Source organism: Triturus cristatus, chromosome 5_2, assembly GCF_964204655.1.
Source record: "Triturus cristatus chromosome 5_2, aTriCri1.1, whole genome shotgun sequence".
Lineage (NCBI taxonomy): Eukaryota > Metazoa > Chordata > Amphibia > Caudata > Salamandridae > Triturus > Triturus cristatus.
Genome location: NC_140588.1, coordinates 360780076 through 360852164, shown reverse-complemented (window position 1 = coordinate 360852164; position 72089 = coordinate 360780076).

The window sequence follows — 72089 nt, the reverse complement described above, 5'->3', positions numbered from 1 at the left end:
TCGTTCCTCTTTCTGTACTTCTCTTGCCTGCTTCTGTACATCTCTTGCCTCTTTCTGCACCTCTGTAGCCTCTTTCTGCATCTTACTTGCTTCTTTCTACACCCCTTGCCTCTTTCTGTACCCTTTTCCCTCTTTCTGCACCTCTGTTACCTCTTTCTTCACCCCTGTTCCCTCTTTCTCTACTTTTCTTGCCTCTTTCTGTGCCTTTTTTGCTTGTTTCCAGACTTCTCTAGCCTCTTCCTGCACCTCTCTTGCCTCTTTCTGCACCCCTCTTGACTCTTTATGCTCCTTTTTTGCTTCTTTCTGCACTTCTCTTGCCTCTTTACACACCCCTCTGACGTCTGTTTGCACCTGTGTTGGATTTTTTTGCACTTCTCTTGCTTCTTTCTGTATATATGTTACTTCTTTCTGCACTTCCCTAGCCTCTTTCTGCACCTCTCTAGACTCTTTCTACACCTTTCTCGCCTATTTCTTCTCTCCTCTTGCCTTTTCTGTACCTCCATTTCTTCTTTTTGCACTTCTGTTGCTTCTTTCTGCACCTCTCTTGCTTCTTTCTGCACCACTGTTACCTCTTTCTGCACTCATCTTCCCCTCTTTCTGTACCTCTCTTGCCTCTTTCTGTACCCCTCTTGCTTCTTTCTGCACTACTTTGCCTCTTTTTGCACCCCTCTTGCCTCTTTCTGCACCTCTGTTGGTTCTTTCTGCACTGGTCTTGCTTCTTTCCGTACCTCTCTTGCAAATTTATGTACCTCTCTTGCCTCTTTCTGCACCTCGGTTGTTTCTTTCTGCACCCCTCCTCCCTCTTTCTGTACCTCTCTTTCCTCTGTCTGCACCCCTGTTCTGTCTTTCTGCACCTCTTTTACCTGTTTCTCCAACTCTCTTGCCTCTTTCTGCAGTTCTCGTGCCTCTTTCTGCGTACCTCTGTTGGTTTTTTCGGTACTGCTGTTGCTTCTTTCTATACCTCTCAAGCTAATTTCTGCACCTCTCTTGCCTCTTTCTGTACCCCTCTTTCTATATCTCTCTTGCCTCAGTCTGTACCCCTGTTCGCTCTTTCTGCACCTCTTTTGCCTGTTTCTGCAACTCTCCTGCCTTTTTCTGCACTTCTCTTGCCTCTTTCTGCAACTTACTAGCATCTTTCTGCACCTCTCTTGCCTATTTCTTCACTTCTCTTGCCTCTTTCTACACCTCTGTTGCTACTTTTTGCATTTCTCTTACTTCTTTCTGCACCTGTCTTGCTTCTTTCTGCACCCCTTTTGCCTCTTTCAGCACTCGTCTTCCCTCTTTCTGTACCTCTCTTGCCTCTTTCAGCATCCGTTTTGCCTCTTTCTGCAACTCTCGCTTGCCTCTTTCTGCACCCCTGTTGCCTCTTTCTACACCCTCTTCCCTCTTCCCTCTTTCTGCACATCTCTTGCCTCTTTCTGCACTTATCTTGCCACTTTCTGTACCTTTCTGCACTTCTATTGTCTCTTTGTGCACCTCTTTTGTCTGTTTATGCACCCCTCTTGCCTCTTTTTGGACTTCCGTTGCCTCTTTCAGCACCTCTGTTGCTTGTTTCTGCACTTCTCTTGCCTTGTTCTGCATTTCTGTTCCATCTTTCTGCACCTTGGTTGCTTCTTTCTGCACTTCTCTTGCTTCTTTCTGCACTTCTCTTGCTTCTTTCTGCACCCCTCTTGGCTCTTTCTACACTCCTCTTCCCTCGTTCTGCACCTCACTTGCCTCTTTCTGCATCCCTGTTCCTGTTTTCTGTACCTCTCTTGCCTGATTCTGCAACTCTCTTGCCTCTTTTTGCAATTCTCTTGCCTCCTTCTGCACCTCTGTTGCCTCTTTCTGCATCTCTCTTGTCTCTTTCTGCTCTTCTCTTGCTTCTTTCTACACCTCCGTTGCTTCTTTCTGCACCCCTCTTGCCTGCTTTTGCACCTCACTTGCCTCTTTCTGCACCTCTCTTGCCTTTTTCTGCACCGCACTTGCTTTTTTCTGCACTTCTTTCACTTTTTTCTGTTCCGCTCTTGTTTCTTTCCACAACTCTCCTGTCTCTTTCATCACTTCTCCAGCTTCTTTCTACACCTGTGTTGCTTCTTTCAGCACTTCTCTTGCCTGTTTCTGTATCTCTCTTGCCTCATTCTGCACCTCTGTTGCCTCTTTCTGCACCTCACTTGCTTCTTTATGCATCCCTCTTGTCTATTTCTTTGCCCCTGTTTGTTCCTTCTGTACCTCTCTTGCTTCTTTCTGTACCCCTGTTTCTCTCTTTCTGCATAACTCCTACCTGTTTCTGCACCTCTCTTTCTGTACTTCTCTTGTCTCGTTCTACACCTCTGTTGCTTCTTTCTGTACTCCTCTTGCCTCTTTCTGCATTCCTCTTGCCTCTTTCTACCCCCATTGCTTCATTCTGCACTTCTCTTGCTTCTTTCTAAACCTTTCTTGCTTCTTTCTGTACCCCATTGCCTCTTTCTGTACCCCTCTTTCTGCACCTCTCTTTTCTCTTTCTGCTCTTCTTTTGCTTCTTTCTGTACTTCTCTTGCCTCTTTCTACACTTCTTTTGTCTCTTTCTGTACTTCTCTTGCCTCTTTCTGTACATTTCTTCCTCTTTCTGCACCTTTCTTTTTTTCTGCAATTCTCTTGCTCCTTTCTTGGCTTCTCTCACCTGTTTTTGTATTCAAATCGGAAGTGCAAGCTGTCAAATTTAAAGGTCTGCGTGCTCTTGTGGCTGAGGTATATGTCTACTTGTACATATATTCTCACATGTGTTATGCATCTGAGGATGTTAGCTTAAAAAGCGGGTACCTTCTCTTATAGGTGGTCACACTCTGTCATTCGGTTGCACAGCCAGATATGTCTTATGTATATAGGTTTTATAGGGCCTCTGAAATATACTATTGAATACACATGTGTCCTGTATTATAGGCAGAAAGAAATACATACACCTTTTTGTACACATATTTACAGAGTATGCTGTTTGAAACACAGCTATTCAAGTATTTGTATATTTGATTTTATGTACCATGTCACTAGGTAAAAGCAGAGACACACACATGCATACCTTCACAAACTTGGTCAGACTTACAACAGTAAAAGGTTAGGATAGCTGTTTTACATTTCGTAGGCCTCACATTCTGAGCAGTTAATGAATAGTGAACCTTCAAGAGAAAAGTGAGGTTTAAGATATTTTGGGCACAGGGCCGGCTCTAGAGCGGTGCGACCGGTGCCACCGCACCGGGTGCTGGCTTCCTGGGGGGCGTTGTGTTTGCAAGATTATTATGTTTTTTAAGTCCTGCTGCAGTGTTGATTTCCTCTGGCATTTACCAGGCCCCCAAAAATGTCGAGATAACTTGTGTGATTAATTATCTTCCTGGAGAGAGATTGGAGCTTTGTATAGTTGAGGTTTTGACTTATGTGAAGTTAGTGGAGAGGGTTAATATGCCTGCTGCAAAGAACGTGTACCAATTAGATTACAGAGTGCATATAACAGATCAGCAGGATACTGCTTTTAAAAGAGACATCGTTTTGTTACTTGCAATTTATAACTTAAAGTCCTAATATCCAAAAGTGAGCTATTAACTTTCATCATAGACCTGCATACACACTTCAAAGTATACATTAGAACACTGATTAATGTTGCAAAAATGGTTAATTTGGCTAGAAATTGATTCTTATTATTAAAGAAAATTCCAAACTATGCTGTTTCTTTTTCTACTCTGAGTTTGTGCTTCTCCACACCAAGCACTCTTAAACTATACTGCCTACCAGTATGGAAGACATGTGACTCCTACCCTTTAGTCCTTTGGCTTATGTAACATTTCCTATACACACGTATGATTGATTGTCTCTGTGTAATGTGTGTATGATGCAACCCTACACCCTACACTGGTATGAGTGGCACATTATAACTAATTCAATGCATCTGAGAGAGAATGGTTATGGAGACTTGGTCACTGTTAAAGGGTGGTAGTGAGAGAATCCATGGTAGAGGTGGTCATTGGGGGCACCAACAAACATTGTCGCACAGGGCGCCACCAGTGCTAAAGCCAGCCCTGCTTGTGCGAAGGATTAGTGATTAGGCTACTTTTTATGAGTCTGTGGAAAGGTACAGTCAAAGTAGGCCTCTTTCTGCACCTCTGTTGCTTCTTTTCTGCACACCTCTTGCTTATTTTTGAACCTTTCTTCCTCTTTCTGAACTTCTGTTGCCCCTTTTCTGCATTTTCTTGCTTCTTTCTGCACCTTTCTTCCTCTTTCTTCAGTTCTCTTGTATCTTTCTGTACCTCTCTTGCTTCTTTCTGCACCTTTCTTCCTCTTTCTGTCCATGTCCTACCTATGTAGGCATTGTTAGAAATTAGCATTTAAAAACCTTAGAAATTCACCGGAAAAAGCACAGGTTTCAGGGATGTTATAGTTAGGCTGACATTTCATTTGTACAAAACCAGAGAAATTCAACCGTTATAGTTAGCTGAGATAATGCACTGCTAATGATGTCACATATTACATCACTCATGACATGGTCAGTGACATCACTGATGATATCACTGATGACATCTCAAATGACATCTCTGATGACATCAGTGATGACATTATCCCCTTAATATCTGATGGAACTAACAACACTCATTATGTTACTCCATTCTGTGAGAAAGATATCGCAATTAAAGGCAGCTTCAACTGCAGAACTGAATATGCGGTGTATGTTCTGACATGCACCTGCGGCCTCAATTACATCGGAAGTACGAAGCTGCAGGTGCATGTCAGAATTCCACAACACCTCAGAGCCATTATTAACAATGATCCCGCATACCCAGTTGCAAGACACTTTAAGATGACACATAATAAAGTCAACTGTTTTACATACTATGTAATTGACGCCATTCCCAAACCCCACAGGGGTAGAAATAGAGAACGACAATTAAGACAGTTGGAGACCCGTATGACTCTGGAGTTTGATTGCAAAATACCAAATGGTCTCAACAACACAGAGGATATGCATAATTTTCTTTGATAGTACTGTCAAGTAAGGATATTATGAAGGCTCAACAAATGAATTCAATGAAGAGAATCTACAAACATTAAGATATAAATGGATGCAACGGGCAGAGACCTTTTAATCATGAAGTAATGATTTTACGTGTTTTAATTGCTGCCTTAATTTTGTAATGTGGTACATTTTAGATTTTTTTTTTTTTTAGATGTCTTAAATAGTGTTAACTGAAATTAAGTTTTTACTGTTGACAATATGCTAGAATTTTGCACATTCAGTATTAGGCACTTTAAGTATTAGCACTTTGTTGCACTTTTTTGCACATTTAGTTTTGCTGCTAAGCACCCAAACACTTTAAAACAAATTAATATTAACAGGGAACAAACATCAGGATAATATTATGATGTATTTATACAGATATATTGTACAGCATAAAAGAGAAGCGAGAAAGAGAAGGTTGAGCTATTGAGGTGATATCAGGGGATCACAACATCGCAAGTAAAGGCATTTGAGCCAATGATTTAATTCCAGCATTCAAGCAGATAAATTAAGTAAGAAGCCGTTAAATAAGAAATATTTATAATAGGGTTTTATGTATGCATATAACTTATTTATTTATAATGGCAATATTTTAAATTTGTGTATTTATACATTTATATACTTGTATATTTCTGCAAGTATTTTAGGTGTTTATTTGTATTTTTTTAATTGTTAAGTCTTTGGCTGTTGAGTACTGCGATGGCAAAAAACAAATGCATATTAACAACCTTGTAAATGGAACACACGCTACTGAAATAGTGAAAGTATGTTTTCCCTGTTCATTATCACATGACACAGAAGGTAGGGGGGTGTGCACTAAGCAATATTAGTGAACAAGGGCACTTTCTGCCTGAAACACGCCATTGTTTGTGAGGAGTGAGGATTAAATAAAAAAACATCTTGCCAAAGTATCCTGGGTCTGCCACTCTCTCTTCACCGGGAGGAGGTTGTGAGAGTTTGCAAGTCTACGATATATATATATATATATATACATATATATATCTATATATATCTATATCTATATCTATATTCACTTAAAAAACCATAGGTTTCACACATGTTATAGTTAGGAATTAGCATTTAAAAAACCTTGCAAATTCACTTAAAAACACCATAGGTTTCACACATGTTATAGTTAGCTGGACATTTCCCTCGTAAAAAACCATTGAAATTCCCCCGTTATAGTTAGCGCAGGCAACTATAACTCACGCGACCGCAATCCTCTGCTGATGACGTCAGATATTACATCACTGTATTTAGACACTTATTTACCCATATCTTCTTCCATTAATCTTTAGCTATACATATATTACAAATATTTATTTTTCAGAAAGACACATATGTCATCAGTGATGTAATATCTGACGTCATCAGCAGAGGATTGCGGTCGCGTGAGTTATAGTTGCCTGCGCTAACTATAACGGGGGAATTTCAATGGTTTTTTACGAGGGAAATGTCCAGCTAACTATAACGTGTGTGAAACCTATGGTTTTTTAAGTGAATTTGTAAGTTTTTTTAAATGCTAAGTTATGTATTTATTAATATTTTATTTTCTTCAGGTTTTTCACCGTGCACCGTACGCGCACGGTGCGCTTCGCGCACCGTGCGCACGCTGTGGGCGCTTGGACCACGTTTCCATAGGAACTCCGCAACATTCTATTTTGAATAACTTTGGCGCCGGTCGACGAATCCTCGCGAATTTTTCAAAATAGGTGGGGCGCTACGCTCCGCTCCTACCCTGAAAGTCTCGGGGGGATTCGTCAAGCGGGGGCTGAGATAAAAGGGGGGTCCCAAAACGCGTTTTTCCCATGCATTTTTCCATAGGACCTTTAGACAGGGCTACAGCCCGAACGGCTGAACAGAATTACTAGAAATTTGGCAGAGAGGTAGTCCTCAGGTCAAGGAAGTGCCTTTTGTAGGTTTGGTGTAAATCTGTTCAGTAGATTCTGAGAAAATAGCCTTTAAATCAATATATATATCTGAGCCAGCTTACGGTGCGCTTACGGTACGCTTACCGTACGCGTACGGTGGCGTGCGCGAGCGCGATTCTGATTGGCTCTTAGATCTTAGTAAACATTCGAATCGGCCGAAACCAGGAAGCGGCAGCCGCCATTTTCTCTCTCGCACTGAGAGTGATTTTTAAAATATAAAGCCCAAAAACATGTAAAGGGGCTGTTTAGACAGCTCCCACACACATAGCCATGTTGAGGGAGTCCCCAAAGATCCCCCAAGGCCAAAAACGGAATTTTTATTTTTTTGGTAATTTCGCCGATTACGTTTACGGTAAAAAATTTTAAAAAAAAAAAAATTATCCACACTCTCTCTACCCCGTGTGCAATTGGTGCCCGCAGGGCACCAATTGAGCATGGCATATTAGAGATGAGATAAAATAAAATATTAAAAAAAATAATAATAAAAAAAAAAATTATCCACACTCTCTCCACCCCGTGTGCAAATTGTGCCCGAAGGGCACCTTTTGTGCATGGCTTATAAAATATACGAAAAATTAAAATATTACCTTTCAAAACGAAGTGCATCATATGTCCTCCATGTGCGCACGGTGCGCGAAGCGCATCGTGCGTACATGGCCCATCTAGCGTAACGTGGGCTCGCGGTGCGCGTAGCGCACCGCGTGCCCACCGTGCGTGCACGGCACTAACTGCGTAAAGTGGACGCGCGGTGCGCGAAGCACACCGTGCGCGCACGGAACGAACTGCGTTAAGTGGGCGCGCACGCCACGAATGGCGTAAAGTAACTTAGCATTTAAAAAACCGTACAAATTCACTGAAAAAACCATAGGTTTCACACACGTTATAGTTAGGAATTAGCATTTAAAAAACCTTGCAGTCGCGTGAGTTATAGTTGCCTGCACTAACTATAACGGGGGAATTTCATTGGTTTTTTATCAGTAAAATTTCCGCTAACTATAACATGTGTGAAACCTATGGTTTTTTCAGTGAATATATATATATATATATATATATATATATATATATATATATTCACTGAAAAAACCATAGGTTTCACACATGTTATAGTTAGCTGGACATTTTACTGATAAAAAACCAATGAAATTCCCCCGTTATAGTTACTGTAGGCAACTATAACTCACGCGACCGCAATCCTCTGCTGATGCTAATACTGTATTTAGACACTTATTTGCCCATGTCTTCTTCCATTAAATTTTAGCTATACATATATTACAAATATTTTTTTTTCATAAAGACACATATGTCATCAGCAGAGGATTACGGTCGCGTGAGTTATAGTTGCCTACAGTAACTATAACGGGGGAATTTCATTGGTTTTTTATCAGTAAAATGTCCAGCTAACTATAACATGTGTGAAACCTATGGTTTTTTCAGTGAATTTGTACGGTTTTTTAAATGCTAAGTTACTTTACGCCATTTGTGGCGTGCGCGCCCACTTAACGCATTTCGTTCCATGCGCGCACGGTGCGCTTCGCGCACCGTGCGCGCACAGTGAGCACGCGGTGCGCTTCGCGCACCGCGTGCCCACATTACGCTAGATGGGCCATGAACGCACGATGCGCTTCGCGCACCGTGCGCACATGGAGGACATATGAAGAGCAAACTCTTAAATCTGCTTTTCATTTTTTTTTTTTTTTTTTTTTTACCGTACACTTACCGTAAGCTTACGGTACGCGTACCCCGTGATTTTTTTTAAAATCAATAAATGTTTTTTTTGTACTTTTCTGTCCTTCTTTGACCCCCTTACAAATGTTAGGGGGTCTGTAACTCTCCTCATTGCCCCCTTTCCTTGTTTTCTCTGTTTTTTTTCTGAGTGAAACACACAAAATGGCGGCCGCCGCTTCCTGGTTTCGGCCGATTCGAATGTTTACTAAGATCTATGGGCCAATCAGAATCTCCTTCGCGCACGCCATGTTTCTTCCGTACGCTTACCGTAAGCTTACCGTACGCGTACCCCGTGATTTTTTTTAAAAATCAATAAATGTTTGTTTTGTACTTTACAGTCCTTCTTTGACCCCCTCACAAATGTAAGGGGGTCTGTAACTCTCCTCATTGCCCCCTTTTCTTGTTTTCACTCTTTTTTTTTCAGAGTGAAACACAGAAAATGGCGGCCGCCGCTTCCTGGTTTCGGCCGATTCGAATGTTTACTAAGATCTAAGAGCCAATCAGAATCGCGCTCGCGCACGCCACCGTACGCTTACCGTAAGCGTACGGTAAGCGTACCGTAAGCGGGCTCAGATATATATATTGATTTAAAGGCTATTTTCTCAGAATCTACTGAACAGATTTACACCAAACCTACAAAAGGCACTTCCTTGACCTAGGGACTACCTCTCTGCCAAATTTTGAGTAATTCTGTTCAGCCGTTCGGGCTGTAGCTCGTTCTAAAGGTCCTATGGAAAAATGCATGGGAAAAACGCGTTTTGGGACCCCCCTTTTATCTCAGCCCCCGCTTGACGGATCCCCCCGAGACTTTCAGGGTAGGAGCGGAGCGTAGCGCCCCACCTATTTTGAGAAATTCGCGAGGATTCGTCGACCGGCGCCAAAGTTATTCAAAATAGAATGTTGAGGTTTTCCTATGGAAACGTGGTCCTAACTATAACTACCTACTGGCGACCGCCAGTAGGTAATATATATATATATATATAGTGCAGCCGCGTACACACAGGAACATGGACTCAAGGTATAGCTGCTGCCAAACTTTTTTTTACATGTTGGCACCAGTGCACTGTTGACTCTCCCATTTGGGATAAGTGGCCTGAAAGCCAGTTTCAGTGGTTATTCTTTACACAGTAGCCTAACACTAGATACACTTTTCAACAGTAGTTACAAATTAAGACTAATAACACAAACCTTTATAAATGCTTTATAAGGTTCCTTTTGTTCGGGGGCGTGGCTTGCTAACATGGCCGCTTAGACGCGCTTAAAAAGAGCTCCGTTCGGCAGCCTTTGCTGAGCCAATATCCTGCGATATCCTGGTCCCTAACGACTGAGAGATATGTCTCCTGGGTTCTCTAGGGCCTCTGCCCACGTCGTGGAATAGACGAGAGGCTCGGAGCACCGAGAATTGACTCAGAGTTTGGAGTCCCGATTGATCGGAGGAGCTGCCGCTATCTTGGAACCAGAAGGACGAGATCAGACCGGGCAGTCCGGCCTGTGGATCTGTGGAGCCTTGTTGGCTAGGAGAGGCACACGCAGCAGCCCTGGGGAGTGGTGGAGTGCCGACTACTACCACCGAGCGACATCCCCGAGTCTGCTGGAGGAGGACTGTTTCTCCATGGGGCTGGGTGCTGATTGTTTCCTGCCCAAGTGGTCTTTGTCCCCTGTGGGGGCTGGGCGGCCACCTTGGCAATGGAGACATGATGGAATATATGCCATCATATCCCCGGGCCTACGGGGTGCCTCCAACTTGAAGGTGAGGTCAGCTGTGGGGGGACCAGACTCAGGGGATCCATCTGCAGACCCTGAGCCACCCGGGGTGGCCGCAATCCTTCACCGCCTATGCGCATCTCGGAGGATGATACCTGCCCTTGATAGTATGGATGTGGTCCACAAGAGCTGGGCGGCCGAGGGTATAGTCACTATCGGGTGGTGCATTGGCGTTTGGAGGAAGCAGGGGCTGCACAAGCATGGCCAAGCCTTGAGACGCTCGTGAGCAGCGTATTTATGGTGTGAGATGCTGACCCTGTGCCCTGGCCAGTCTTGCTGATACCATATGGCATTGGAGAGAGCCTCATTGTGTGACGAGACCTAAAAGCTCGCGGGCGGCGAGTTAGCTCAGCCGACTGAGAAGCAATGGATATCCTGTGGCCAGAGGAGGCCTGACGCACCGAGTTTTAGGGTAGAGTTTGCAGCTGTTGAGCGTCCTTGGGCCACCTTTGATCTCACATAGATACTAGGGCCAAAAGGCCGTGTAATTAGTGAGCAGTGACATGTGCCCCTCCACGGTCCGGGAGGATGGCATAAGATACAGCTTGAGCACCTAGCCAGCCACGATGGGTAAGGATAAACCAGCAAAATCCCAATCTAATAAAATACAAAACTATGCCCAGCCCATACCCCACAGCCCGGGGGACAGAAATAAGGATGGACCACAGGAACAGGGAGCACTCGAGGGGGCTGGCAAGGATTCCCAGACACTGATGTACGTTATTCGAGACGTTCAGTCAACCAGGAATTACATGATCCAGAAGATCGATGCTGTGGCTATAGACTTTAATCTGTTGAGGTGTGACCTCAGGAAAGTCTCGGAAAGAGTGACGGTTACGGAAAAAGACACATATGTCCTAAAGGAGGAGGTCAAGTGCCTTAATGCTACGGTGGTAGAGTTGAAACGCCAAGTGAATAGGCTTGAAGACTGGGCTGAAGATTCATAAGGTCGATCCCAAAGTGGGAATTTAAGATTTGTGGGGTTCCCCGAGAAGGCGGGGGGCCGTGTGGCACACCTGTTCTTGGAGCATTGGCTCACTTGTGAAATGGCTCCCAAGCAGCTGTTGAAATCCTTTAGTATTGAGCGGGTGCATAGGGCACTAGTGGCCCAACATAGGCCCGAAGCACCCCTGTGCCATAATTGCAAAACTATTTAACTTCAAAGATAGAGACCTTTTGCTTCAGCTCTCTCGCAGTGGACAGCTGTTCTTCTACGAGGGTCATTCCATAGCCATCAATCCGGACTGCACCCAAAGAGTGCAGGAACAGAGAAAGCCTTTCATCGCAATCAAACGTCGACTCAGGGACCTGAACCTTAAATATAGCCTTATGTTCCCTGCAAAACTTGGAGTGGATAGTGAAGGCCAGGCCCTGTATTTCTTCTCAGTGGAGGAGGCGAGAGACTGGTTGGACGCCAGGGCCCCAGAGGGGAGGCGCCTGGTCCCCTCTACGAGTTCAGCAGGAATGCATGTCTCGTAGTCTCCCACGAAGGGCCGTGGACAGCCTACATGACAGGTGCCTGAAAAGAGACCCATGAGCTTGGGCCGAATCACCGTACTTCTAGATAGTACACTGCAGGCAACGGATTCGGAGGTTGTCCCGGATTCGATGGAGGTGATGCCGGACCTTGAACATGGAGCAGAGGGCCCAGATAGTAGTCATGACTGAATCCTATGAGTTACACAGCAACTGTTGAACTGAGCTGGTGTGTTAAGCCTCGCTTTATTTCATTTTGACCGTGGTACGAGTTGGGGGTCATGTTGATTCACTTAATGCATTAGGGACTTGGGCTGCCGCCGGAGCAGTGATGTCCCCACTAGAGACCGGGTCCATTGGGGTAGTGTGAGACGAATCTCGTGCCCCGGTGTACCTAAATCTCTTGCACATCGCTTGGTTGCTATTTTGAAGGGGGGTAGTATGGGGCGGTATGTATGTTTGGTTGTATGGAAATGTATACTCAAACTAGTACTTCTGCCGGGGGAGGGGGTATGGATTGTGAATATTCAGTTCTTGGGAGTTTATTTGCTTTCTGGGGAACCTATTCAGTCACATGGTGAGTACAGTGCAACATATGGACATTGGAGGTAAAGGGAGGAACATCTAGGGAAGGGGAGAGGACATCTACTACAGCACAGACATTGAAGTTTCTTAACTGGAATGTCCGTTGGATGGTCAGACAGGACAAGTGCAGTAGAGTGCATGCTTTCCTGAAGATATATGAAATAGGGATTGCAGGGCTGCAGGAGACACACATTTGGGAGAACACTGTAATATGCCTTTGTTAACGTTGGAGGGGACAAATCCTACTCTGGCTTTGCACGGGGGCATTGGTGTGGGTGGCCTCAGGGGTCCCATTCCAACACCTTCAACATGTTCTGGATCCCAAAGGGAGTTATGAAATCCTGTTTGGAAGGTGGGAAGGGAGGGAGCTGTGTATTATAAATCTCCATGCCCCTAACCTGGATTGCTCAGAGTTTTATCTGGCCGTTCCCAAAGCAGCAATACCTTATATTAGTGCTGAAAGTCTTCTGTTTGGAGATTTTAATTGTATTTTTGATGGGGCATGATTCGGGGCCCCCCAGAGACAACACTAAACCCCTTATGGTGAGATCCCTCATGGGTATTTTACAGGGCATGCTGTTACGTGATGACTGGAGAGCACAAAACCCTAGCAAGAGGGAGTTTGGTTGTTTTACTCCGGCAGCCAACACCTTTTCGCGGATTGATCAGTGTTGCCTTACTCCAGGTCTCTCAGCTGTGACACAGGCCATTTATTATTTGCCGCGATACCTATCTGATCATGCGCCTTTGTTGTTGACACTGTCCTCTGGACTGGGGTGACCACACATTCCATTCCACTATGGCGGCTTCAAGCTGAGACCCTTACGGACCCTCCATACATACAGACTGTTACTGAGGCCCTCCAACATTATTTTGGGGAGAATTGGGGGTCCACTGCCACTAGATCTACAGAGTGGGAGGCAATGAAGGTCATTATCAGAGGGGATTGTATGAAGACCACTTATGGGGTCTACCATCAGCTTAGTGCTGATATCGATGCCCTAGAAAAATGCTTACGAATCCTAGAGACCGCACTATAGCAGAACCCTACTGATAGAACAGCATGTACGCAGGTTCAGGGAGAGTTACTTGAAGCCTGGTCGCAACTGGAGAAGCAGAAATACACTACCTATAGGCAGAGGCTTTATATGGAGGGCGACAGATCAGGAGCGTTATTAGCTCTACTTATCAGGACAGAGATGGAGCACACACCAGTGTTACAGCTTTGTGATAGTTTGGGAAACGCGATGTACATGCAGGACGCGATTATTAAAGAATTTGTAACCCACCTGCGCCAGACTTGCTTGACAATTGCCCAGACTAGCCCTATCACATGTCAGGACTTCTTTAAAGACATAACGCTTCCCACCCTTGGGGAGGATGAGGCAGAAGCCCTCATGGTACCACTTACTAGGGAAGAAATACTAACCTCCATTAAACAGCTGAAGCCCGGGAAATGTCCCATGAGTGACGGTCTCTCGGCTGGATTTTATAAAACGATTGCCCCGCAGCTAGTGGATCACCACCTTGAGGTATATACTGAAGCTCTAGCCAGGGGGACACTTCCCAATACTATGATGGAGGCGTTGGTCTCTATGATTCTCAAGCCGGGCAGGGATCCCCTTTCCCCGAGTTCCTATAGTCCCATCTCCCTCCTGAATATAGACAAGAAAATATTAAGTGGTGTATTAGCGGCGCAGACTCGCGCATGTATGGCATGTGCTGGATCTTGAGAAATCGGAGTGGGCTCTCTGTCTCCTAGACATAAGGCAGGCCTCTAACTCTGTTGAGTGGGATTACATGTGGACGGTACTTGCTCGGATGGGAGTGGGGAAAGACTATCTGAGATGGCTGAAACTGCTTTACTGTAAACCATCTGCTTGTATCTGCCTCTGGAATCAGGTATCGGACAGTCTAGAGCTTCAACGGGGTACCCGATACGGTTGCCCCCTGTTGCTGCTACTTTTTGCCCTCATGATGGAGCCTTTGGCAATCACTCTCAGAAATCGGATGGAGCATTTGGGTGGTCACTAGGGGTGGGCGGAATTTGCGAAATTAACTTACGCAAATTATCGCGAAAATGTTTAAAATTATCGCAAACAAGCGGAAATATCGCGAAGATGCAGAAGTTTTTTTCCGGCATGTTCGCGAGATTTTCTGCATGGTTGCGGGTCGCCAACTTACCCAAGTGGTTGCTTGCGGGCACGGTCATCTTGTTTTGAGTTGTCTCGCGGTGCATGATCGCGAGAAGAAAGACGTGATCGCGCGACTCATGACGTCACTGCGGGCGCGAACTGTCACGAGACAGCGCAAATGCCTAAAAACAATACAACATCTCATGGAGTACGCGACCGAATCAAGAAAACTTGTCGGCGAACGCAGGGATTCAGGTAAGGCGATCGCGCGCGCGCGAGAATGTATTATTTTACAGCGCGAGCAAGAAACAAATTATCGCCAAGCTGCGGAAACCGGAATTTTTGACATTTTCGCGCTCTCCGCGGAACGCGAAAATGTCAAATTATCGCAATTTCCGTGAACGGAACGAAATTTTCGCCCAGGCCTAGTGGTCACCTGGGGACGATGGTACATGTGGTGTCTATGTACGCCAACGACACAGTGGTGTACCTCTGACGCCCCAGGATGGCAGTTTCGTAGCTCCTTCGGGAGCTGAATAGTTTTGGTCAAATCTCGGGTCTTTGCCTCAACCCAAGGAAATCTAAGCTGTTCCCGATAGGCAGTCTGCAAAATGTGAAAGAGTGTGAGCTGCCTGGGGTGGAGATGAGCTGGGTCACTGATACGGTCCGCTACTCTGGGGGTCAGATTGGTGCACACACAGGAAGCCTATCTGGAACACAATATGGGGAGATGTGTGGAAGGTGTTTCTAAATCAATTGAGTTTTGGCGGGATCTCCCTTTATTCTTGATGGGTCGGGTGGCCCTCATAAAAATGGTCATCCCCACGCTGCTTATATGTTCTACAAACTTCCCTCTCTTGCATTTCATGGGCGTATTTCCGCAGACTGGGCCGTCTGATGGTGGACCTCCTGTGGGGATCTAAAAGGAAGAGGGTGAAATTAGACACATTACAGAGGATGTGGGAGCGGGGTGGGTTGGAGGACCCTCATTTGACTTTTTATTATATGGCAATGCAGCTTCAACACGCAGTACAGTGGTTAGACGAGCATGACAACTGGGAGAAACGGCTATTGGATGGTAATCATCGGGGTCCCCTTTAGCTGACCTCATGATGGGAGCGGGGGTGCCCATACGATTCCCCTATATTATTAGACATGTGCCCGCAGTCTAGGAGATCGCAATTAAAACTGTGGTGAAACGAGCACCATACACCCGGAGGCCCTGCTGTGGGCAGTGCTACCGCTTAAACGCATAAGTCGTACTATGGCAATTACAAGGTGGACCGAAGTGGGTTGCTGTAAGATGGGTGACCTGTATTTGGGACACCAGTTCCTCACAAAGGAAGAAGCGGAGTCAATGTTTGACTTGGGCAGGGGACAGTACCTCCAATATGCAAAGATCTCAGCAGTAGCGTGGAAGCTGTGGCCGATGTTTCCGGAGGAGCCGCCTACAGCTGCCACTTTATAGGTCCTTCTGTCATTGGGGGGGGGGGGCGTAGATTGGTGTCACATATATACAGGGTGCTATGGGTAGACCTCATCGCGGACCCGTTTCCGGTTCAGACCAGATGGGATGGGCTGCTTGAGGCACCTCTGACAGATTCAGAATGGAAGAGAGTACATGAGGGGTTAAGCAAATTAGTTGTAATGTGAGATTCAAGCTTATCCAATTTAATATTGTTCATCAAACATACCGCACTCCACACGTACTGCACAAAATATACCCGGACCATCCAGCTTGTTGCCCCAGGTGTGGTCATTTAGAAGCCCAGTTTTTACACATGATATGGAAATGCTCTGAACTGCGACTGTTCTGGGGGTTAATATTGGAACACCTGAAACAGATCTTGGGTTGCTCGCTGTCTCACTCCATTAAGCATGTACTTCTGGGACTTCTTTCTAGTCCCAAGGATAAGAAACTCACTCGACGGTTCACCCGGCTGGGACTAGTGTTGGCTAAAAGGATTGTGATTAGTTCGATAAGCTCACAGCCCCCCAAGGTAGAAAACTGGGCTAAAGACCTGAGAGAGTGGGCCACAGCAGAGTTAATTCGAATGATGCTTGAGAAAAAATAAATGTAAAAAATAAAAGTTTTAAAAAGTTTCCTTTTGTGCAGTATTTTTATTTTGATTGTGCATGTTATACATGGTTCTATGAATTTAAACTGGATATTATGTGTGCATAAGATAGGTCCAGTTTGTAATATTTACCCACTTGGATTTTTGATGTTGAAAAGTGCAACTAGTATTAGGCCACCATGTAAAGAACAACGATTAAAAAAAAGAAAACCTAATAAATTGCTTGGTGACCGCTTAGATTAACAGAGAGGTAAAATGTATACTTTTGCCAAGAGATTTAACATAATCAGGAGAAAACACATTTAGCACATTAATAAGACACAAGAAGATTGTATGTGCAGTGATCTTAGCTATGATACTTGTACAGAAGTGGAACAAGAAGACGCATAGAGGGACACAAGAGGATGAGGGCAATTCTTAGGAACGGATGAGCTACGGTTTTTACAAAGAGACTAGAGAACAGAATACAGACCACAAAGGGGAGGAGGCAGGCCCGAGGCAGAGGAAACAAAAGAGAGAAGGCCATGGAAGGAAAGAACAACAAGGAGAATCCTACGGGAGATAAAACCGATCCAACTGCAAATAACCACAGATTTGCATGTAGAAGAGAAAAATGCAGTAGTCAATTTAATAAACATCTCTCCCACCCAACAAGATACAGATGTACTTGAACTGGGCCTATCCTACTGCCATAGAAATCCATTTAATTACCCGCAGACCAAAACAGACCTGTACAAATTCACATGCAAGTTGAAATTGACCAAAATGCATGCGCTTAGAAAGAGAAACCAACAAGAAACCAAGTTAAATCTTAGAGAAGTAGATACTTCTGGATCAACTAACATTTTGGTATCAGATATAGAGCTAACAGAAAATCTGCTAGACCTAAAAAGGGAAAGCACTTTTAATCCTCCTCAAGAATCGCTACAAACCTGACTAAATAGGGAATTGACTATGGTGGACTCTCAATCTGAATGCGATACACCTTTATGTCCCAAATTTAAATTTATACCACAAGTGGCCAAAGATAATATTGATGTATTCACAGAGAAAGTGACAAGAGATCTCAGAGGAATCAACCTTGCATCCAGTAAGAAAATGAACTTTGATTAAAAAAAAAGAGCAGTCAATATGTGCAACCTTGAACAAAATAAAGAGAACAAACAACATTATTGTGAAACCCTCGAATAAAGGAAATAACATTGCATTGTGGAATAAGGAAATGTATCTAAGAAAGGCATATTCCCAATTAAATGAGTCAAACTGTTATAAACGCATCACTACAGAGGAATATTCAACAATGAAGGAAGCGTTGGGGAACAGATTGAAGTTCTGGAAAGAACAGGAATTTTTAAGTTGAGACATGTACAATCTTTTAAAACAAGAACACCCCAATCTTCCGGTATTTTATCTAGTACCCATAATTTATAAAAATGCCTCAACTCCACCAGGGAGGCCTATCATTGCAGTGCAGAACAGCATATTTGAAAACGTATCTAAATATATAAATTATTTTCTGAATCCCATTGTAGCCGCTCTTCCTTCCTACTTATGTAATGCTACTGATTTCCTGTGTCGAATATTTGATGTTAAATGGGAGAGTGATATGATTTGTTTGACTTTAGCTGTATCCTCTTTATACACAAGTATCAAACACCAGGATGGTCTGAGGGGTGCCCAATATTATTTGAGAATGAGCCCTATAAAATGTATAGCACATAACAAAACCTTGTTAGAGGTGATGGATTGGAGCCTTATAAAAACATTTTCCTTTTTAACATCAAGCTATTCCTGCAGTTAAGGGGTATGGCTATGGGCACCTGCTTTCCCCCAGTTATGCAAATCTGCATATGGGCTGGTGGGAGGAGCAGGTGCTCGGTAGCCAGAGGATGGAATGCTGGTCAGACCATGTAGCATTATAACTGAGGTTTATTGATGACCTCTTGTGCAGAGGCTAACCAATTGATAAATGCAATAAATGACAACCAACTTAACCTTAGGTATACAGGCACAACAAGCAACAGTACTTTAGAGAATCTGTATGTGATGGTGCGAGTGGGAAATAAGAAGTTTGAAACTACAGTATACCATAAACGCATGGCAGCCAACAAGATTGTGCATGCCAAGAGCTTGCATCCTGCCCCTCTAATTATGAGCAACCTGTTTGGGGGACTGAACAGAGCCAGAAGGGCATGCTGTGCAGACACAGATATGACATAGTAGAAAAACAGATGATAGACCATTTTAAACAGAGGTGATACTCAGAGAAGGTTCTAAAGGTAGCATCCAACAAAGCAAGAGCACAGGCAAGAGAACCAGCTCTTTTTGACCCAATCCACACTAAGTTAAAGCAGGCAACTGTGTGTGTTTGATGTTAAGGCGGCCTTGCCTGAGCCGCGAGAGTGACCCCGCTGAGCTATGCGCAGTCCTGCAGAGGTGCCAACCGGCATTTCTGCTGAAGAAGGTGAAGTGCAATTGAGCGAAGTAAGTGGCAGCTCAAGAAACGGACAGTTTGTTTGCGCACCCACTTGGGAAATTATTTAAAGATGCAGAATGTAATACGGCGATTCACTTGAAGAATATTCAGCACTAGGATGACCATCAGGCCACAGGAGTGGCCACGCCCACATGGGCGGAGTTATTCCTATTCAAAATGAGTGCCGAAAGACTGCTGATTTCATGCCGAAAGCCCAGTACCCCATGAAGAAGTGCTTTCTTTGCACAAAACGCGTCGGGATGGATTAATTTTGCTGCAACTTTGTCTGCTCTTGTCCTGCCATCGCTTAATAAAAAGCTGCAAGATTCAAAATTTACCTGGTGTGGTCCTCTCCTAGCAGGCAACTGTGTGTGTTTGATGTTAAGGCGGCCTTGCCTGAGCCACGAGAGTGACCCCGCTGCGCTATGCGCAGTCCTGCAGAGGTGCCAACCGGCATTTCTGCTGAAGACGGTGAAGTGCAATTGAGCAAAGTGGCAGCTCAAGAAACGGACAGTTTGTTTGCGCACCCACTTGGGAAATTATTTAAAGATGCAGAATGTAATATGGCGATTTACTTGAAGAATATTCAGCACCACGATGACCATCAGGCCACAGCAGTGGCCACGCCAACATGGGCGGAGTTATTCCTTTTCAAAATGAGTGGCGAAAGACTGCTGATTTCATTTGTTGCCGAAAGCCCAGTACCCCATGAAGAAGTGCGTTCTTTGCACGAAACGCGTCGGGTTGGATTAATTTTGCTGCAACTTTGTCTGCTCTTGTCCTGCCGTCGCTTAATAAAAAGCTGCAAGATTCAAAATTTACCTGGCGTGGTCCTCTCCTAGCAGGCAACTGTGTGTGTTTGATGTTAAGGCGGCCTTGCCTGAGCCATGAGAGTGACCCCACTGCGCTATGCGCAGTCCTGCAGAGGTGCCAACCGGCATTTCTGCTGAAGAAGGTGAAGTGCAATTGAGCGAAGTAAGTGGCAGCTCAAGAAACGGAGAGTTTGTTTGCGCACCCACTTGGGAAAATATTTAAAGATGCAGAATGTAATACGGCGATTCACTTGAAGAATATTCAGCACTACGATGACCATCAGGCCACAGCAGTGGCCACGCCCACATGGGCTGAGTTATTCCTTTTTAAAACGAGTGCCGAAAGACTGCTGATTTCATTTGTTGCCGAAAGCCCAGTACCCCATGAAGTAGTGCGTTCTTTGCAAGAAACGCGTCGGGATGGATTAATTTTGCTGCAACTTTGTCTGCTCTTGTCCTGCCGTCGCTTAATAAAAAGCTGCAAGATTCAAAATGTACCTGGTGTGGTCCTCTCCTAGGAGGCAACTGTGTGTGTTTGATATATACATATATATATATATATATATTTGAAAATTGTAAAAAAAATCTCCTTAACATTATCAACAATAATTTAGAAATTAAAATTAACACAAACATATTAACAATAGCATAGTTCACAATTAATTAAAAGGAAATTGATATGAGAAAAGTAACATTTAATTAAAAACAATTTTTTAAGTTAATGTAAACATTAAATAACAATAACAAATATAAAGTATTTTCTAATATTAAATATAAACTACACTAGGAGCTCTTGCTCAAGACAGGATGACTCTATTGTTGATTCCACTTTTTCTGATTTAATGGCTTGCCTCCCTAGTCTTGTGTTCGTTTCACCCGGAGCATTCCAGTCTCACTAGGTTTTGATTGAACAACAAGTTTCCTTCTACTGTTGACATCAGACCTTTCATTGCAGTGCATATGAGAGACTATTTTTCTCCCTTTCTGTATTAATGTTCCCCCTCTCTCCTCTCTTTATTAATCAATCCGTTGTCCTCTCAAACCCGCTGTTATTATTAACTTCACCCCGTGTAGCTAATTACCCACCCAGCCTGATCGTGCTTTGAATGCAACCAGCTGTTCTATTGGACATCTTAAAATGTTTGTTAACTTTAGCAAGATGACTGCTCATCCATGTGCATACATGAACAGTGTGCATCTTTTCAGGTATTTAATTCCATTTAAATAAATCCCATTTAAAGATGGCTGCCTATAATGTGCATGCATCCACAGGGAGGATTTTGTAAACTATTTTGGAAAAGCATGAGAAAATCCATTAAATGATGGATGCTGAATAGACACACATTTGTGACAAACATGGTGTAGAAAATATGCATTGGCAAACCCAAAAGGTGTCACAGAAAGGATCTTTTAGCTTCGCTAATAAATGCTTGAAATGGCAATAGTATACCACAGATTCAATGGATAAAATGCAAATGCATTTATTTATAATTTGAAGAATGTGTTTGAGATATTGGTGGGAGGAAGTAATGACTGCTCACTTTTTGTAATGGTAGCCTTGTATTCATCTCTTTAGAGGCTTTGCAATTTTAATATGACCATACTCCTGGCAAGACAGAAGAAGACTAAGGAAAAGAAAGGAAAGTGAAATAAAGCAATTGCCTAGGATCACACAGTTATGATAAGTGGGGAAGCAAGGAATAATCCCAGGTTTTCTGGTTTCACATTGTGCAATTTAGCCACTAGATATATGCTTCACTTCTCCTAAACCCACCTTACCGGCATCGCCCTGGAACCCTGCTCTCCTGACCTCCACCGTGCCGGCATCAATGCATCCCTCAGTCACATCACAGACAAAACATTTTGGCCCCTGGGAAAATGTTTGTGAGTACCCATGGCCTAGACCTTAGCAGATAGCAGTGAACTGCCTCATTATCAGTTATGGCCAAAATCTGATGCCCCTGTATTCCAGATTCAGATGGTAATAGGAGTTAATAGTCAAATCAGTACAAGAAGATATGCTGTAAATTAGTGAGTCTGTCATGTTCACCTGGAGCAGGTGGAATCTCATGGTCAATTACTGAGATGATTTACAGGGGCAATCGGGACCAGAATTCCCTATTTTGCAGTAATTGCTAATTTCTGAAAGGCTCCTGAGTGTCCTGTTTATTATTCCACGCAACTCCACCACCCAGTTACTGATGTTTCTGTATTGATAATTCTGTAAGGCAGAGGTACGGGGCCCTACTCTAGACTACTTTTAATGGGCTTCTACGTGTCATTACTTGGCAGTGACTAAAAGGAGGGAAATAACTTGTCCTTATAACAGTTTACAAATGCCATTTTCTTAGAATTTGTATTCAATCTACATTAGTTTGAACAGTTAAGCAATCCTTTACTGCAACATATTACAACATATGTAATGTGTCAGTACAAAAATATTTCCAGTGTTGCTCTCTTGAAAACAAATATCTGAAAAGTGCTTGTAACATTGATTGTGCTGAAAACTCAGCCAGTTAAGACTTGCACAAAGCAGACATTTATTTAAAATGGAGAGAATTTCATTTTCATTTGTATCATTCACCAATTATTACTTATTTTTCTATATTCCAGGTAGTGTGAACGATGTCTTCTTAGAAAAGGAAATTTCAGGCCTCGGTTTTGAATGGAGAGCCAGTTAACTCCATCCATGCAGCACATTTTTGACTAAAGACCATAAAGACGAAATATGATTTGGTGATAGCGTGAGTGTATTTACCCTTCTAATCAAGGCAGTCTGCTTTATCAGTTTGAGTTGATGAGATCTGAACCATGATTTACATAAAACCACAGAAAAACATTTTTCATAGTTCTACAGAACTAACCCTATTTTTCACTGCTTTAAATGTCTAATTTGTTCTAGACCACAGGGCTGTAATGAAGGGCGGGGCCCTCTAGGGCCATGTTGGTTATTTACAACCACCTGCTATGCCTTCCCAAAATGAAGAGTTGGTCAGACAATAGAGAATACCAATATGCATTTTATTAGCAATACTCTGCAGAGGAGTCCATTCAGACCTGCACCCTAAGATGTCTGCCAAGGGACTGACTCCCAGCGTTTGGTAATACTAGATAAGCCTTTCTGGGAGGCTTCAGCCATGCCCCTAATGGAAAAATACCAGCTTGAGCCGGGCATGAACAAAGGAAGCGCAAAGAGCTGAGCTAACACCTGCCAGATGAGTACACTCTATCAGTGGCCCAAGGTCACTGTGCCGAGTCTCAGCGTCTCCTAACATGAGAGCAGAGTTACACATTGAGATTGGAATGCAGAGGCAGAACATCAGCTCATTAGCAAGTCGGTTTACAACCTTGAGCAGGAGGGAAAATCTTTAACAAAGTACAGTACTTTGCTGAGGCAAAACGAAAAGAGAAATGAGCCCTAGTATGAGCAGAGCCCAAGCAGTCAGTTAGTGATTGCAAAATACAAAATGGAGTCACACAAGCTAACTAAAACCTTCATGTTGCAAGGATAACTCAGTGGATTGCATAACATAAATACAAATGGCAACCATTTAGCTACATATTGCTAACCTAATATAAGTGCACAACGGGAAGGGGAATTTCAAACCTAACAGTAATGTCCTGCTGGACACATTCTAGTGTTTTTACCAGCCACTCCCAGAGGGCTTGCTTTTACTCCCACCCCCATCCAACACAGGCGTCACTAGTCAGGTGACCCTGCCAATAAAAGGGTCCGAGTGCACGTGCTCGAGGTCAGTTCTGTAACCATACCCACTGTGTCTGTGTCCATTATTTATATAATATGTGGGCCTAAGGCCCACGACCTTACAATGGAGATGAGGATGAAGAATCTCCAGGCTTTGCTGCCTGCGCCCATTCGCCGTGAAAGGGGGGGATAACTATCCATTAGCCCCTCTGCTATTGCCTGCCCTGTGGAGGAGCTCGGACTCAGCATTGCGGCTGCGGCCCTTTGCTGTAAAGGAGTAGGAGAGTATGGAGAGACAGCTCCTCTCCTACTCCTTGCCGCTATTGCTGCTGTATCACTGCTGAGAGGCTAAGAAGCCCACCTAGTGCCATCAGCAGGACAAGGATGTTGTATGCGCCTGTCCCCTTGAGGTGAGGCAAAGCCCAGAAATAAGCCCGGCCCAGAGCGGCCTACACCCGCCATTATCTGACCTCACAAGTCCAAAACACTGCCAGTAGGGGTGATGACCCAAGGCCACAGCAGCGCGAAGAGCCTAATGATGAAATTAATGTGGAGTAGCAGGCCCGCCGTGCACATTTACCTGCCCCCATCATTCACCTGGTCCAGGAGAAAGGTCTGCTGGCATGAAGAGAAAACTGCGGTCCGGCAAGAAGCATCCCCCCCTTGATGCTGCTGCTGGCCGTCAGAGGGGCATGGCTGCACCGCTCCTTGCACCTACTCCTGCAGCCCCCATGAGGGGTGACACACCCGCAATGTCAGGAAGCTGCTGTGGCACCAATCATGTGGCTGCACTGCCACCTAGTGGCTGCACTGCCACCTAGTGGCTATTTGGTGCACCACACCTGTGACTTTCAGTGATGCAGGGCTGTAAAATAAAAAACATTCATGTAAAGGCACCCGGCATTACTAAACAGCCTGCAGAGCCCCCCCCCGACCTCACCCTACACCATAAAGAGAGAAAAGCTCCAGTGCATAACACTGCCTGCAGTTGAGGGAAGCTGCAACAGCATTGGCAAGAGTGGCTGCAGTACCACCTACAGACCAACTGTGGAACTGCACCAAAATACAGCAGACAGTCTGCAAATAGACGGCCCCCAAATGAACACTCATACTATGTACAAAGCAGTTCTGCCACCCTTATCACCAAAGAGCCACCAGAGTCCTATGACCCTTCCTCAGGCAGCCAAAATAGCAACTGCTAAAGCATGCTGAGACAAGACCAAAGAAAAGGTTGCACCGTTCTTCACCAGCAAGCCACCTGGTTTGCCTAAAAGCCAGCAAGGCCTCCAAGACCTTACTCAGGCAGCTAACATAGGGACAGTACTGAAGACTCAAGCCACACTCGTGGTGTAAGAAAAATACCCCACTCTACAATGCCAGCAGTGCCCCCAGCTAAAGAAATAAGGGAACCTTGACTGACAGAGAATACAGCACTGCACCCCCCCCCCTTTGTGGCTGTTGGACACAGTAAGCGAAGGAGACAAATTCACTGAGCCTTCTCTCTGGTGAGGAGAAGAGCATTGCACACCCCCTGCTGGCAAGGGCCCCCACAGCAAGCAAAATAGATGAACAATCATACAGGGAGCCAGCAGAGGGCATCCTCAAAGAGACAATGCCAGTTATAGAAAGAGCATAGTACCCTGCCTGGTGCCCACAAAAGAGACACTGATGCCATGAGAAGGATGACTGGCACTACTCCACAGACAAGTAAGGAGCTGGCTGCCATCTATGTTACAGACATGCAAAGCACTCACCCAGAGAAAAGAGAGGAGTAAAGGCCTAGAGTGGCCTGAATGGATAAAAGAGAACATCTACATCTCAACTGCAGAAGCACCACCCCTAGTGGGACAGAGACTATTTAGTGAGTGCCCCTACACTGCCTACAGACTGAGACCCATCACAGGCATGAGGAGAGTCGCACATCCCGAGTGGCAAACTGCCACAACCACAAATAGAAGGAGACTCTCGGCCCCCACTGCGATCCAGAGATGCACCAGGAATACCTTGTGAAGGAGAAGAAAGGTATGGAAGAGGCTGCAGACCGGATCTATCAAACTAAACCTACCTTCACTGCCATCCACAAAATGGCTGACGCCCCTGCAAAAAGACGCCCAGTCCAACAGACAGGGCAGGACCTGCGAGTTGTCCAAGACTGGAGAAGATGAGCAGTCCTACGGACATGATGAAGGCGGCAGGAATTCCGAGTGAGGAGAACTGATGACATGTGGCTTGTCACCAGTGCACACAAGGCGAAGAGAACATATGTGATGGATGGCACATCACAAACAAGAACCAAGGAAGAAAGAGAAGTGTATGAACAGACCTGTCACACTGGAGAAGAGAGTTTGACAAGACCTGTCACACTGAAGATCCAGACAACAACAGATGAGTAAGAGCACCAGATCATAGGGTGAAGAGATTTAGGGCACATGCCACTACCCGAGAGTGCACCTTCTGACACAATACAGCCCCCGGGGTACAGCAACATCACTGGAAACAGTCCAGCCGGAGTACCGGAAGTACGCCTGCTGAATGCACGAACCGCGTATCTGCCCCCCACTTCATATTGCAACTGTCCAACCACCTGCTACCGTCTGCTTGAAGCAGATGGCATCACTGAAAGCAACAGCACATGCCAAAAAAGAAGAAGGACCACACCAACAACATAACAAGTCAAGTGGCCACTCCTGCAAGTCCATTCCCTGTAGTCCAGATCACCTAATGGCAAACACACACTCATTGCGATGTGCATCACCTGAACCAACAAAGAAGCATCTCAGCATTAGGTGGGGCGTTACACCCACGAAGCATCAAGAGACTGAGATGTGCCTGGCAATGTGAGAGACTAGGACATTCCTACAATATAAAAGGGTAAAATGCAAAGAAAAGCCTAAGCACATTGTGGAAGCAACTAAACCTCTGTGGAAAAAAACAAAACTTGTGATCCAAGTCTGCTGCAGAAAATACAGTTGAAGCTACTTAATGAGAAAACAGGCATACAATAGTGCAGTTAAGTCAGCATGTTGTAAGAACGAAATAAGCTCAGCTAAACATTAAAAACTCTATGTAACATCTTGCAGCTAGAACAGCAAACTTCACCACCTTGCTCTTTCGTACAGTATACTTAATTACTTTTATTTATGTATGCATTTTCATATCCCGCGGGCATTACCCAAAGGTGGTAGAGGGCTTTAAAATAGAACTGGTTTCATTAGAAGAGAAACAAAGTTACAAGCAGTTGCTAGTTACAATCATTACAATCATTACAAGAGACACAAAGTAGTGGGTCGAAACATAGGGACATTTAATCGTTTCGATTGTTACAGAGGCACAGACTTACAGATTATAAAAGGAGGTAGATATAGGCAATAGCAGCACGGTTCGTTTAGGTGAGACAGGACTAGTGAACCTTTGGTCTAACATCCAGAAGATTATGATCACAAATTAGAATAAATTGCCATGAAATGATACAAGGAACCAGGGTCTCAACTATCTTGCTTCACAAATGCCGTGGAAACATATCACCTAAATAATTTCACCTGAGTACAGTTACTGAACATCAACTAACAGATGATAAAACATATATATAATTTATTTGCTTTTGATGATAAGCAACAGTGTGTGTTGCCTACGCCGTCTTGGGAGCCCTGATCCTTTCCCCACGCTACAGGAGTAGCTCAACAAACTTATCCCGTGCTGGAATTTCATCGCGTGGCGCTAGAGGAGGGTGAGGCGCTGGCCCCGGGACTGCGAGGACCAGCATTCAACAGCTCTAGCTGGTCCTCTTCCCGCGAGAGCCGCGCCCCCTCACAGCACCACGCCCACAGCCAAATCCTCTAACTACTCGCGGCACCCGCTTCGCGGGTGCCACTCGCAACAGTGTGTGTTGCCTACGCCGTCTTGGGAGCCTTGATCCTTTCCCCACGCTACAGGAGTAGCTCAACAAACTTATCCCGTGCTGGAATTTCATCGCGTGGCGCTAGAGGAGGGTGAGGCGCTGGCCCCGGGACTGCGAGGACCAGCATTCAACAGCTCCAGCTGGTCCTCTTCCCGCGAGAGCCGCGCCCCCTCACAGCAGCACGCCCACAGCCAAATCCTCTAACTACTCGCGGCACCCGCTTCGCGGGTGCCACTCGCAACAGTGTGTGTTGCCTACGCCGTCTTGGGAGCCTTGATCCTTTCCCCACGCTACAGGAGTAGCTCAACAAACTTATCCCGTGCTGGAATTTCATCGCGTGGCGCTAGAGGAGGGTGAGGCACTGGCCCCGGGACTGCGAGGACCAGCATTCAACAGCTCCAGCTGGTCCTCTTCCCGCGAGAGCCGCGCCCCCTCACAGCACCACGCCCACAGCCAAATCCTCTAACTACTCGCGGCAACCGCTTCGCGGGTGCCACTCGCAACAGTGTGTGTTGCCTACGCCATCTTGGGAGCCTTGATCCTTTCCCCACGCTACAGGAGTAGCTCAACAAACTTATCCCGTGCTGGAATTTCATCGCGTGGCGCTAGAGGAGGGTGAGGCGCTGGCCCCGGGACTGCGAGGACCAGCATTCAACAGCTCCAGCTGGTCCTCTTCCCGCGAGAGCCGCGCCCCCTCACAGAACCATGCCCCCACAATCCACCACACTTTAAAGGCGCTCACCGCTCCGCGCACCGCGGGACGCGCGCGGGTCGCAGCCCGGGGCGAAGACCGGGCAAAGAGCGGGCCGTTTGAGGCCGTTCGAGAACGTGAGAGTCCGGTCCGGCCTACCCTCCCAAGCCCTACACCAAGGACATCTAACCATAGGTATCTATTACTACTTTCGACCTGTCCCAATAACTAACAGCCGCCATACAAAATTGTTCCTGGAATCAATCTTAGGAAAATGAATACGAGATCTAGCAAGCACAAAAAACTCAAAAAAAATGGGATAGGCGAAAAATTGCTAAGCCCAATGGATGACTTTCTCACAAAAGCTAACACCTTCATTGACCAAAGCCTAAGCCTAATCGAGGGGAGGGTTTCAACTGAACTCGCAATAGCACGCCGATCCTCAATGGGACTATTAGCAACCGCAAGATCTCCAGTCATACAGCCACCGCTACCTCAAAGGGACACGGCTGTAAATAGACCTAGCCTCCCAAACAACGTAGACCTCTCAGCCTCCCAACTCAGTGTAACCTCCACAGAAAGCGACCTAGAAAAAACCCCAATCATTTTTTCCGATACAACCACTGAAGAAGTAAGGCAAAAGAGAGGGAGGCGGGAGGGGGCCATAAAGAAAAGGAATGTTAGGAAAAAACGAAACCAAACTGAAAATACCAAAACAACTGAGCACACAGTTCTGGTTGGTGTTACAGACTCACTTGTAGTGCCCCATCACTCTGTCCCCCCAAATAACAACGTGATAGAACTACATCAGCCTTCATATGCTCTCCAAGATATCTCTACACCAGATACCCCAAGCCGTCAACAACTAGGCAAAGATAGAGAACTATCAAGACTAACTAAAGAAATAGCTTCCCTCCTAAATTCTTATATTCGCCCTCTAGAAATTAGACTAAGTAACATCAAGAGTCAACTAACAAAAATTTCTGGCTCTATCAAATCTATATCCTCTCAAGCTCTTCCAAAACTAGGCCCAAACCCCACGACTATTCTTCCTACTCATAAGCAACCTACAACCTTACCGCTTTCACATACTAAAAAACAATCCTCATCAAAACCCCCGATAGTACCAAACACTCTTATTGCACAAAATCCAATTCCAATTCCTAAGCCCCAGATTATTCCCCCACAACCTAACCCCCATCCTATACCATTAGTAAATACCCCAATCACTGGGACATCTGCCCTTAAAAACCTAGTTACAACAAACACGCATCCATCAAAAACTAAAGGACCCCTGAAAGGGACCACTGAGCAAAGACCTCCCCTAAACTTACCACCTGAGGCATGCCCATATGTGGCAGTCTTGACGGGGGTTCCGGAACTTACAGCTGAGGGGACGGAACCAAACTGGTCACTGAAGAACAAAGTCCAGTATTGGCTGAATACAAATCGCCCGGTTCCGCCACCCTGTAAAACCAGAATAGTATCAGTCAGTAGGACCTCGTGGGTGGGCCATAGGGAAAAAACTATTCGGGGAGACTGTGTCGTAATAACCTTTGAGGACCCCACTATACCCGAGTATATCTGCTCCTGGGAACATAATAACACCACAGGGGGGATCGCTACAAGATCGCTGTCATATTTTTACCCAAAAAGATTCAGTAACAATAACACCTTATACGATACTGATAACATTTGGCGGAAACCTATCCCACAGCCGTGGGAGTTAGAGGTCGTTGGTTCAAAACTACCGCTACGACATAGTGAGCCTTATAACCCCTGGCGACCAGTAAATCAGTATTACCAGCAAGGAGAAGTCCCATGGCAGATTATGGGTCCACAAAATAGACCTAGAAACTGGGAGCAACGGGAGAGACCATCCTACCAATCATATGGAGTCAATCACAGAGATATCACCAAAGGGCTAAATTGGTCAGGCATTCCGACTATGAATCGGTTCAGTGGTCTGGAAATGGTCGATTGACTAATAACTAAATCCCCGGAGCCCCCACAGACAAGTTTGGCTTCATCTACCCTCATTCCAGCCGCTGCACAAACAAAAACCACTACTTTAGACCACACTTCCTTACATCTTCCCGTGATCTTTTGGAATGTGGCGGGTCTTCGAAACAAAATAGAGGACGGTTCTGCAGCCGAATTTCTGAAGGAGGCTCAAATCATCTGCCTTCAAGAAACCTGGTCAATGACACCCCTACACTTCGAGGGATATAGAACATTTACATCTCCTGCCCTCCCTAGTACATCAGGTAGACCTAAAGGGGGACTGGCTATCTACCTAGCAAATACAATCTCTGACATGAAGACGACTAAGGTAGACCTCCTGCCCAATTTCCAAATCCTCACGTTCAAAATAGGGAAAAAACTCTTTGTTACATTAATTAACATTTACAATAATCTAGCGGATGATAATTTTCTGAACGTTCTTTCCCTAATACAAGAAAAAATAAACGAACACGGGCACCCCAAGCAAAAAATTGAAAACGCCAATATAATTTGGGGTGGAGATTTTAATCTTCATCCCTGCCCCAATAATGACACCTGTGGAATGGTGGACGAATATGAGAATTCTTTAGCCCACTTTACCCATTCTAGCGTAGGCCCAGCCATGAACAAATTACTTGCCGATTTGGATCTGCAAATCGTAAACCCCATTCAAAAATCAAATAATAAACTAGAACACACCTACAGAGGAAGGGGCCACAAGACCACTGTTGACTACATAATAATTACAGAAGGCCTTAAAGACCAAATCAACAACTTCGAAATTCTGGAAAACAACTTGAGCGATCATTCTGCGTTAAAAATAAACTTCCAAACAAACCACCCAAGAACACATATGGCAACCATAGCAAAAACCTTAGCACAGAACAGGATAGAATTGGGGAAAAACAACGGATACACCATAAAATGGGAAAAATTGGACCCCAATATCCTTACTAAACAGCTAGTAGATTCCACCTATAATAACATCTTGATCTGTCTCGACCCTCATGCAGAGACGAATCAAATCGTGGAAAATTACAAGATAATTATAGAGCAAGTCAGAAAACTATTAACTAAATCACCCAAACAAAACAATATAAATTCCACAGGTTGGTTTACCCAAGATTGCACTAAGGCACATACCAATTTGAAAAAAGCTCTCGGAAATCCAAACAGAGACAAAACAAATATCCAATCTCTTCGACGGGAGTATAACACCGCCAGAAAAACAAGGAAAAAAGAACTGAAACAATCCTTGTGGAAGGCCTTGCACAAAAGTGCACTCCAGAAAAACAGCCAGGCATTCTGGAAAATAGTCAAATCCCCTCTGCTAACGGACCACATTGGCCCAAAAATAGACGTGGCCATCGATGAGGATTCGTGGGTGAATCACTTTTCAAAAATTTTTAAACTGACTTCTACGAGTGAAGAACATCATCTCAATATGAATCCAGTAGCCTACCCAATTTTAATGGAGGTCGAGCTGCAGGATTTCGATACGGCGTTATCACTAAGCAAGAGTGGGAAAGCTCCAGGTCCTGATGGGGTCCCAGTTGACCTATTTAAACATCTTCCAGACCTCTGGGTACCAATACTCACCAGAGTCTGCCTAGCAACAATGAAACTTGGGTTGTTAGAATCATGGTCATCTTCAATCATGGTCCCAATCTTCAAGAAGGGGGACCGACAAGACACAAAGTGTTATCGACCAATTTCGCTCCTCGACTCCCTGGGCAAACTAGTTGGCAGAGTCCTCCTCGAAAAGCTACAGCAATGGGTAGAAGACAAAAACATCTTATCAGATTTACAGTTCGGGTTCAGGGAGGGCTTCGGAACTGTCGAACAGGCCCTAAATCTAAGTCTGTTAATATCAAAATATACCCATGCAAAACCTGGCTCCATCTATATGGTTTATGTAGATCTGTCCTCCGCATTCGACTGCGTTTCGCATGCAAGGCTCTGGTCACTGCTGAGTGAAATGGGGGTAGATCCCCCTCTTTTGGACTTTCTGAGGGAGCTATACAGCGAAGCCACGGCGAGAGTGAGGTACGGGACAAAAGGAGAACTGACATCACCATTTAGGGTAGAGCGGGGAGTGAGGCAAGGTTGCGTCCTTGCCCCCTTCCTCTTCTCCTTGTACACCAATGGCCTAGAAAAGACTATGCTGAGAGGAGGGAGAGACCTCCCAAGAGTAAAAGGTCGCTTGATCCCGGCTCTGCTCTATGCGGACGATGCAGTCATCTTAGCCCGCACCCCCATTGAACTGCAGAAATCTCTATCTAAATACGCAGACTTCATGGGCGCCCTGGACCTTCACATAAATATCAAAAAAACTTACGTTATGGTAGCTGGCGGATCAAAAAAAACATCTAAGTCCATTTTTCTGAAAGAACAAAAAATCGAAAAGACCCTGCAGTATCCCTACCTAGGCATTATGATCGACGATCCACTAAGAAGGGGGACCCCTGAAAACTGATATCGGCAGGACTACCAGGGGAATCATAAGAGTTCAAAAGGAAAAAAGAGTACCTGCCACGGATAAATCACACGGAGGCCCTAAAGAGGATCCTGATGCTTCAGAAACAACAACCAAGAGGCAAACCAGTTCAGAGTCAAGAGAACAAACAAATAAGATATAAAGAAATAAGCGAGTTTTAGAGAAAATATTTTTTTTTATTTATTTTGTGATAGTGATTATAATAGATAAAGAATTAATTTTCAGTACATATAGAGGGAGATTGCATAGACAAATCAAAAAAGTATATAAAGAGGCAAAAAATCAGAATAATACAGTTTCTATACAGGCAGTAGTTAATGGTCCCAAAGGTGCTCCTTCAGACAAGACACACATTCATACCAACAACCGCATAGGAAAACATATATAAACAATACACTTTTCTAAAAACAAGCAACAATGAGAAATGATTGTTTCACAACAAAATTCTAGGACATGGGAGGACTAGACATAGTCCAAACGGCTAAAAAGGCATACAACAAAATTCCACGTTGGTGGTGGCCAGGGGTGCAATAGTACAATGCCAACGCGCGTTTCGGTGATCAAGCCCCAACAGGGGCTGCACCTTCTTCAGGGCAAAGGAGAACACAGATGGAGGGACAGGCACACCTGTAAATAGGTAAAATATGAACAATGACAGAAACAAGCAACTGCAATTTATATAATAACATAGCATGATCTTTTAGTTATATTTGCATATGTAATCAAGCCTCCAATAATACATAAAGGAAGCAATCAGTAACGACCATATGGGGTATAGCCTCATAGGTTTTAAAATGGTTTTTATAAACATGGTTAGCCAAAGGTTGAAGCAACAATATAAGGATTAGTCCAAATGAGATTAAAAATTGGAATAGAGTGCAGCAAAGGAAACCAACCACCAACAGCACGATATATATTTTAAAGGTAAGATAGGCACAGTGTAAACCGAAAAGGTAAGTTGCTTAACATACATAAGATAAACGGAGGTGGAAACGATGACATTTTTAATAAACATGAGGGTAATATAGATACAGCTGACAGATCAAGAGGAAAAAATGGGAACCCTATACAGAAGAAACCCCTATATTTCTTTACGGTGATCAGAATAACCAAAGAATTATAAACAGAAGGGAACTAAAAGTGCTCCAAGATAGGTGAATAGACCAAAACTTCGTGGTAGAAGAATAGACAGAACAAATAAGTGCACCAACGCCAAATCCATGTTGTGTCTAGATAGAGGTAACGATCATATGACCCCCAAGAAGTGAGCGGGAGGGGATTAGGTTATAAACGACAAAGGAAATGAATCATATCAATACCATAAGGGATGGAAGGGGCCGAAAGCGATGTTCAGGAAATCAAGCGTTCTTCGTAATCGAGAACGGAAGCACGCACAAGTTTTCAGGCGTAGAGGGTAACCGCCCCCGGTGGCGGTAATCGGTGTCATACAAGGGAACGAGTTAATAGGAGGATGGGGGCCTCACAGGATCCAAAACCTGTAGGATTATTAGTGCAATCATTAGAAATAAATAACAAGCATTTCCATAATGAGTCAGTGCTAAGCCCCGCCAGGAGGGGACAAATGAAGGCTTAAACATTCCCTACCCGTAGTCCGGTCATCCCTTGTTATGTAGACGAGTTCCTTTTTTTCGGAGAGGCAGCGGATAAACAAGATGCCCAACAATGAGGCATACAAACGCGATTTTCTGATAAATGGGCGACGGTAGGGGAAGTGCCTAGAGTAATACGAAGTAAAATAAAAACAAGGTCAAAATCTTCCTCAAGGTACGGGACTAAAGAAGAGGGGGTAGACGCGTATGGGGGAGCACTTACCAAATTGGATTTCAGCCGGTCGGCAGTCAGACAGGTATCGTGCACAGCTCTCTGTAGGGACACTAACAATCAGCAGCTTTCGGGGACGGACAGCTTGCTGGGGGATGGACACCTTCTTTTAAATCAGTGAGGATAACCAAATAACCAATAGCACACACGGGAAGGCAGGAAAAAAAGGAATGTACTGAATATAGAGAGAGGACCATATCGGTGGTAAACGTGTCGGCCATCTTAGCCTGTCAGAGCATACAAGGGGGGGACGAGAAGGAAGGGATATACTAGATATAGAAAAAGGACCATACCAGTAGTAAAAGTGTCAACCATCTTTAGCTGGTCAGAAAGAACAGTCGGGTATCGATGAAGGTAGGCAACTTTACAAAAAAACATAGGTCAAAAGACGGGCAAATGAACTCAACGATAACAGAAAAAAAGATGCAGGACAAAGAAATAAAAAAAAAAAAAAAGTTTGTTATTTTATGTAAAAAAATATTTTTTAGAAAATACCGGGGGTTTCTTCTAAATAGACCGAAAAAATCAAGAAAGAAGGACTACTGAGGGGGAGAAAGTCAGGTAATTGCATTCTCCCAAGGACAGAGCTCATTAAGTCCTTTTTGGACCGAATTCAGAAGGAAGATCCAAAATACCTCCCTTTTCTTGCGGATCTGAGTGGGGTCCTTACCTGGAGGGGTCCGGATTTTCTCTAAGATGGACCATTTGAGGTCCAGTACAGAGTGGTTAAAATCCTGCCAATGTTGGACCAGGGGCACAAACGATTAATTCATGCTGGTTTCTCCTCAACATGGGCAATGAGGACAACATCTTCCCTAAGCCTATCTTCGCATTCAGAAGGAACAGGAACCTTAAGAACCATCTAGTCAGAGGGAAACTCCAAGAACTCCCCACATTCCAACAAACTGGCATTACCAATGCCGGACCTGTTCTAGGCAACCACCGTTGTGGCAATTGTCAGGCATGTCCCAATGCCATCATAGGAGACAGCATTGACACCCCTGAACGTCAAATCAAACTCACCATCATGACCAATTGCCGTACATCCAACATTGTATATCTCATCATGTGCCCCTGTCGGATGACCTATGTTGGAGAAACAGGACGAGAATGCAGAACGAGGATAGGGGAACACAAGTCTAACATCAGGAATGGAAAGACATCGGCCCCCCTGGTCCAACATTGGCAGGATTTTAACCACTCTGTACTGGACCTCAAATGGTCCATCTTAGAGAAAATCCGGACCCCTCCAGGTAAGGACCCCACTCAGATCCGCAAGAAAAGGGAGGTATTTTGGATCTTCCTTCTGAATTCGGTCCAAAAAGGACTTAATGAGCTCTGTCCTTGGGAGAATGCAATTACCTGACTTTCTCCCCCTCAGTAGTCCTTCTTTCTTGATTTTTTCGGTCTATTTAGAAGAAACCCCCGGTATTTTCTAAAAAATATTTTTTTACATAAAATAACAAACTTTTTTTTTTTTTTTATTTTTTTTATTTCTTTGTCCTGCATCTTTTTTTCTGTTATCGTTGAGTTCATTTGCCCGTCTTTTGACCTATGTTTTTTTGTAAAGTTGCCTACCTTCATCGATACCCGACTGTTCTTTCTGACCAGCTAAAGATGGTTGACACTTTTACTACTGGTATGGTCCTTTTTCTATATCTAGTATATCCCTTCCTTCTCGTCCACCCCTTGTATGCTCTGACAGGCTAAGATGGCCGACACGTTTACCACCGATATGGTCCTCTCTCTATATTCAGTACATTCCTTTTTTTCCTGCCTTCCCGTGTGTGCTATTGGTTATTTGGTTATCCTCACTGATTTAAAAGAAGGTGTCCATCCCCCAGCAAGCTGTCCGTCCCCGAAAGCTGCTGATTGTTAGTGTCCCTACAGAGAGCTGTGCACGATACCTGTCTGACTGCCGACCGGCTGAAATCCAATTTGGTAAGTGCTCCCCCATACGCGTCTACCCCCTCTTCTTTAGTCCCGTACCTTGAGGAAGATTTTGACCTTGTTTTTATTTTACTTCGTATGACTCTAGGCACTTCCCCTACCGTCGCCCATTTATCAGAAAATCGCGTTTGTACGCCTCATTGTTGGGCATCTTGTTTATCCGCTGCCTCTCCGAAAAAAAGGAACTCGTCTACATAACAAGGGATGACCGGACTACGGGTAGGGAATGTTTAAGCCTTCATTTGTCCCCTCCTGGCGGGGCTTAGCACTGACTCATTATGGAAATGCTTGTTATTTATTTCTAATGATTGCACTAATAATCCTACAGGTTTTGGATCCTGTGAGGCCCCCATCCTCCTATTAACTCGTTCCCTTGTATGACACCGATTACCGCCACCGGGGGCGGTTACCCTCTACGCCTGAAAACTTGTGCGTGCTTCCGTTCTCGATTACGAAGAACGCTTGATTTCCTGAACATCGCTTTCGGCCCCTTCCATCCCTTATGGTATTGATATGATTCATTTCCTTTGTCGTTTATAACCTAATCCCCTCCCGCTCACTTCTTGGGGGTCATATGATCGTTACCTCTATCTAGACACGACATGGATTTGGCGTTGGTGCACTTATTTGTTCTGTCTATTCTTCTACCACGAAGTTTTGGTCTATTCACCTATCTTGGAGCACTTTTAGTTCCCTTCTGTTTATAATTCTTTGGTTATTCTGATCACCGTAAAGAAATATAGGGGTTTCTTCTGTATAGGGTTCCCATTTTTTCCTCTTGATCTGTCAGCTGTATCTATATTACCCTCATGTTTATTAAAAATGTCATCGTTTCCACCTCCGTTTATCTTATGTATGTTAAGCAACTTACCTTTTCGGTTTACACTGTGCCTATCTTACCTTTAAAATATATATCGTGCTGTTGGTGGTTGGTTTCCTTTGCTGCACTCTATTCCAATTTTTAATCTCATTTGGACTAATCCTTATATTGTTGCTTCAACCTTTGGCTAACCATGTTTATAAAAACCATTTTAAAACCTATGAGGCTATACCCCATATGGTCGTTACTGATTGCTTCCTTTATGTATTATTGGAGGCTTGATTACATATGCAAATATAACTAAAAGATCATGCTATGTTATTATATAAATTGCAGTTGCTTGTTTCTGTCATTGTTCATATTTTACCTATTTACAGGTGTGCCTGTCCCTCCATCTGTGTTCTCCTTTGCCCTGAAGAAGGTGCAGCCCCTGTTGGGGCTTGATCACCGAAACGCGCGTTGGCATTGTACTATTGCACCCCTGGCCACCACCAACGTGGAATGTTGTTGTATGCCTTTTTAGCCGTTTGGACTATGTCTAGTCCTCCCATGTCCTAGAATTTTGTTGTGAAACAATCATTTCTCATTGTTGCTTGTTTTTAGAAAAGTGTATTGTTTATATATGTTTTCCTATGCGGTTGTTGGTATGAATGTGTGTCTTGTCTGAAGGAGCACCTTTGGGACCATTAACTACTGCCTGTATAGAAACTGTATTATTCTGATTTTTTGCCTCTTTATATACTTTTTTGATTTGTCTATGCAATCTCCCTCTATATGTACTGAAAATTAATTCTTTATCTATTATAATCACTATCACAAAATAAATAAAAAAATATATTTTCTCTAAAACTCGCTTATTTCTTTATATCTTATTTGTTTGTTCTCTTGACTCTGAACTGGTTTGCCTCTTGGTTGTTGTTTCTGAAGCATCAGGATCCTCTTTAGGGCCTCCGTGTGATTTATCCGTGGCAGGTACTCTTTTTTCCTTTTGAACTATTATGATCGACGATGCCTTGAACTGGAAAGCGGCAGTCGAGGCTAGGAGACATCTCTTCAAGCGAGCAATCATGGCATTGATGAAATTCTCCAACAAACTCGGGAAAAAACCACCAGTAGAACTGCTACAGATTTATGCTGCGAAATGCCAAGCCATCGCATTATATGGAGCAGGGATCTGGGGACACACACCTACCGGCTCTATCCAAAAAGAGGAGAACATCTTCACGAGGTTCCTTTTATCAACCCCAAAAGGCACTTCCACCTACGCCTCACATATAGAACTTGGAATCCCATATATTGAAGACTTAATAAAAATTCAACCTCTTCTGCTTTGGAGGCGAGTATGGGTATCAGAAAAAAACAGTTTGTCTAAAACCATCCTACGCGACACCATGGATCTGGACTACGCCCATGAAATATCTTGGCTCTCTTACGTAAGACATTTTTTCTACGATCTGGGTCTAGAAAAATACTACCACACGCCAGATGAATTGAAGAAAATATCTAAAAAGGAATTGAAACTAGTTGCCTTGAGCCACCTGGAATCCCTTAGGCTGGCATCACTGATTGCGAAAAAATCGGTCATCCACGCAATTATGACACAGCAGTCCCTGTATATCCAGCCCTATTTGACCCTGGAGATCACCACTTATGAAAAGATGCTCCTAACAAGGTTCAGAATGAACCTCTTCTTCAGACTAGTGTCATTTCCTGAAAAAAATAACTGGAAAACTCAGATGGAACTGTGCCCATGTGATGATCGTTCACAACAGTCCACCATGCACACAGTATTGTTTTGTAAGTTCTTCCATACCCATCGAAAAATCTGGCTAACCCCTTTATTAAAAAAATGGGGCCACAGACAATGCCGTCCAGCCATGCTGGCACTTCAAACTTTGGACTCCGAATGGACAGTGTATCATGTACTGAATTTTTTAAAGTGTATTATGAGGCACAGAAACAATCTGTAACATAGCGAATTAATTTCCGTATTACCTAAACTACATACACTTTTGTTTTTTAACTGTATATTTAATCACATTTTTAAGCAAATTTTACTATGAATATGTGTATGTCATGACATGTTTTATGGTTTTACAATGTCAAAAACCGAATAAAGATTATTATTATTATTATTATTATTATTATTATTATTATTTTGATGATAATTAACATGGATATCCAATCTGAATAACAAATCACCTATCACTGAACCATGTGCAGCCACCAAACTACCATCACATCATCCGATCTCCAATATTGTTATACATTTCGGAAAAGTGCCATCTTGCAATGAAGTAATCTACTACTCTGGGAGATTTCCAGTTAGGTTTTACATTAGACCAAGGGAGTGGGACCACATTCATCGACATTCACAGTGGCATTCTAGGTGCTCAGGTTTGTTGATGGACAAATAGCCTGATGTTTGTTGACTGAATGCCTGCTTTTGAGATGCAATGTCACGGTGTACCACTGATACTGTGGTTTGGGTATCATTGTTACCTAAAGTCTAGTTTGCTTATCTTCTTGTAAATGTTAAGAAGCACTTTTGTGTTAGAAGGTATTGAGATAGAATTGATCAAGTTTTATTTGGGAAACCTCAACGATGATATTTATTCTCTACCCTGTTTAAAAGATTTTCCAGCCGCTTCATCAGAGCCTCATGGATCTTGGTATGCAGTATCATACGTATGCTAATGGTACGTACATATTATTAACAGTAGATTAGGAGGTGGGTTCTGCCCAATTTCAATTGACCCATGCCTGGATGATACCAAACATGAGCGACTGCTGTGTTGCTGTATTTAACAGTGTGTTACTATATTTTCCACTATGAAAAATGAAGCCATTCTTAGCCCTGAGCAACATAGCAACAGAAGGAGCCAAGTTGGATCAATGCAATCCTCTTTCTACAGTTGTCATAGAGCTAATCTAGAGGTTTCAAATGGTTAAAAACAAAGTTTCTACTTCCTACAGCACAGGCATTGCATCAGAGATGTTGGCTGCCCATATCCAAGAGCATTAGGTTCTTGGTATTTTACTAACTCTTTGAATAGCTAATGATAGTGCCTCTGGATAGGAAAGCTATGTTATGTCGAAAACCTGGCATTTGTACAATGCATTAGTTGCCAATCACCTGATGGCATCTCGGTGCTTTATGCAAACTATAGTCTGAAATTATGATTCATCCTGTGGGGATATTCCTTTGAATGAATCATTCATGAAGAACATTTGCTGTGGGTGTTTGTTTTGGAGAATGAGCAGTATCCTTATGGAGGTGTTCCATAGGAGTTGGTGTGTTTGCAACAGTACGACTTAACATATATGAGTGGGAAGTGGGGTGTCTTCATGGTTATTCACCATGGGAGCATGTTATCTCTCTACCTAACCCATGTCAGGTGATGTTCACCAAATACCAGTTTAAATCAGATGGGCTTTTTGACATTAATGTGTGTTATATGCTTCTATTGGCAATATTTCCCATGAGTGAATACCTTTTCTTATGTTTCCGTCTTCCTACACAATCAATTTTCAGAGTTCACAATTCCCATGTATGGGGTGTCTAAATCCTGGCTACGATGTTTGATATTAGAACCTATCCATCTTCTGTGTCGCCAATTCTTTGAAGGTGTAATTGAAAAGATAGTTCATTAGCCCAGCATCCCTCTCTTGCTTCACATCCATATGTAATATGATGCAGTCTTGCTTCCTTAGATACCCCATCATTCTTTTAGCATAGAAAGCCCCTCACTCCCCACAATCCTCCTGTTTGCTTTTGTCTCACAGCAGACACTCACTGGATGGCAGTTGCGTGGTCCTGTCCAAGGCATTTCTGGTTTTGTGGTGTGGAGAGTAAGGGCCTGGTTGTTAGTGGGGCAGTGCGGCCTGTACTAGCGGCAGCAGTTAATTACTTTATGGTGCACCGTGGGTCAGAGGATATAGTGTCTGCCTTGGAGCAGCCTGGACGGAGTCCGGTTGACTCCTGTGCAGCTGGGGCAGTGGCTTAAAAGGAGAAAGTGAGCGTTAACCTACAGAGGGAACAATGGCCTGGGAGGTGCGGTGCTCCTCTCTGTTGGAGCCTTGACAGATGGCCACGTAGAGGTTATATTTTATGTCCTTCATAAATATATAAACTGTCGGCCACTAATTATTTACAAGCACCTTCTAAATAAAAGACAGCCAGTCTAAATGCTTTATTTGCTTTGCTATTTCAAAACCATAAAAGACAGATATCATAAAAAATGTAAGCAATACACATACAAAACATTATAAAGCATTACATCAGTGAGCATTAACGAATCTAACAGAACAATTAAAAAATTAGACTAGCACATAAAAGGACCACTAAGTAACTGTAAAAACAACAGTGCATGCTTGACCTGAGTGAAATTTCTTCATGTTAAAAGTAAACTCAAAAAAGTACTCTAAGGTGTTTATAAATAGGGCAAAATCAGATAAAATGTATAGTATCTTTTGTAAATGTTGAATCACAAATAAAAGATGGACGATTCACATCGCAAGACCATCCCTTCGGAAAACCTAATAAAAGGTGAACCATATTTTGCCTAAAGCGTGCTAATAGGTAACAATGAGAGTTGGACATGTCATATAAGAGTTATTTCTTAGCATACACAGTGGACTGCACTAGTATATGCAACTTAATTGAAAACTTGGACAGGATGAGTGATGCTCTCTTCTCCCGTAACAGACTAAACAAGCATTTGTAATGCAATCAGTCTCTCCTTTGGGACCTTATATGTATTTAGCTATGCAGCACATTAGCCTGGGTGCTGGAACATCTATTGTACTTTAACATGGAGGGAAAGTAAGCACCAAACTTCGTGACACGCCAGGTATGGGAACACATGGAGAGAAATATTGCCTTTCAGTGGGAAATGGTATTGACCAAAGCTCTGTTTTTAATATAAAATGAGGGCCTTCGGTGGTCATAGCACTGAATATACAAGATTTGTAAAAAAGTTATTGTCTATGGGTGATCGTGGAAGACAATTTCTATGGACTGGAATATAGAGAATGCTAAAGTGATTCTGGTATTTTACTGACCTCTGCTGGTCGTTTTCATCAAGAAAGTTTAAAAGAGGCAGTTGCTGGAAATGTTTTCAAAAAGAAAGTCCCTAAGCAGAAAGCAAATCTGGTATTTTACTGACCTCTAGTGGTCTTTTTCTATCAAAACAGTTAAATTGAGGCAGTTGTACAGAAAAAAGACCCTAAGCGGAAGTAGACAAGTCCTAGGGCTGATCTCCAGAGCCCAGAAAGTAAATACACATATAAGTATATACTAAAGTATATACAAGAGGTCTCAAATGCTCGACCTAAAAAGGACTCCTCTACCCAAGTAAGATCTGCTTTCACAATACTCTTAGGATTACTAAAACGGTAGGGTCGGCCTAACTTGAGGAAGCTCTTCCTAACATAGGAAAGTCATGGTATGCTTAATCGCAAGGTCCAATCCAAGGGAGTCCTCCAAAATTGTCCTTTTGAGCTCCACCTAAGGCTTGAGCCAGATGACCATTAAAAAAATAACAGGTCTCAGTGAGATTAAGTCACACCAGAAACCTGCCTCAGCTCTTCAAAGATGATAAATGTAGATGAGCTTCTAGGGAGTACAGGCAACCTTCTCATGAGCATATTCTCAACACACTGTAGGGTAGATAAATTGGCATGCCACAAATGTCATAGCCATAGGACGTTATAGGCACATATGTGACCTTGTAGATCTCAATCATAACCCCCATCAACTTGTGTCCTAAAATAGCAGCAAAGTCACAAAACGTAGCAATACTATGGGCAGAGACATGCCTCCTTTCCCTAATCAATGATGACCAGTTAATCCAAGAGTAAAACAGGATGCTGAGGTAAGGAATAGTTTTGCGTTTTTTAAATATATTTCCATTATATAGGTGGGTTCAGAATTTGGTGTTTCTGGGGCCTACAGTTATCTTATGAGTTTTGATGGAATTGATGTCAAGAGTGTCCATATAAATACTAAAAAGGACCCATATAATGTGGAGGCCTTGAGCAATCCTAGAAATTAGAACAGTATCATCAGCATATAAGAGATCTGAGGCAGGCTGACCATCTAAAATAGGCATATCACATCCCCCAGTTACTGAAACCTGTTCCAGCTTGCTGACATAAACAGTGAATAACAAGGGAGCCAGAGTGCAGCCTTGCCAGACCCCCCATTAAGCGAAAAGTGCTCAGTTAATGCTCCCAAAGGGCCATACCTGACAGAGGTGCACAAAATGAGTTGTAAATCATGTAAAAGGTGGATTATATTTTTTTCAATCCCCAAAACCCAGCATTATGGCCACAGCTTTTCTCTGTTAACCCTATAAAAGCAAAGTTTAAGTCCATGAAGGCCAAGTGTATGGATCTGGGTGTAGTCACAGTGTACTTGTTAATTCAAAGATACAGGTTTAAACATTAATCTACTGTGCCTTTACCCTGCCTGGACCCATAATGAACACCAGAGAGCATTCCACAGCCATTAGCTCAGGATATTAGTCTAGAAAAAAGCATTTTCACTATAACTTTGATCTCAGAGTCTATCAAAGAGATCAGACGATAGCCCAGAGGATCATCTCTTGAGCCCTTTTTGTATATGGGACGATGACTGAATTCGACCATGAACAAGGTAGACTATATTGGAGGGCCACGTTAAAGTAGGTTGTAAATATTGGTGCCCACAGAGATACATTGGACTTGAATAGCTCCATCTGAACCCCATTTGGGCCAGGGGCCTTATTGCTAGGAAGAGTAAAAATAGCATCTCTACCTTACTCCCAGTCAACAAATACAGAAAAGACACTCACAGATGCCAAGGCAGGCTGGGACTCAATAGAAACAACAGTTGAACAGGACCTGTCATATATAGCTTTAAAGTGTCTGAGCCATAACTCAGCTGTAATGTGCTGTGATAGTGGACTACCCAAGTCAGGGTTAAATAAGGGGTGATTCACAATATCCCAGAAATTAGAGCTGGATCTGGAGGAGCAGAAAGTCATAATATCCTGCCAAGCCCCCTGTTTCAGAATGCATTTCCTATGCTTAAAGAGACTTTATACAAGGCTCAAAGGGAAGCAACTTTACATCTGTGCCTAAGCTTTCCCTTAAGAGCCACCAAAAGATCAACATGATCCCTAGTGCCAGAGTGGTCGAACCATTTGACTGAAGGAAGAAGACGTGGTTAAGAAGCGGTAAGAAGGGCCACTGTGTGCCATGTGATAATGTGAAATGAGGTGATAAGAGTCTTTATGGGTTATTGGAGATCAAGACATGGTGTGAAACATCAGGGCAAAGGCCAAACAAAATACAATAAAAAAGATCAGAGTTAATGCACTTCCATCTGTGTTTGAGTCCCTAATCATGGGTGGTCACCTGCCCATGGGTCAAATGACTAACATGGTCCATGCTGTGCTTCCAATATAAAGTGGCTGTTAAAGGGTTGTGATCACTTCTTGCTTCCCAGATACATTAAATTTGATTAGTGTTGAAACCAGGGCAGTAGAGAGAGAAATAAAATCTTTGGTGGTGAAAGCTTCTCTCCCAGTAAATGTGAGCATTGTGGCGGTAGCACCAAACTTAATCTTCTAAAGTGAAGTCCTCAAATATTGTTACCACATTCAATGTTACATTAACTAATCAGATACATTTGGAATCAGTTAGAGTTTTGTGTTTATATTTATTTGGCATATATACAGCATAGCACAAATCAAATTCATTGCAGCACTATTGCTAACACAATAATTTTGGTACCTTCCTAGAATACGTTCTTCAATTTCTTATAGCCTATTTCACAATTGACACTATTGATGGTATTTTTAAAATACAAGGCATTATCTAATTTAAGTTGTTCCATTTTGAAATCCTATTGAATATCAAGACAGTACTTACACTTACAGTATTATTAGAGCACAATCCAGCCTTTCAATCAAATGTCCTAGTTTAGGTTGCTCCATATTGAAATCCTATATCCTTGCTAGCTAGAGGTAGTGGAGACAGTCTGAAAACTTTCCATACTGAAGATTCAAAAAGATATTTTGCTCACCTTCTCCCGCTGTGGAACCACAGCATATAGGATGTATACAAGAATTTAGCCAGAGTCATGCACCCTAGTTAGACATCTTATTTTCTACAATATTTGTGCCAACTGTTCTGGGTAGGTAGGTCTCTTCCAGTTCAGTTGCATCTTGCCACCTATTTGGGTCATATTTCATTTCAACTGCAATATGACGTGTTGTATATTATCTTGATACTGGTGCCATGCAGTACAAATTTCATAGCCTCAAAATCATTAACATGTTCAGCATTGTTTCCCCAGGTGGTTTTAAAATAGTATTCCAATTTAATGTGGATATCAACTTCAAAACCGGACTCCCCAAAGAACTCACCACTCAAATTTCATGTTGTTACATATGCTCCCTTTCATCCTCACACCTACAAACAAGGTAAAAGAATGAGCTGTCTATCAATTTCCTATCTAGAAAATATAGCCTATTCAGCTGTAGGGTTTTTAACGCACCAAATAAAAGGAAAATGTATTTTTTTCAGGGAATTGTTCATGTTACATACTGACCATATCAAACTGGAGCGATATTAACTGTTAAGAAATCTTCAGAGTCTACTTTTGGCCTAAGGATGTAGTTTGTTCATTCAGATCACAATAAAAGTCCCCTACCCATATCAATTTGGTATCACAATATCAGATAAGAATTTTCTTCAGGCTTTAAAAGAGGAACACATCAATCACATTTGGCATGTATACATTTAAGACACAGGTATTATTACTGTTTAAGAAGACATACAGTACCATATATCTACCATTATCATCCCTTTCAACTTGTTAGACATTTAAAAGAAACCCCTGGAGATATCCATATTGTTACTCCCTTAGAAAACACAGAACATGATTATGAAAACTGTTGACCTCTCCATCTTCCAACTAAGTATTTATGTTCTGCAACATTTAAGTCCATTGTCTGCCAAAATAACCACTGAATTTTCTGTTATTTTATATTTAAAAACAAAGAGGGGGCTAATCACAAATGTAACTTACTATTGTGAGGTATTTACAAGTGTAATTTAGTTTTACATTTTTGAGTAAGTTACTACCTTGGCAGGTCACAAAATTCAAGTGCAAAGTTTCTTCAAAGGAATAGTCCCCACCCCGAAAAAGTGGGTGCAGCCTAATTTACAAGTGTAAGTTACTACTGAAAAAAGACAATAGAAAGTACAGCACCACACATGGTCAAAAACTAGTACTAAAAACCCTTCAATACAAAATATATAAAAAATATAGTACAGATATATTATTTAGCTACACATAATTTAGGAGCCTTCTTTAATTAAAAAAATAATATAACAACAAATTGTATTAAAATACAATTCAACTACTTTTACATAATTCTATACACCACTGTTCATAATTATGAATGCAAATGAAACGTTTTTATTTTTGTACTTTAGATGGAAATGTATTTTAATTTAAACTGTCGGTAAATACGTTTAATTTAATTTAAATGAATTTACATTAATTGAAAATTGTATTCAAAAGTTAGCTATTAGTGCTGTAGCATTTTTCTTTAGTTCTACATTTAAAATAAACATATAAAATGTACATATATATATATATATAAATATATAAATATATATATATATATATTATCTACTGGCGGTCCATAGGAAATCTCAAAATTCTATTTTGAATAACTTTGGCGCCGGTTGACGAATCCTCGCGAAATTTTCAAAACTAATGGGGCGCTCCGCTCAGCTCCTACCCTGAAAGTCTCGGGGTGATTCGTCAAGCAGGGGCCGAGAAAAGAGGGGGGTCCAAAATGTCCCCATGTTATTTTCCATAGGACCTTTAGAGACAGCTACAGCCCGAACGGCTGGACAGAATTACGTGAAATTTGGCAGAGAGGTAGCCATAAGGTCAAGGAAGTGCCTTTTACAGGTCTGGTGTAAATCTGTTCAGTATTTCCTGAGAAAATAGCATTTAAAACCATATCAATATCTATACGCGCACCCTGCCGTGCGCGAGCGCAATTCTGATTGGTTGTTAGATGTCGGTAAACATTCGAATCGGTCGAAACCAGGAAGTGTCGGCCGCCATTTTGTCTCTCGCAGTCTGAGGGGGTGAAAAAAAAAGGTGGAGAACGTGAAAAGGGGGCAGAGTGGACAGTTCCTGACCCCCTAGCCTTGGTCAGGGGGTCACAGAAGGACCCCCAAGGGAGAAAAAAAATAAATATTTTTTTTATTTTTAAATCGCGAGGTGCGCGCACCCTGCGCGCACGGCATGCACTGTGAACCGTGGGTGCTCGGTGCGTGAAGCGCACCGTGCGCTCAGGGTTCGTGCACCCCGCGATTTAAAAAAACAAAAACATTTCACGGTGCGCGCACGGTGAAAAACCTGAAAAAACAAAGTTTATAAATACGTAACTTAGCATTTAAAAAACCGTACAAATTCACTGAAAAAACCATAGGTTTCACACACGTTATAGTTACAAATTAGCATTTAAAAAACCTTGCAAATTCACTTTAAAAACCATAGGTTTCACACATGTTATAGTTAGCTGGACATTTCACTCGTAAAAAACCAATGAAATTCCCCCGTTATAGTTACTGCAGGCAACTATAACTCACGCGACCGCAATCCTCTGCTGATGACGTCAGATATTACATCACTGATGACATATGTGTCTTTATGAAAAATAAATATTTGTAATATATGTATAGCTAAAGATTAATGGAAGAAGACATGGGTAAATAAGTGTTTAAATACAGTGATGTAATATCTGACATCATCAGCAGAGGATTGCGGTCGCGTGAGTTATAGTTGCCTGCAGTAACTATAACGGGGGAATTTCATTGTTTTTTTACGAGTGAAATGTCCAGCTAACTATAACATGTGTGAAACCTATGGTTTTTTAAGTGAATTTGCAAGGTTTTTTAAATGCTAATTCGTAACTATAACGTGTGTGAAACCTATGGTTTTTTCAGTGAATATATATATATATATATATATATATATATATATATATATATATATATATATACATATATATATATTCACTGAAAAAACCATAGGTTTCACACATGTTATAGTTAGCGGAAATTTTACTGATAAAAAACCAATGAAATTCCCCCGTTATAGTTAGTGCAGGCAACTATAACTCACGCGACCGCAATCCTCTGCTGATGCTAATACTGTATTTAGACACTTATTTGCCCATGTCTTCTTCCATACATTTTTAGCTATACATATATTACAAATATTTTTTTTTCATAAAGACACATATGTCATCAGCAGAAGATTGCGGTCGTGTGAGTTATAGTTGCCTGCACTAACTATAACGGGGGAATTTCATTGGTTTTTTATCAGTAAAATTTCCGCTAACTATAACATGTGTGAAACCTATGGTTTTTTCAGTAAATTTGCAAGGTTTTTTAAATGCTAATTCCTAACTATAACGTGTGTGAAACCTATGGTTTTTTCAGTGAATTTGTACGGTTTTTTAAATGCTAAGTTACTTTACGCCATTCGTGGCGTGCGCGCCCACTTAACGCAGTTCGTTCCGTGCGCGCACAGTGAGCACGCGGTGCGCTTCACACACCGCGCGCCCACTTTATGCAGTTAGTGCCGTGCACGCACGGTGGGCACGCGGTGCGCTATGCGCACCGCGTGCCCACGTTACGCTAGATGGGCCATGTACGCACGATGCGCTTCGCGCACCGTGCGCACATGGAGGACATATGATGCACTTCGTTTTGAAAGGTAATATTTTAATTTTTCGTATATGTTATAAGCCATGCACAAATGGTGCCCTTCGGGCACCATTTGCACACGGGGTGGATAATTTTTTAATTATTTTTTTTCATTAATATTTTAGTTTACCTCATCTTTAATAAGCCATGCACAATTGGTGCCCTTCGGGCACCAATTGCACACGGGGTGGGGAGAGTGTGGATAATTTTTTTTTTTTATAATTTTTTACCGTACGCGTACGGTAAGCGTAATCGGCGAAATTAGCGAAAAAATGGCCTTGGGGGATCTTTGGGGACTCCCTCAACATTGCTATGTGTGTGGGAGCTGTCTAAACAGCCCCTTTACATGTTTTTGGGCTTAATATTTTAAACATCACTCTCAGTGCGAGAGAGAAAATGGCGGCCGCCGCTTCCTGGTTTCGGCCGATTCGTAAGCGTACCGTAAGCGCACCGTAAGCTGGCTCAGATATATATATTGATTTAAAGGCTATTTTCTCAGAATCTACTGAACAGATTTACACCAAACCTACAAAAGGCACTTCCTTGACCTGAGGACTACCTCTCTGCCAAATTTCTAGTAATTCTGTTCAGCCGTTCGGGCTGTAGCCCTGTCTAAAGGTCCTATGGAAAAATGCATGGGAAAAACGCGTTTTGGGACCCCCCTTTTATCTCAGCCCCCGCTTGACGAATCCCCCCGAGACTTTCAGGGAAGGAGCGGAGCGGAGCGCCCCACCTATTTTGAAAAATTCGCGAGGATTCGTCGACCGGCGCCAAAGTTATTCAAAATAGAATGTTGCGGATTTCCTATGGAAACGTGGTCCTAACTATAACTACCTACTGGCGACCGCCAGTAGGTAATATATATATATATATATGTATATGTATATATATATATTACTTCAACCAAGGTTGCAGGTGTCCCACGTAGCTCCAGACCGAGAGGGCATCTCGTTAAGCCAGCACCTGCAAGCTGGCAAACATAATCACCAGGCTTCCTCCAGGAAAGGACAAAGTACGAGACAGCTCCGGGATAGGCTTCAATCTGTCTTTAATGATTTTAGGCACTCTGTGTGCAACAACCTTGAAACGCCCGGCATGTGGGTTATTGTGTTATAGTAGTATATGGTAAGGCATGCAAATGCAGAAGATTGCGGCCTAGGGACAGAGGTATGACTAAGGTATCGAATGTTCCCTCGGGGCATGGTGCCCTTTACTCTATACCAAGGAGTTATATGTATGAGTACAAGAAATACATACATTCCATATATGTTATTGGCGCCGTAGTGGCTTTTACCCTATCGATGTAGACTAAATTCTGCCACATCAGAGAAATAGTGTGGTTCTGTAGACAGCCACACCAAGTGGCTGTATCACAGCTCCCCAGTGTCTCTAAAGGTGTCCTACCTAGAGAAAACGAGGTTGTGTGCCAGATTGTGGTCCAGTATGTACATCCATCCTAGACATTGCTGCTCTACTCCCTATGTACAGATTCCTAAATATCTAGTAAAAACTAATATGGGTGGTGGTAACAGTCCCCAGTTTTGGAACCCAAGGTTCTCTCTCACCTATACATGTGCTATGTGCAAGTAAATATATATTACAAACTGTACAAATTATAGTGTTCGTAAAAAAGTGAAACATAATCTTATCTTCCAACGTGCATTGTGCCAATTCCTCCTAGTGACGTAGAAAAGGGTCGGTATCCTCTACAGATTCCTTCAAGTGTCAGTAGGTACTTCCTTTCCTCCTCTGAAAATATGAAAAACTAAAAGACGATTAAAAACTGGATAGAGATAACATTCATCACTTAAACTGTATAACACACTAGGCAAACTTTTGTACTATCTATGGTCACAATGGTCTACAAATGTACTGAGCCTAAAAATTGATAATACGTTCCAAATAGGACGGTCTTATATTCCCCTAATCATCATGTAGATGTATATTAAGTTCCTCATCCTGGTTATGATCCCACGGGTTCCTGGTCTGTAAATCAATGATGTTCCATGATTCTCTCTTCTTAAGAAGAAGGACCCTGTCCCCCCCTCTCGTTCAGTTGAACTTGTTCAATGTTGAAGTATCTCAATAAAGAACTATTCGAGAGATGGTATTCTTCAAAATGACAGGCTACTAGATAATGCCTGTCCTTATTGTTTATAGCCCTGAGGTGTTCAAGTATTCTTTTTTTTGCTGAGAAGGTCTCGTGCTCCCTACAAATCTTATCTCGCAGGGGCATTCTAGCACATAAATTACATGTGTTGTACTGCATGTCAAGAATTGATTTATGCTCTTGGTAGCGCTTGGTGTGTTGTAGGTTTTCACCATGTGACTAAATCTGCAGGCCTTACAATGCCCACAAGGAAAAAATCCTTGTAGGCAATGTTGAGGTTATCTGTGTTTTTTGGTAACATCTCCTCTGACAAGAACATCCCTAAGACTCCTCCCTTTTCTGTATTTTATCATGGGGCATTTAGGCAGTTCCTTTCCAATCACTGGATAACTTTTCAAGATAGTCCAGTTGTTGTTCAGGATTTTTGCTATTTGTTTGTATTCCATGTTGTGTGTTAGGATCACCCTTGTAACATTTTCGATCTGCATGGTTGTGATTTTTTCTTGGAGAGTTTTGTCTTTTGCCACTTGTTTCACTTTTTTCACTGCTCTTTTGCTCACCCATTTGGGGTAGCCCCGTTCTTTGATTCTTTTCTCATTATCTTGCACTCAGACTCAAATGCCCTATTGGTACCATAGTTTCTTTTTGCTCTCAACAGCTCCCCAAATGGAATATTCCATTTGAGCACATCTGGGTGGCTGCTGAGAGCATGAAGAAGGGTGTTACCTGCTGTACTTTTTCTGTGTAATTTGGTGTTGAGTTTAACTCCATCTGCCGTTACTACTACATCTAGAAACTCAATTGTTTCCTTACTCATGTTGTGTGTTAATTTGATGTTGCAGTTATTTGTATTGAGTTGTTCGATGAATTTGTTGGCACTGGTCTATCTCCCTTTCCAGATTACGAAGAGATCGTCTATGTAACGGAGCCAGATGATTACTTGGCTCCAAATGGGGAGCAGAGTTTGCTCCCCACGGATCTCTTCTTCCCATGCCCTCAGGAAAAGATTGGCAAAACTGTGGGCAAATCAAGGACCCATCGCAGTACCAAGTGTTTAACCCCTTCGCTGCTCAACCTTTCCGCCCCCTGTGCTAAGCCTTTTTGGCTATTTGGGGTACTTCATGTTTAGGCCCCTGTATCTTTTTGACCACATAAGGTATCCATGACAACTTTGCGTCCTTTTCTTCCAACATCATGGGGATTCTAAAGGTACCAAGGGTTTGTGGATGCCCCTGGAGGGGACCCAGAAATTAGCCAAAATACAGCTAAATTTTAGTTTTTGGGGAAAAATTGGAAAAAGGGCTACAGTTGGAAGCGCCTGTTTTTTTTCCTGCAAATGGTATCAACAAAGGGGTTGTGGTGCTGAAATCACCATCTTCCCAGATTTTAGGGACAAGCAGACTTTTGTAAAAAAAAACAAATCTTTTACACAGTTTTGTCATGTTTCTGGGACATAGTCTATTTTTGCTTTTTTTGTGTTTTCAACCTCCCTCCAGTTAATGGTAGAAACGGGTATGGAAGCAATAATGGATCCTGGAAAGCTATACATTTTAGAAAAGTATATACAATTATGAATTTAGCAAGGGGTCATTTGTGTAGATATTTCAAGGTTTCTTCATAGAAACTAACAGTTGAATATAGGAAAAATTGAAAATTAGTTGGAAAAAACATCCGTTTGTGTCAACGTTTTCACCTGTAACTTCTTCTAATAATGACAGCTGTAATATACCGTTACATCCGCTGGACCTTTCTGGTTGTGTGGATATATAGGACTTGTAGGTTCACCAAGAACCCAACGAACCCAGAGCCAATAACTGAGTAGCGTCTTGCTGTGGTTTTTTAATATGTACTGGGTATGTAGAAATTAATTTGGGAAAATATATACATGGTAAAATCGGTATGAAAGACATCTATGTATTACCGATATTGGAACAAAATATAGAGTTTAGAAACAGTAGATATTTGCACATTTCCGAAATGGGGAATACCCATACTAGCATGAGAAATATAGGTCATTTTTCAAAATGACTTATTTTTTACACATTGTCTTTCATTTGGAAGGCATAAATGCATCAAAAATCAATAGGTAATAACAGCTGCTCTACAATTCTGTGTTACCCTAAGTCTCCCAATAAAAATGGTACCTCACTTGTTTGGGTAGGCCTAGCGCCCAAGACAGGAAATGGCTCAAAAAGCTATGTGGACACACTTTATTTTTACAGTGAAAACTGATCCTTTTTTTGCAAAGTGCCTAGCTGTAGTTTTTGAACCCTAGCTCTGCCGGCACCTAGGGAAACCTAGAAAACCTATACATTTTTGAGAACTAGACACCCAGGGGAATCCAGGATGGGGTGACTTGACTGGCTCTCACCAGGTTCTGTTACCCAGAATCCCTTGCAAACCTCCGAATTTGTAAAAATAAAACACTTTTCCTCATATTTTTGTGGTGGAAAATTCTGGAATCTGCATGGATTCACAAAATTCTACCCACCCCGCGTTTCCCAAAGTGTTCAGAGAAAAACAGTACCTCACTTGTGTGGGTAGTTCTAGTGCCCGCAACAGGAAACGGTCCAAAACGCAACGTGGCCACACATTTTCACATTGAAAACGGAACCCTTTTTTTGCAAAGCGCCTAGCTGTAGATTCTGAACCCTAGCTCTGCCGGCAGCTAGGAAAACCTAGCAAACCTATACATTTTTGAAAACTAGACACCCAGGGGAATCCAGGATGGAGTGACTTGACTGGCTCTCGGCAGGTTCTGTTACCTAGAATCCCTTGCAAACCTCAAAATATGTAAAAAAAAACACATTTTTCTCACATTTCTGTGGTGGAAAGTTTTGGAATATGCCTGGATCCACAAAATTCCACCCACCCCGCATTCCCCAAAGTATTCCGAGAAAAATGGGGCCTCACTTGCGTGGGTGGGCCAAGTACCCGCGACAGGCAAGGGCCCAAAACCTATTGAGGCGACATCAAAATTACCTATCGCAAACCAACCTGCTTTTGGAAGAGGGGTCCCATTTGTTTTGGCTCAGCGGCCATCCAGGGAAACCTATCAAACCCACATATTTCTAAAACCTATACATCTGGGGGAGTCCAGCGAGGTATGGCTAGCATGGGTGCCCCAACATTCTCATTCCAAGATCCCTGCAAACTTCAAATTGAGCTTACAAAATCACTTTTTTCTCAAATTTCTGTTTGGGAAAGTTCTGGAATCAGCATGGATCCACAAATTTCCTCCCACCCAGGGGTCCCCCAGGTCTCCCGATAAAAATGGTACCTCACTCACATGGGTGGGTCAAGGACCCGCGACAGGCAAGGGCCCAAAACCTATTGAGGCGACATCACAAACCAACCTGGTTTTGCAAGGGGGGGTCCCATGGGTTTTTGGCCCTGGGCTTGGCGGCCATCTAGGGAAACCTATCAAACCCACATATTTCTGAAAACTAGACACCCGGGGTAGTCCATTGAGGTATGGCTTGTGTGGGACTCCCAACATTTTACAACCCCAAATCCCCTGCAAACTTCAAATTTAGCAGAAAAAATCACTTTTTTCTCAAATTTCTGTGTGGGAAAGGTCTGGAATCTGATTGGATCCACAAATTTTCTCCTACCCAGCGTTCCCCCAGGTCACCCAATAAAAACTGGTACCTCACTCGCGTGGGTGGGTCAAGGACCCGCGACAGGCAAGATCCTTTTTTGCAATGTGCCAAGCTGTAGGGTTTGAACCCTAGCTCTGCTGGCACCTAGGGAAACCTAGCAAACCTATAAAAAAATTTAAACTAGACACCCAGGGGAATCCAGGATGGGGTGACTTGACTGGCTCTCACCAGGTTCTGTTCCCCAGAATCCCTTGCAAAGCTCAGAATTTGTGAAAAAAAAACACATTTCTGTGGTGGAAAATGCTGGAATCTGCGTGGATCCACAAAATTCCATCCACCCCATGTCCCCAAAGTCTTCTGAAAAAAATGGTACCTCACTTGTGTGGTTAGGCCTAGTGCCCATGACTGGAAACGGGCAAAAATGCAACGTGGACACACCACATTTTCACAGAGAAAACAGTATCCTTTTTTTGCAAAGCGCCTAGTTGTAGGTTTTGAACCCTAGCTCTGCCGGCAACTAAGGAAACCTAGCAAACCTATATATTTTTGAAAACTAAACACCCAGGGGAATCCAGGATGGGGTGATTTGTCTGGCTCTCACCAGGTTCAATAACCCAGAATCCCTTGCAAACCTCAAAATGTATTAAAAAAACACATTTTCCTCATATTTCTGTGGTGGAAAGTTCTGGAATCTGTGTAGATCCACAAAATTCTACCCACCCCGCATCCCCCAAAGTCTTTCGAGAAAAATGGTATCTCACTTGCGTGGGTGGGTCAAGTACCCGCGACAGGCAAGGGCCCAAAATGTCATCTTAGACTCAGGACAAGAATCCTTGAATACAACAAAAGCATTAAATGCTGCCAAGAGGAAAAGATGGATAGCCAACTTCTTATACCAAATGTAAGCCTTACGAAGAGCAGTGTAAGGCTCCAACCTCTGATCTACCCATGTGCCTATTATAGTCTAAAATGCACACAGGTTTGCGCGCTTCAGCAACCTGACCCCAAACAGTCACAGATGAAGTGCTTTCCTCATGGATGGTAGTCATCATGTAGACATCTCTCCTGTCTGAAAACTTCACAGCTAGAAGTTCCTTTCAACACAACGCACTGCACTGTCCCCACACAAGCTTTTGACAAACAAGTTCATTTGGGAAACCTTTACGGTTAGAGCGGATTGTGCCACAAGCAACAATGTCCATTTTGGCCAATTCCCTGAACAACTGCACACCAATGTCGAAGTTATCTACATATAAATGGTGACCTTGATTAAAAAGTCCTCTACCAAGTTCCCACACAATTTTCTGAGTCACTCCAAAAGTGGGCAGACAACCATGGAGGTTAATCCTGTACTCCTTAACGGTGTACACCCTGAAATTAGAGACATTTCCAGTCCTACTGTCACACAGCATATACATCTTAATTCCATAGCGTGCCCTCTTACTAGGAATGTATTGCCTAAACACCAAGTGGCCTTGAACAAGACCAAAGACTCATCCACTGTTATTTCTTTCCCTGGAGCATTGATCTCAGATAATTGATCTACAAAGTGATCAATGACAGGCCGAATCTTAAAAAGACGGTCACAATCAGGGTAATCTTGTGGCAACGCTAAACCATTATCGACAAAATGCAGCATCCGAAGCTGAAGCAAATACCTATCACGACTCATGACTTCTTCATCTCTTTCAGATTTGTGGGAGTCCACCGGGTAGCTCTAGAGTGGGGCTATAGGCTGGCACTCTTGTCCCTCAAAAACTGTTTGGCATACAAATTAGTCTGCTCAACAATCTCTGCCAAAAACACATCTTCCAAAAACAACTGAAAAAAATGTAACAGCAAAAAGTTTTCAGTATTCACTCTACACCCTGAACACCAGTAAAGTCTGGCAATACTGGCTGCACCATGCCTGGGGCAACCCAGAGGTCAGCACTTCCAACGGGAAGCCTTGCAGCCCAGATGCCTATTGCTGCACTATCGGCACATCAATGTCCAGGCACTTCATCCGCACTAAGAGTAGCTTCATCCGCACTGAGAGTCGCTTCATTATCCGATGATTCCATTTGGAGAGAAAACTCACTGCCTGATACTTCCACACCCTCATCTGCCTCAGATGCAGAGTCAGTTTCAGAACCATGGTCAGAGGAAGACTCAAAAAGCATACCAACAACCTGCTGAGCAGTAATCCTGTGGATAGCCATTATCCTTACAATGAAAGGAGACTGCACAAAGAAGTCAACAACAACAAACATTGTGCAAAATAAGTGTGTAACAAAAATGTGGGCCTTTATCACAAAGATCTATATACTCAAAAACTATACGAATCTCTTTCAAGAGACAGCCAAACTCACCGGCACCTACTCTGCAGAGAGACAACAAAAACCAGTGATATACCACTAGAAAGAAAAAAGCAAAACCAATTACTCACAAGACAACAAAAACAAATTGAACACTAATGCAAAACGTTTTTGACACTCACAAAACAGAAGCCAAACATACTGCTATTATTACACCCTTTGCAAAAAACACATTCATGCAGAGAAATGCAACTCATTTACATAGTACAAAAAAAGTCTCTTACCAAAAACATGCAACTACACAAACAGCAGAACCACTGGTAACGAAACCGCAACCTGGAACAGTATAAATAGCAAAAGCCTTGAACTAGAACAAAAAGGGAGAAATAAAACATTACAATTGCAAGAAATAAGAAATAAAACTATTAACATTATAACATACCATGCCACTACCCAAATGGTCAATTTGCCAGATGGGCCTTCAAATAGGGCTGAGAAAAATGAGGTGTGATCTTGCCCAAGGGATTGAGTGAGGTTGTCTGCCAGGCCAATCTGTCCCCCAGACAGAAATAAATCCCGGGTGCCTAGTAGAGTTTTCTGCCTCCTCCCTCCCACCGAGGACAGAAAGGCCAAAAAAATGGGCATATCTGACCCCAGGAGGGGCAGAAAAAATATTAAGCAAATTCTACCCCCTTGGAAGCAACCAAGTTGCTTCCATTACACACAAAACAAACCCCCTGGTGCCTAGTGGGGTTTTGTGCCCCCCTGGGGGCAGAAAGGCCGAAAATATAGGCCCAATACTCATTTAAAAAAAATCTGCCCCCTGGAAGTTATACTTGCCCAAGGGGTCGCTTCCATTTTAATTGTAAAATTAGTCCCTGTTGTCTAGTGAAGTATAAATTGGCCGATCTGCCCCCGGGGGGGGTGGCAGTATACACATAAAACAAATATGCCCCCTGGAAGCGACCCTTGCTCAAGGGGTCACTTCCATTTAATTTATTTTAACATCCCTGGCTCTAGTGGGCTTTTCTGCCCCCCCCCCCTCCGGGCCAGAAACGCCATAAAATGCAGGCGATCTGTCCCCAGGGCGGCAGAAAAGTCTTAAAAATAATGTCCCCCTAAGGAAGCGACCCGTGTCCAAGGGGTCGCTTCCTTTAAATAAAGAGAGAGTCCCTAGTGCCTAGTGGGGGCATTCCTGCTGCACATTTGCAACTCTGTGCGCGATTGTGCAGCAGGAATGCCCTGCATTGAGACATCAGGGGAGAGGAAAAACTTTCCTTGCTTTCCTGTCTTCCCATGCATATTTTACAAGGATTATTAGCATATCTTTAGAGGTCTGTGCGGAATTTTGTGACCATTCTTCAAACATTTTAGGATTGGGGGATTCGTACGATGGGGTGGTATATATTCTTAGCCCACGTGGGACCATATCCTTGTCAATGGAACTTTGCAAGGAAATAGGTTCCCACCACTTTGATATTTCTGATTTCTTGAGCTTCTCCATTTTCTTAAGTTTGTCATGTAATGAGGTATATTTAATTGCTGGGGTACTTAAATGTTGCTGCTTATTGGGAGCTCTTGCAAACAGACTTTGTGCTGCTATCCGTCTTTCTGATTCTTTGTCCATCGTGTGTGTATACCAGTAGAAAACTTACAAAAACTTAAAGTGAGAGTGAAAATAACGTTGTGACTGTGGTGCTGTTTGACTCTCCACCATCCTCTTTCTTGGATGGAGGTTTTCTACTGCCAAACAAGGAAAAACTCTTTTTCAACACTCCTAGTTGGTGAGAATCCTGGGTACATTACAAGGCGTGCCTGTTGCAGTGACACATGCTCGCAAGTTCTTTGAACCCCTAGAATTGAGTTATTTCTTTTGCAAAGTTAATGGTAGTCCTTGCTTAAGTAGTATCAATGTGTAGCCCAATATCACTGCACGGTAACCAAAAACCCAATCCTAGTACGCCAACACTACCAGCCAGAGATGTAAGCGGCTAGAGTGGGGCTAGCGGGTGCTTGGAGTTACTGACCGCATCCTCTGACCTGTTCAATACCCCCGAACTCTCCCCCCAACCATACACCTAGAAACCGCTTACCTCTGGGACGCCGCTCATTCCGGTTGGTTTCTGTTGCTGTAGTCTTTTCATTGCTGAGGATCTTCTTCCCAGGTGGTCCTCACCAAATTTGGCGTGTAAAGGTAGCAGCTCTCAGCTGAAATCAGTTGCGGCTCACGGGTCGTCTACCTTTCTGTTGTTGGGGATCTTCCTTTCCCAGATCGTTTTACACATGCACCGGCGTACTTGGGCAGCACCTCCCTGCTCCTGGTTGGAAACAGGTGTGGCTCATGGGCCCCCTACCTTGTGGGTGCAGCTCGTCTTGGTTGACTGCCACTTCCGTGTACACTTTGTTGCTGGGGATCTGTTCCTACCCAGATCAGGTTTCGGCTCACCGTAAAATTCAAATCGGGTTCACATTACTTCTCACACTATTCTGAGGGATTCAAAGATGGTAATAGATATTTCCAGATTTTCTTCAGTCTCCTTTTGTGTGTCCTTGTAGGCTGGCCGTCCTTAAGGGGCCTCCATTCCATCGTTTGTTGCATTAACCTAGTTAATGTCTAGGATGGATGAACATACTGTACTAGAGTCTGGCCCACAACCTGGTAATCTATTGGTAGGACACCTGGAGAGACACTGGGGAGCTGTGATACAGCCACTTCTACCACATCTATTTCACTGATGTGGTAGAATTTAGTTTACATCGATGGGGTAAAAGCCACTATGGTGCCTGTAACATATACGTAACTTACGTATTTCTTGTATTCATACATATAACTCCTTGGTATAGAGTAGAGGGCTCCATGCCCCGAGTCAACATTCAATACATTAGTCATACATCTGTCCCTACGTCGCAATCTCGTGCATTTGCATGCCCTACAATATACTCCTATAACACAATAACGTACATGCATGAGTGGCTAGTACATACCTGTGAAGTGTGTCATTTACAACAGCTTAGGGTTTCCTTTTAGATAGAGAGACAACATTTTATTCTTTCCTTGTACTTAACTTTGCTGTCTTTTACATGTATATTACAATTGTGAAGTAACAATGCTGTTAATATGCTAACCAGTCACTAGTGCATGTGTACCTACTCCCACAGACAAACCCCACAAGCAATGTCATAGGACACCTAAAATATGGTTAGATGGCACCAGATCTTGGTTTAATTTCAATTTACTTTCAATTTTGATTAATTAATTCTGTCTGTCTTACCAATGAATTCATAAACATTTATATGTATTTCAAATATTATGTGGTTATAATATGATTGATTATATGTATTTGTCTTATGAGGAGCTTGAGAAACACTCCACTACAAAATGGATGGCATTTACTTTCCTAGACATTTCCACCAGTTGACTTGTGTGGTGGTCATTTGTCTATGTTTATGTACTACTTATGTGGTGGTGAAAACAAGTATGCAGTGTGAGAGCAAGGGGACGGTGTTCCCCGAAACACGTAGATGGAAATAAAATCGAAGTCTGTTTGAATCTCCTGAGAGAGCGTGATTACTTAGATAATGCAAAAAATAAATATTATATATGTATATATATATATATTTTCACTAAAATCATAGGTTTAAGGGACGTTGTAGTTAGTTGAACATTTGACTCATATAAAACCAGAGAAATTCGCCTGTCATACTTAGTTGAGCTAACTATAACTCGTGCACCCGCAATGCACTACTGATGATGTCACATATTACATCACTCATGACATGGTCAGTGAAATTACTGATGACATCTCAAATGACATCACTCATTTGATGAGAGACACCTCTTCTGGTTAGAAAGCTTTTTTGTAAAGTGTTTTCCTGTATACACATATCTTATACTACACACAACATGCAACGATCATCTTGATCAATATTCATGCTCTGTACATTAGCCTTCCACGTGTGATTGCCATGCATCTCAAACGTTCCATCAAAAAACAAATATGTGTTACACGATGCCCCTGGTGTTTGTGTCTGCACATTATTGTGCTGCCTTTCGGCCTGGGTATTGCTGGCTCTAAAGAGCATCATCAGCCACGGGCAGACTGCACATCCTAGATCACATGCCATCTCATTAACGATAGTTTCCGCCCTCCCGACACATGCTACACTAATCTAAATTACACACTCTGCGAGGTCAAAACTACAAAAGAAACACACATAAGTACACTTCCTGACCAGGCAGGAACTGAACAACACCCAAGTCCCCGGAATAATTATTCACACCCCTAAGCTGGCCTGGCATACGCAAGCCCAGCCCACTTTGCGTACGTATAAATAGGATAACCACAACGCCACACGTCCCTCTTCTTCCACACTACCTCAAATGATTTGCCGCATCCACCTCGCATATCACAATGCACAATATAAAAAATAAATGGATCCATGAGGTGTACTCCATCCTGGCAATCAACATGGGCTCTAAATTGTGAGCTCTACTGCCCGTTGTCTACGAAATGGATCCATGAGGTGTACACTCTCCTGAAATCAACACTCCCACTCACACAACAATGACATCAGGTAAGCAGAGCGGCCTGGGTGCACAGGGCCTCCAATTGAGCGCACTGCGGCGAGAGGGGTTGGGTGCTTCAGCCTAGCTGCGCAGGTCCGAACAAGCGATATTGCCATGTGTTATGATGTGATCTTTGACCTCATTCAGTCACATCTCTGTCTCATTTTAAAGACCTGCTGGACTGTACTGTAGGCCTGAGCCAGCAGGCAGCGCTGCCCTACAGACACCTCTTCAGCGTGGTGCTGCGGGAGGGATGGGATGCATCAGCCAGACTGCGCACGTGCGAATAAGCGATATTGCCATGTGTTATGATGTGCTCTTTGACCTCATTCAGTCACATCTTTGTCTCATTTTAAAGACCTGCTTTACCATAAGGTAGGTCTGAACCTACGTGCAGCACTGCCCTACAGACACCTGTTGAGGGCGGTTCTGCGGGAGGGGTGGGGTACATCACCCTGAGTGCGCATGTGCGAAAAAGCGAGGTTGTCGTGCGTAATGATGTTATCTCTGACCTCATTCAGTCACATCGGTCTAATTTTAAGGACCTGCTGGACCGTACTGTTAGCCTGAGCCAGCGGGCAGCGCTGCCCTACAGACACGTGGGGTTGGCTATTAGGACACTGTAGTGAGCTCCTTACTAAGTGTACATGCACACAGGCTCCCGCCACTGCATAACACGTGCACATTATCCTTCTAGCATGCGCTCTGTTCCTTTGTATGTGAACGTTGGCATAACATATTATTATTTAACCTTGTGTATTCTCGTGCAATCCAACTCCTCTTGGAACCACGATTACCACTAACAGTTGGTAGATCGTACTTCAAAAACGAAAGATGCACTCAACTCCTATTTTCTATCAAACTTCAAATAAACCTTCATTTACCTCCAGACGTTTCCACCATTAAATTATTTCTCGCTTTTCAGAAATTTCATTGATTTCCACAAGAAGGGCGGAGCGGGAGCTGACCCCGCAATGATGCGCTGGCATTCTGACACCTTCCATCGTGGTATCAAGACACCGTCCCCGACCGGAGACCTGGTCTATCATACAAACATACCCCAGACTAGGAGCTTGCACCAACACGTCGTGGGACACACCAGTGGTGGTAGGTGAGCAGTGAAGCCTCGGTGTGCAAGACCTACAATTGAGCACAGTGCGGGAGAAGGGGTTGGGGTGCAGCACCCTGGGTGCACAGGTGCATGCAAGCGATTTTCCCGTAGCTAATAATGTAGGACTATATTATCAAACAACGGCGATAACATTATCAACACTTCAGCGACAGGAAACTGCTGCTGAAGCGACAATAAGGGGTTGATAATATGCCCTTGTAAATTCCCATAGAAGCCCAGATTCACACCAGAACCTGGGCTTCTAAGCGAATTCACAAGGGCATATTATCAACCCCTTATCGCCGCTTTAGCGGCAGTTTCCTGCTGCTAAAGCAGCGATTATGTTATCGCCCTTCCTTCATAATATGGCCCATAATCTCTGGCCTCATGTATTTAATTTTAAGGACTTGCTGAACCACATTCTTTCTCGCAGACCCCAGCGTCCTAGACAAACGGGTGACAGAGGGTAAACACTAAGGGCTGGGTGCAATAGGCCGATGCTCTGTCTCCTCCTCCCTCTCTTCTTTTGACTCTCCCTCCCCTTCTTCATTCCACCGACTCCCACTCCCCCTCCCCTCCCTTCCATTCTCACTATGGTCCTTTCATTCAGATTACCTTTCTTTACCTCTTCCAAATAGCACACATACTTATGTTTCATTTTTGTCTTGCAGGTTTCCTATGCTGCTTCCACTGGAGTCCAACCCACGTTTTTTTAATTATACTGTTCTATTAAAGTTACATTTCTATTTATTTCTGTTTTAATAAAGGTTACTTATTTTTTCAAATAAATAACTGAGTGTATAGGTCGTCTTTTTCTGATGACACTTGTCTATTGTTTATTGTGAAAATCATATGTTTATAGGAGATTTTAAGGACAACATTATTTAATATTAGAGTGCACCTACCAAACATAATCTAACTGACTATTAGACAAATGCAGCCTGGGTAATTGTACAACTGCAAGAGTTCTATGAGTTTATCACTTTATAATACCATAAGTACTGCCCGTGTGATTACAGAACAAATAAGGCACTGCCTAGGACCACTGAGGCTTCAGGGACGGCTGAGGCTCACCCTGCATATTTAAATAAAGACCCGGAGTGTGGCGATCCCCGTACTTCAGTTGGCCTCGAACCCCCTTAACAATTAGTAAACAATGCCTGGGAAGGTGGCGTTCCCCTAGGCTGCAAAACGTCTCTGTGCCCTTCCGCGCCTAATTTACATGTGCCATTAAGATCCCCAGTCCTACAGAGACCCCGCAATATAATAATTGGATTGGGCAAGGAACATTACCCACCCACCAGGGGCCTCATTTAAAAGAACGGGTGAGACCCCGCTTTATTTGTTTTTGCTCTTTTCTCTCCATTTTTACCATCCACATTCCCTCTATTACAGCGATGCGAGGTTTTCCTCCTCTCGCTTCAAGTAGTCGAACAAGTATTTGCTATCACAGGGTGAAGCCATGCACTACCCTCTAATAGCAAACACAAATGTCCAGCAAATGCACACCCCAGGACATTGTATGAGCTGCGCCTGAGAGGTCGCTCTCCCTACTACCATGATGCATTTGTTAGTATAAATGCATACTAACACTACTTACACACGTGTAGTACAGCGACCAGAATGTAGTGAAGAAGCAGAGGAAGCGCAAAATCTAAAAATATGATTCCTACCAGAAGTCGGATGACATAGTTCAATGAGCTGACTACCCTGGCATGAGTAGAAACAGCTACACAAACAAAACGGGTTTTCAGCACAACGCAAGCAATTTTGAAATATTGCTGAGTGGTGCCTTCTTTTTGCGTTCGCCCACTCGTCGCCAAATTTATGTAGTGAAGAGGCAGACAGCAGTGAATCCAATAAGTAGATTTATTGCAAGCAAACAAGACACCTGAAACAACCACCAACAGGAGCAGACAGCAAAGCAACCGTCTAATCCAGCACCGTGTACAAACTCCGCAGGGTTCCCCTCATGACAGCCCTACATTCTAACATTACATACTGAGGGCCATATTATCAAGGAACAGCGTTAAAATAATCGCCGCTTTAGCGGCAGGAAACTGCCGCTAAAACAGCGATAATGGGCTTGATAATATGCCGTAGAGAATTCCAATAGAAGCTCATGTTCTCGTGTTAACATGGGCTTCTATTGGAATTCTCTACGGCATATTATCAAGCCCATTATCACCGTTTTAGCGGCATTTTCCTGCCGCTAAAGCGGCGATAATTTTAACGCCATTCCTTGATAATATGCCCCTTAGATTCTAGTAGAATTACATACTAACATTCTACTATGACTTACAATGGAAAACTACACAGAGCACATGACTTTACAGCAATGAGCTCATAGTTTCATCCATGAGTCTTGACATCGGTAAGGGTAAGACTTTCGCTTCCCACTCCCTATATTGTATAAATGTAAACTAGCACTTCTTCCACAGGTATGCTACAGCGCCCAGAGCACATCACTTTACAGACATGAGCTCACAATTTAGGCTCATTGTTTAATCCCCGAGTCTTCACACCAGTAGGGATGAGTAGTTCGCTTCCCACTCCCTATATACTATAAACGCATACTAACACTACTTGCACACTTATACTACAGTGGCTAGTATTCTACACCGCCCAGAGCCCATCACTTTACAGCAATCAGCTCGGTTTCATCCCCAAGTCTTCACACCGGTAGGCGTAACTACTTCGCTTCCCGCTTCCGGAATACTATCAACACACAGTAGCTGTTAGTAGTTCGCTTTCCACTCCCTGTATGGTATAAACGCCTACTAACACTACTTGCACACGTATGCTACAAACCCCAGACCACATCACTTTACAGCAATGACCTCACGGTTTAGACTCTCAGATTCATACCCGAGTGTAGCACCATATCATATCACCACCATGCCACTCTGAGCAACACCGCACTTTCAGACCGTTAACAGTGATAACTACCTACTGGCGACCACCAGTAGGTAATCAAGAACAAATTACAATAGTTCCTTGATTCTTTTAGCTTTAAAAAATTGTCTCTATTACTGTCTTTCAACTTTTCCATATAAATGTTTTTTTTAATATTCAAGTACACATCGAAGTCAGAAATGCAACGTATTTTATCAACACACTTTCTAGAACATTCTACAACACCTGGATGTTAAAGGTTCATCAATTGTTTTAAACCTAACAATATGTTTTTGCAACATTTTCTTGAAAATTTAACGGCACGTGCAGGTTAAAAGTTCATGATTCTTTTAAGTTCGAACAGTGCCTTCCAAATGCAAGTAGCAGGTGTGGTTGAGTTGAGCAAATTTGATCCTATAATATGTACTATAATATGTATGTGCAAACTGCTTTTTCTTAACCAATCACAAACATACTTTTCCACAAAATGAATGTGCACCCTACTTTAAAAAAATAATGCTTTTTATCTCCCAATCAGGTACCGTTTTGTATGCAAAAAGAAACTAGTTCCTCATCTTTAAACATATCTCTTATTCTATGAAGGAACTGCATGAGCTACAGACATCTTTCCATACCTTCCAGCCATACCTTCAAAATGCTAGTGTGGATCATAGGACATAGCTATGTTTTCTGGTGCAAGAGGTATGCAGAACAGAGACTTATTGACTTAGACCTAGGTTTACAAAATGTGGACATTAAATGGTTTGGACAGAGAGGATTGAAGTGGCGCCAACTGTTGCCTTTGGTTAAAACCTGTTTGCATCTCCAACACCCTGACCTCATGATTGTGCACTGTGGTGGAAACGACCTAGGCACATTGACTGGGGTAGATTTGGAAATGCCTTTGAAGGACACCTTTGGACAATTGATGTTACTTTTGCCTCAAACTGTCTTTGTATATTCCAATATATGCCAAAGACAGAAGTGGAAAAGGTCAAAACAATTTTGTCCTCAGATTGAAAAATCTAGGAAGAAACTCAAAAAAGCTGTGTCTGCATACCTCAGAGACCACAAAATGGGGTAAATATACAACAACAACATACGTTTTGATATGGCGGATATATACAGAAGTGATGGAGTACACTTCACAGATCAGGGAAATCTAGTTTTCCTGAATAACTTGAAGCTGTGCATCCGCACTTATATATAGCTCCAACTAATGAACACGGGCTCTTTTTAGAGCCACCTATAACTTACAACTTAGGCCCCCTATTTTAGGGCCATATAACGCCAACTCCCGCACCCTCACCAAAATGTATTCTCCACACAGCTGTGGTACAGCAGCCAGACCATCTCACTTTGCAGCACAGATCTCTCACTTTGATCCCCAGCTCTACTCACCCATAGGGGTGAGTAGTTTGCGCTCTACAAATACCATATTGATTTACCTTCGCACTCCCTATACAACACCACCTAAGCACCATACACAAGCTACAATGTTCTAAACAAAAGTTCATTCAAATACCTATAACTACATGCTGACACTACTTGCACAGATGTGGCACAGCGGCCAGAGCACATGACTTCACAGCATATGACACACAGTTTGGGCTCACGCTTTACACCCCGACTCTGGCAGCAGTTCACCTTAGCAACATGAGACTCTAGATAATACCTCACATATATTCCGTACCCCAGGACTTTCATACCAGTACGGGTCAGTAGTTCGTCCTAGTAGTTATAAACACATCCGGACACTACTTCCACAACTGTAGTGCAGCAGCCGTGGCACATGACTTCACAGCATAAGACACACAATTTGGGCTCACGCTTTCATCCCCGAGTCCCACACCAGCTCACCTTACCCGCATCAGACCCTACCCAATACCTCACATAATTTCCGTAGCCCACCACTTACACACCAGTAGGGGTAAATACTTCGCTTCGCACCCCCTCTATAGCACACCCTAAACACCCCACAGAGGTTACAGTGCTCCTACCCTATTTCCCCCTTTTTTCCCCCTTTTTCCCCCTTTTTTTCACCTTACTCGCTTCAAAGGAATCACAAAAATGGTGGCCAACATTTCCTATTTGCAATTGCTCGCACCGCTCGCAGCCAACCAGCAACAAGCTCGTGCTCGTAACGCCTCAGCCAATCAGATGGCAGAGTTCCCAAATATCGATATCTGTAAATTTCAATACTTCTCAAAAACTACTGAACGAATTTACACCAAATAAACAAAAGCGTGCTTTCTATACCAAGATCCTTCTCCCTGCCAAATTTCGGGTAATTCTGTTCACCCGTTCGACCTGTAGCCTTGTCTAAAGTTTCCTATAGAAATTAACATGGAGAAAACATGTTTTGCGACCCCCTTTTTTTCTCGGCCCCCTCTGACGAATCACCCCCAAACTTTCAACATAGGAGCTGATCTCAACAAATAATTGGTTTGGAAAATTACGCGAAGATTCGTCAATAGGCGTCAAAGTTATTGGGAATAGAATGTTGCCATTTTACTATGGTAACTAGGTCCTAACTGTAACTACCTACTGGCGACCGCCAGTAGGTTATACATAAATATAAAAATAAATACATGTGTATCTATATATATACATAAACATATATATATATACATAAACACACACACACACATATAAATATATATTACCTACTGGCGGTCGCCAGTAGGTAGTTATAGCTAGGACCTATTATCCATAGGAAATCCGCAACATTCTATTTGTAATAACTTTGGCATCGATTGACGAATCTTTGAAAACTTTTCAAAACTTGTGGCCTGCTCCAGTCTGCTCCTATACTGAAAGTCTCAGGGTGATTCATCAAGTAGGGGCTGAGAAAAAAGGGGGGTCCCTAACGTGTTTTCCCCATGCAATTTTCGATAGCAACCTTTATTCGCAGCTACAGCCCGAACTGCTGAACAGAATTACACCTAATTTGGCAAAAAGGTAGCCCTTGGTTCAGAGTCGTGCCTTTTGGTTAAATGGTGTAAATCCGTTGTGTAGTTCCTGAGAAAATCAAAAGTAAAAACACATATATATCAGGGCGGAGCCTAACCACACATCTCATTGTGAAATCTGATTGGCTGTCAGCACTTCATCCAAGAAGTGTTGTCAGCCATCTTGGGACCAATATACATGATAGCACCTCATTAAAAAGCATTGCCGTTAATAGAATGTTTTAAGACTTTAGTTACATTTTAAATCATTTCTTGATGGTACCATACTCATTTTAGGAATTGTGGTGTGTTCTAAGGTGATTTTTAGGGCTGGGCGGAATTTGCGGAATGCCTCTTCGCGGAATTTTGAAAAAAAATTGTGGAAATCGAGCGCACAAACTGAGGGACCGTGTGCCCGGGACTGGGGTCCCTCGTGCTTGGGCAGGCTCCCCGATCTCCCCGGCCTGGCTGCGTTGAGAAGCATGTCCTGTGGCCTGCCAAGTGTCCATCTGCCCGGGACAAGAGACCCTGGTGCAGAGCCCCGGAGCCCTGCAAGGGCAGGCGGGAGCCCTACCGCTATGGCTCGGTGTGGGCAGCTGGGAGTCCTTTCGGTCCCGGCCATCTGGTCGCACCTTTCCCTCGGCCATCTGGTTGCGCGCAATGCTTTCTAAAGGGGCGACCAGATGGCCGGGCCAGCCTGGAAGTCCCGATGAGGGCTCATTTGACTCCCGGATCCCAGTCAGGGCTCCAGGAGGTAGGGCGCATCCGCGCCTAGGATCCCCTCCGTCACTCGGAGCGCGCGGGTTACAAGAAAGGTGGGTAGCCTTCCTCCGGATTAGTAGGGGCAGGGTATGCCGGGACACCCCTCCTGGGGATGGCGGTTCTCAGGCGGGGACCAGATGGGCCAAGCCTGGACGACACTTTCCCGGGGCGTCCGGTGCTGCCTCCTCCAGCCCGCGGCGAGGCAAAGTGCCCAGGACGGGCTCCATGGGTCCCCCGGGCGTCCGGGCCCCGGGAGCTCCGCCGGGCCTCCCATGCCCGAGGCCCAGCGTGGGGGTCTACGAGCCCCCCCGAGGCCTGCAGCCCCAAAGCCCTGCAGCCCTGGAGCCCTTCAGGCCGGAGCCCTGGAGCCCTGCAGCCCCGGAGACCTGCAGCCCTGGAGCCCTGCAGCCCTGGAGCCCTGCAGCCCCATAGCCCTGCAGCCTTGGAGCCCTGCAGGCCGGAGCCCTGGAGCCCTGCAGCCCCGGAGACCTGCAGCCCTGGAGCCCTGCAGCCCTGGAGCCCTGCAGCCCCATAGCCCTGCAGCCCTGGAGCCCTGCAGCCCCGGAGCCCTGCAGCCCTGGAGCCCTGCAGCCCCAGAGCCCTGCAGCCCGGAGCCCTGCAGCCCTGGAGCCCCGGAGCCCTGCAGCCCTGGAGCCCTGCAGCCCCGGAGCCCTGAAGCCCCGGAGCCCTGCAGCCCCGGAGCCCTGCAGCCCCGGAGCCCTGCAGTCCTGGAGCCCCGGAGCCCTGCAGCCCTGGAGCCCTGCAGCCCCAGAGCCCTGCAGCCCCGGAGCCCTGCAGCCCCGGAGCCCTGCAGTCCTGGAGCCCCGGAGCCCTGCAGCCCTGGAGCCCTGCAGCCCCAGAGCCCTGCAGCCCTGGAGCCCTGTAGCCCTGGAGCCCTGCAGCCCCGGAGCCCTGCAGCCCCGGAGCCCTGCAGCTCTGCAGCCTCGGAGCCCTGGAGCCCTGCAGCCCCGGAGCCCTACAGCCCTGGAGCCCTGCAGCCCTGGAGCCCTGCAGCCCCGGAGCCCCGGAGCCCTGCAGCCCTGGAGCCCTGCAGCCCCGGAGCCCTGCAGCCCTGGAGCCCCAGAGCCCTGCAGCCACGGAGCCCTGCGTGGGCAGGCGGGAACCCTAGCGTGAAGGCTCGGGGTTGGACAGATGGGAGTCCTTTCAGTCCCTGCCATCTGGTTGCACCTCTCCCCTCGGCCATCTGGTCGCATGCAATGCTTTTCAATGGGGCGACCAGATGGCCGGGCCAGCCTGGAAGTCCCGATGAGGGCTCATTTGACTCCCGGATCCCAGTCAGGGCTCCAGGAGGTCGGGCGCATCCGCGCCTAGGATCCCCTCCGTCACTCGGAGCGCGAGGGTTACAAGAAAGGTGGGTAGCCTTCCTCTGGATTAGTAGGGGCAGGGTATGCCGGAACACCCCTCCAGGGCTGGTGGTTCTTTGCCGGGGACCAGATGGGCTATGCCCGGGCAACATCCTCCCAGGCATCCGGGGCTCCCTCCTCCGGCCCGCGGCGTGGAAGAGTGCCCGGGACGAGCTCCACGGTGCCTAAGGGCAGTCCTCCCCCGGGCGCTTGGGCCCGAGAGCTCCGATGGTCCTCCAAGTGCCTGAGGCCCCCTCCTGGGGATGGCGGTTCTCAGGCGGGGACCAGATGGGCCAAGCCTGGATGACACTTCCCCGGGGCGTCCGGTGCTCCCTCCTCCAGCCCGCGGCGAGGCAAAGTGCCCAGGACGGGCTCCATGGGTCCCCCGGGCGTCCGGGCCCCGGGAGCTCCGCCGGGCCTCCCATGCCCGAGGCCCAGCGTGGGGGTTTACGAGCCCCCCCGAGGCCTGCAGCCCCAAAGCCCTGCAGCCCTGGAGCCCTTCAGGCCGGAGCCCTGGAGCCCTGCAGCCCCGGAGACCTGCAGCCCTGGAGCCCTGCAGCCCTGGAGCCCTGCAGCCCCATAGCCCTGCAGCCCTGGAGCCCTGCAGCCCCGGAGCCCTGCAGCCCTGGAGCCCTGCAGCCCCGGAGCCCTGCAGCCCCGGAGCCCTGCAGCCCTGGAGCCCCGGAGCCCTGCAGCCCTGGAGCCCTGCAGCCCCGGAGCCCTGAAGCCCCGGAGCCCTGCAGCCCCGGAGCCCTGCAGCCCCGGAGCCCTGCAGTCCTGGAGCCCCGGAGCCCTGCAGCCCTGGAGCCCCGCAGCCCCAGAGCCCTGCAGCCCCGGAGCCCTGCAGCCCCGGAGCCCTGCAGTCCTGGAGCCCCGGAGCCCTGCAGCCCTGGAGCCCTGCAGCCCCAGAGCCCTGCAGCCCTGGAGCCCTGTAGCCCTGGAGCCCTGCAGCCCCAGAGCCCTGCAGCCCCAGAGCCCTGCAGCTCTGCAGCCTCGGAGCCCTGGAGCCCTGCAGCCCCGGAGCCCTACAGCCCTGGAGCCCTGCAGCCCTGGAGCCCTGCAGCCCCGGAGCCCCGGAGCCCTGCAGCCCTGGAGCCCTGCAGCCCCAGAGCCCTGCAGCCCTGGAGCCCCAGAGCCCTGCAGCCACGGAGCCCTGCGTGGGCAGGCGGGAACCCTAGCGTGAAGGCTCGGGGTTGGACAGATGGGAGTCCTTTCAGTCCCGGCCATCTGGTTGCACCTCTCCCCTCGGCC